General features: G+C 36.5%; 2 protein-coding genes, 1 long non-coding RNA gene and 1 other non-coding gene across 15 annotated transcripts; 1 reads left to right on the forward strand and 3 right to left on the reverse strand.

Annotated features, from left to right (window-relative positions):
• Positions 1–6,569: 6,569 nt before the first annotated feature.
• Positions 6,570–13,037, reverse strand: LOC118500735. Its single transcript, XR_004903319.1, has 2 exons — positions 12,702–13,037; positions 6,570–11,358 (listed from the first exon to the last, which is right to left on the reverse strand). It is a non-coding gene; the product is annotated as an uncharacterized LOC118500735 (long non-coding RNA).
• Positions 13,038–13,103: 66 nt separating this feature from the next.
• PRPF4B (pre-mRNA processing factor 4B) lies at positions 13,104–48,326 on the forward strand. Of its 10 annotated transcripts, XR_004903314.1 has the most exons (19): positions 13,164–13,300; positions 20,014–21,213; positions 24,027–24,203; positions 26,718–26,873; positions 28,451–28,532; positions 29,874–30,084; positions 32,421–32,494; positions 34,322–34,412; positions 35,072–35,219; positions 36,531–36,668; positions 37,589–37,742; positions 40,447–40,561; positions 41,141–41,292; positions 42,441–42,527; positions 43,590–44,881; positions 45,397–45,484; positions 45,741–45,812; positions 46,249–46,294; positions 48,145–48,326. XR_004903314.1 is itself a non-coding variant. In XM_028511737.2 (15 exons), the coding sequence occupies exons 1-15, from the start codon at positions 13,164–13,166 to the stop codon at positions 43,791–43,793; spliced, it is 3,126 nt and encodes a 1,041-aa protein (XP_028367538.1). In that variant the 5' UTR covers positions 13,104–13,163; the 3' UTR covers positions 43,794–45,088. The 10 variants fall into 10 exon arrangements, 1 of the variants encoding a protein (XP_028367538.1); XR_004903313.1 differs by having other exon boundaries at positions 45,397–45,812; XR_004903311.1 differs by having other exon boundaries at positions 45,741–46,294.
• LOC114498227 lies at positions 23,464–23,569 on the reverse strand. Its single transcript, XR_003684673.1, has one exon. It is a non-coding gene; the product is annotated as a U6 spliceosomal RNA (small nuclear RNA).
• Positions 48,327–52,026: 3,700 nt separating the features above from the next.
• Positions 52,027–59,858, reverse strand: FAM217A (family with sequence similarity 217 member A). 3 transcript variants are annotated; one of them, XM_036026510.1, is made up of 7 exons: positions 59,603–59,858; positions 59,022–59,109; positions 57,322–57,406; positions 57,144–57,157; positions 56,074–56,148; positions 55,920–55,978; positions 52,027–53,531 (listed from the first exon to the last, which is right to left on the reverse strand). In XM_036026510.1, exons 2-7 carry the CDS (start codon positions 59,082–59,084, stop codon positions 52,313–52,315), a joined length of 1,515 nt encoding a protein of 504 aa, XP_035882403.1. In that variant the 5' UTR covers positions 59,085–59,109; positions 59,603–59,858; the 3' UTR covers positions 52,027–52,312. The 3 variants fall into 3 exon arrangements, with proteins under 3 accessions (XP_035882403.1, XP_035882404.1, XP_028368969.2); XM_036026511.1 differs by lacking the exon at positions 59,603–59,858 and adding an exon at positions 57,906–57,993; XM_028513168.2 differs by having other exon boundaries at positions 59,022–59,858.
• Positions 59,859–72,089: the final 12,231 nt, after the last annotated feature.

Genomic DNA, 72,089 nt, shown 5'->3' on the forward strand with positions numbered 1-72,089 from the left:
AAAAATACTCAAAAACATTCAAATTCATGGAGACTGAATAACATGCTATTAAATAATGAATAGGTTAACAATGAGATCAAGGAAGAACTCAAAAGGTTTCTGGAAATAAATGAAAATAAACATACAACAGCCCCAAACCTATGGGACACAATGAAGGCAGTCCTGAGAGGGAAGTTCAAAGCAATACAGGCCTACCTAAAAAAGACAGAAACATTTCAAATAAATAACCTAACTATACATTAGTTATAGGAACAACAATAAACAAAGTCCAGAGTGAGTAGAAGGAAGAAAATAATCAAGAGCCGAGCAGAATTATATGACAGAGACCCCCCCAAAAAAAAACCTCCACAAAATTTTGCTGATATATCTCCTTGGGTAAGAGAAATAAAGGAAAAATAAACAAATGGGTCTATATCAGTAAGGAATTTTCTCAAAAGTTAAAAATGGAACTGCCTTTTGGGCCAGTGATTCCATTGCTAGGAATGTACCTAAGAATCCCAAAACACTAAGTCAAAGAACTTATGCACCCCTAATGTTCATAGCAGCACTATTTACAATAGCCAAGGGTTGGAAACAGCCTACACGCCCATTAGTAAATGAATGTATTAAAAACTGTGGTACATTTACACAAGGGAATACAACAGAAAAAAAGGATTTCTATCTTTTGCGACAACGTGGATGGAACTGGAGACTATTATGCTAAGTGAAATAAGCCAGTTAGTGAAAGACAAATACCATTTGATCTCATTTGTAATTGGAATCTAATGAACAAAATAAACTAATGAGCAAAATAGAACTGCAGACATGGAAACATGGAACAGACTGACAGCTGTAAGACAGTGGGAGGAATGGGGAAATGGAAGAAGGAAGGGGAAGAGATCAGTCAAACAACATGTATGAATGACCCATGGACATGGATGATGGTGTGTTGGCTGACTTAGTGAGAGATGGGCTGAGTAGAGGGGTTCAAAGGGGAAAACACTGGGACAACTATAATGGAATAAACAATTTAAAAAAACAATAGTCACATCATAGGTACCAAAAAGAAAAAAAACAGAAAAGAAAAGAGCAGGGGACTAAGAATCTATTTGAAGAAATATTGCCTGAAAACTTTCCTAATCTGGCAAAGAAAATAGACCTACAAATCAAGAAAGCACAGAGAGTCCCAAACAAGATGGACCCAAAGAGGCCCACACCAAGACACATCATAATAAAATGCCAAAGAATAAAGGCAAAGGCTTTAATTTTTCAAATATTTTTAAATTTTTTATTTTAGAGAGAAGAAAAGGAAGGGCGAAAAAAGGGTACTAATATGAGAGAAAGACATCAATTAGCTGCCTTTCCTGGGCATCCTAACTAGGGACTGAACCTGCAACTCAAGCATGTACCCTAACTGGGAATCAAACCAGTGACCTTTCAGTTTGCTGGACAATGCCCAACCACCCACCGCCAAAGAGAGAATCTTAAAAGCAGCTATAAAAAGGCAGTTAGTTACCTACAAGGAAACTCCATAAGACTGTCAACTGATTTCTCAACAGAATCTATCTGCCAAAAGAGATACGCATGAAATATTCAAAGTGTTGAAAAGGAAAGACTTAACAATCAAGACTACTCTACCCAGCAAGATTATTTTTAAAAGTTGAATGAGAAATAAAGAATCAAAAGAATTCATCACCACCAAAAGAGTATTAAAAAAACATGAAAGGGACTTCAAGAAGATGAAGAAAATAAACAGAACATAAGCAATAAAAAGGCAATAACTATGTATTTATCAATAATCACTTTAAATGTAAATGGATTATATGACCTGATCAAAAGACAGGGTAGTGATAAGAAAACAATCATACACATATGCTTTCTACAAGAGACCCACTTCACATTAAAAGACACACAGAGACTGAAAGTAAAGGGATGGGAAGAGATATTATACACAAATGAAAAGGAAAAAAGAAAGCTGAGGTAGCAATATTTATATGAGATAAAATAGACTTTAAAACAAAGGCTATAATAAGAGACAAAAAAGATATTACATAGTGATAAAAGGATCAATTCAACAAGAAAACATAACCCATGTAAATATCTATGCATCTAACCAAGGAACATCTAAATATATAAAGCAAATATTGACAGGCATTAAGGCAGAGATCACTAGTAATACAGTCATAGTAGGGGGCTTTTACAACTTTGTCACCAATGAATAAATATTCCAGACAGAAGTCCAACAAGAAAACAGTGGCATTAAATGACACATTAGGCCATTTCACCCTAAAGCAGAAGACTTTTGTAGGATAGACCAAATCTTAGGCCTGCAAAAAAAGTCTTACTAATTTTTAAAAATTAAAATTGTATTAAGTATTTTTTTCTGATGACAATGGTATGAAACTTGAAATCAATTGCAGGAGAAAACTAAAAAACATAAATGACATGCTAGATAACAATGAAATCAAGGAAGAAATCAAAAGATACTTTGAGATAAAGGTAAGTGAAAACACATGATCCAAAATCATTGGGACACAGAAAATGCCATATTAAGAGGGAAATTCATAGCAATACAGGCCTACCTCATAAAACAAGAAAAATCTCAAATAAAGAAACAAAGCCCAAAGTCAGTAGAAAAAAGGAAATAAAAATCTTAGTGAGAATAAATGAAAGAGAGTCTTAAAAAAATATAAAAGATCAATGAAACCAAGAGCTGGTTCTTTGAAAAGATAAATAAAACTGGTAACCAGTCTCATCAAGACAAAAAGAGAGCAGACAGATACCAATAAAATTAGAAATGAAAGAGAGGTGACAACTGACACCACAGAAATACAAAAGAATATTAAAAATACTACAAACAATTACATACCAATGAATTGAAATATGTGGAAGAAATAGATCAATTCCTAGAAACATACAATCTTCCAAGACAAAATCAAGAGGAAGCAGAAAATCTGAATAGACCAATTACTACTGATACAATCAAATCAGTATTCAAAAAGCTTTCAACAAATCAAAGTCTGGAACCACACGATTTCACAGATGAATTTTACCAAACATTTAAAGGAGAATTAACACCTATCTATTCCAAAAATTTCAAGTGAAGGGAAAGCTCCCAAGCTTATTTTACAAGGCCAGCATTACTTTTGTTTCCAAAACCAAACATTGCAAAAAAGAAAATTATAGGCCAATATCCAAGATGAACATAGGTGCAAAAATTCTCAACAAAATATTGGCAAACTGAATTCAGCAATACATTAAAAAGACCATAAACCGTGATGAAGTAGAATTTATTCCTGGGATATAAGGTTGGTTCAATATCCACATATCAATTAATGTGATACACTACATACCCAAATGCAGGATAAAACACATATTATCACATCAGTACAGGCAAAAAAATCATTTGATAAAATTGAGCATCAATTTATGATTTAAAAAACTCTAAGCAAACTAGGAACAGAGAGAACATACTCAACATAATGAAGCCATATATGACAAAACCACAGCTAACATAATACTCAACAGAAAAAAGCTAAAAGCATTTTCCTTAATAAGATCAGGAACGAGATGAGGATGTCCACTTTCACCACTTTTATTCAACAAAGAATTGGAAGCCCTAGCCACAGTATATCAGATAAGAAAAATAAATAAAAGGCATCCAAACTGGAAAGGAATAAGTGAAACTGTCATTATTTTTAGATGACATGATACTATATGGAGAGAACCTTAAAGATTCCACTAAAAAACTATTAGAACTGATAAATGAATTCAGTAAATTAGCAGGATGCAAAATTAATATTCAGAAATTGGTTTCATTTTTATACACTGATAACAACCTACCAGTAAAAGAAATGAGCAAAACAATCCCATTTACAATTCCATCAAGAATAGAAAAAAAAACCCCTCAAAATGAATTTAACCAGAGGGGGTAAAAGACTTGGAAAATTATAAGACATTGAAGAAAGAAACTGAAGAAGATGCAATAAGTAGAAATATGTACTGCCCTAATGAATAAGAATTAACATAATTATAATGTCCATTTTACTCAAAGCAATCTATAGTTTCAATACAATCCCTATCAAAATACCAATGGCATTTTTCACTGAACTATAACAAATAACTCTAAAATTTATATGGAACTACAAAAGACCCCAAATAGCCAAAGCAATCCTGAGAAAGAAGAAAGTTGGAGCTTCTGCATTTCTCTGGTGGTTAATGAAGTTGAGCATCTTGTCACGTGTTTATTGGCCACCTGTATGTCCTCTTTGGAGAAATGTTTATTTAGGTCCTCTGCCCATTTTTTAATTTGATTGTTTGGTTTTTGGGGTATTGAATTGTATGAGTTCTTTACAAATTTTGTGTATTAGCCCTTTATCAGATGTATCATTGGTGAGTATCTTCTCCCATTTAGTAGGTTACCTTTTCATTTTGTTGCTGGTTTCCTTTGCTGTGCAAAACCTTTTTAGTTTGATGTGGTCCCATTTATTTATTTTTTCTTTTGTTTCCCTTGCCCAAAGAGATATTTGGTCCACCAGAGGACCATGCTACCTTATACCAAACTATACTACAAGGCTATAATGGTCAAACAGCATAGTACTGGTTTCAAAAACAGACATGTAGATCAATGGAGCAGAATAGAATGCCCAGAAGTAAACCCACTCCTATATGGCTAATTAGTCTATGACATGGAAGCAAGAATATACAATGCTATAAAGACAGTCTCTTTAATAAATGGTGTTGGAAAAAGATGAGCAGACACACGCAAAAAAATGAAACTAAGACTGCACTCTTACACCACATACAAGAACAAACTCACAATGGACTGAAGACTTACAAATAAGGCTCAAAGTCTTAAAACTCCTAGAAGAAATCATAGGCAGCAAAGTCTCTGACATTGTTCTTAGTAATATTTTGGGGGGGATATATCTCCCTGGGGAAGGGAAACAAAAGAAAAAACAAATAAATGGGACCACACCAAACTAAAAAGGTTTTGCACAGCAAAGGAAACCAGCAACAAAATGAAAAGGTAACCTACTAAATGGGAGAAGATACTCACCAATGATACATCTGATAAAGGGCTAATACACAAAATTTGTAAAGAACTCATACAATTCAATACCCCAAAAACCAAACAATCAAATTAAAAAATGGGCAGAGGACCTAAATAAACATTTCTCCAAAGAGGACATACAGGTGGCCAATAAACACGTGACAAGATGCTCAACTTCACTAACCACCATAGAAATGCAAACTAAAGCCACAATGAGAAATTACCTCACACCTGTTAGAATGGCTGTCATTAATAATCCAACAAACTACAAGTGTTAGCAAACATGATGAAAAGGGAACCTCATGCAGTCATGGTGGGATTGCAAACTAGTGTAGCCACTATGGAAAATAGTATGAAGATTCCTCAAAAAATTAAAAATTTAACTACTTTATGAATCAGCCATTCCACTTTGGATATGTATCTGAAGAAACCTAGAACTCTAATTCAAACAGATACAGCCATCCCTATGTTCACTGCAACATTATTTATAATAGCCAAGATATGGAAGCAACCTACGTGAACACCAAGAGAGGACTGCTTAAAGATGACATGGTACATATATACAATGGAATACTACTAGGCCATTAAAAGAGTAAAATCTTATCATTTGTGATAACATGGTTGGACCTAGATGATATTATGATAAGTGAAGTAAATTAGTCAGAGAAAGACGAACATTGTAAGCTTTCACTCCTATGTGGAATTTAAAAAACAAAATAAATGATCAAACAAAATAGAAATAAACTCACAGATAAACTGATGGTTACCAGAGTGGAAGAGGGTTGGAAGTTGGGTGAAAAAGGTGAAGGGATGCCTTAGCCAGGTGGCTCAGTTGTTTGGAGTATCATCCTGTACCCCAAAAGGTTGTGGGGTTCCATTCCCAGTCATAGCACATACCTGCACTGTGGGGTCAATCCCCACTCATGGGGTGTACAGGAGGCACCTGATCGATGTCTCTCTCTCCCATTGATGTTTCTCTATCTCCCTCTCTCTCTAAAATCAATAAACATATCCTTGGGTGAAGATTTTAAAAAAAGGTGAAGGGATTAAGAAGAATAAATTGGCAGTTACAAAATAGTTACAGGGATGAAAAGTTCATCTTAGGGAATATAGTGAATAATATTGCAATAACTATGTCTGGTGTCTGCTGGGTACTAGACTTATCAGGGGATCACTTACTAACTTATATAAATGACTAACCACTATGCAGTACACCTGAAACTAATATAATATTGAATGTCAACTATAATTGAAAAAATAAAAATTTAAAAAGAAATTTAAATAAATGCCCAGCTTCCAATGAAAGATTACAAGACACTGAAAGAAACAGAAAAGTATGACCCCATATACTATAATAAAAGCAGGCAATAGAAACTGCCCGTGAGAGTAACTAGACACTGGATTTAATAACACTTTCAAAGTAGTCTTTGTAAATATATTCAAAGAATTAAAGGAACCATAGTTAAAGAAGTATAGGAGAGTATACAGACAATGTCACAGGAAACACAATGTCAATAATGAAAAATAGTATTTTTTGAAAAACAAATGTAAATTCTGGAGTTGAAAAGTAAAATAATTAAAATAAAAAATTCATAGAGGGGTTCGACAATTGATTTGAATTGAGAGAAAAAAATTAACAAACTAGATAATAGAAGTTATGCAATTAGAAGAACTAAGACAAAAAAAAGAAGAAAAGTAAACAAAGCCACAGAGAATTTTGGGTCACTATTATGCACACTTACATACACATCATAGGATTACCAGAAAGAGAGACAAAGGGAGCAGGAAAACATTTGAAGAAATAATTGCTGAAAGCTTCTCAAATTTATTGAAACACCATTGTTTATCCATACAGGTAGCTCAAAGAATTTCAAGCAGAATAAATGTAAAAAGATATACATATAAATATATCGTAGTAAAAATGCTAGAAACCTAAGATAAGGATAAAATCTTGAAAGTAGCAAGAAGAAAAACAATTCACACCATTTACAAGGGAACTCCAGGAACAATAACAGCTGACTTTTCACCATGAACAATAGAAGGTGTTGGGATAACATACTCGAAATGCTCAAATACCTGTTAATCAACAATAGTATACCCAGCAAAGCTATCCTTAAAAAATGAAGAGGAAATAAAGAAATTCCCAGATAAACACAACTGAGAAACTTTGTTGCTAGCCAACCTGCCTTACAAAAAATATTAAAGTGATTTCTCCAGGCTGAAAGTGACCCTAGACAGCAATTTGAATTGTCAAAAAAAAAAAAAGCAGCACCAATAATTAATTACAAAAGACAGCAAAATGCATATTTTCTCCTTTATTTTCTTAAGTGATTAAAAATTATTTATGCACACACACACACAAACCCCCTCCTCACAAACAATGGACTATTATTCTGCCATAAAAAAGGAGTACCAATAATACATACTATAAAGTATACTGTGAACTAACCTCAAAAACATTATGCTAAGTGAAAGACACCAGATACAACAGGTCACATAATATATGATTCCATTTATATGAAATATCCAATAGGTAAATCTATAGAGGCAGGCTACTGATTGGTGGTTGCCAGGGGCTGTGTTGTTGGGGAATGGGTACAAACAGCTTGTTGAGTATAGGTTTTACTCTTGATTGATGGACACGTTTGGGACTAGATAACAAAGTAATTGTATAATAGTGTCAATGTAATAAAAATAAAATTTAAAAAAGACTCATGATTGCCCAGAAAAAACAGATCTATAAAGAAAAAAACTGTATGTGTGGTTTCCCAGGGGTAGGGGTAGGAATGGTGAGTGACTACAAATGGGGATGAGAAAATATTATTGGAATGATAAAAATGTTTTAAAACTGGATTATTTTGATGGTTGACAAGTATGTAAATTTGCTAAAAATTATTTAAGTACCTCAATAAAGTTGTTTTAAAATGTACACATGAAACAAAGCAATTGTACAAAACAATATATATACACACAATGTGTAAGTGAGCCAGTAACATATACAAATGTAACATACAGAAATATTTGTTAATAAAATTACAGCAGATGTGGGTAGGAACAAAGCTGTATTGTGTTAAAGAAATTCGGATAGCAACTTGAATCTACAAGAACAAGAAATTTAGAGAACTAGAAATGATAAATAAGGTCAATGAAAACAAAAGCTATAAATATGTATTTGCTTACCTTTATTTTTCCAGCTCCTTTAAAAGATATAATCATTATAACAATATATTGTTGGGTTTGTAACATTTATAGATACAATATGTATAAAAATTATATCACAAAAAAGCAGGGAAACAATAAAACTATATTGGAGTATTAATCTCATTGGAATTAGGTTGTTACAAATCTGAAGGCGATTCTAATAAGTTAAGATGTATATGGCAAATCCTAGAGCAACCACTAAAGCATTAACTTTTTAAAATGTGAAAAAATGGTTAAAAAATTAAACTGCTACCATAGAAAATACTCACTTAATGCAAAATAAGGCAGTAAAGAAGAAACAGAGGAACAAAAAAGGATGAGACATATAGAAAACAAGTAAAATGGGAGACATAAACCTAACAATATCAATAAAATTGAACATAAATGGAGTAAACAATCTAATCAAAAGGCACATCATTAAACTAAAAAAAATCAAGATACAACTATGTGCTGTCTACAGGAGACACACTTTAGATTGAATGGTACAAACTGTGTAAGCAGCGACCATAAGAAAGCTGTAACATCAGGTAAAATGAACTTCAAAATTTTTTTAAAATGTTACTAGAGAAAAAGAAGGATGTTTCTAATAAGTTAATTCAACAGGAAGCTATAATATTTATAAACATGCATGCACCTAATAACAGAGAACCAAAAAAAAATAGCAAAAACTCACAGAAATGAAGGTAGGAATGGACAACTCAGCAATACACATATTAGGTCTTTAAGAGCCCATTTTCAATAGACATCTAATAGGTTCTGAAATATATGACTTCATTTTCCCCTCACATAAAATCTGCTCCTCTTTGTCTAAGTGGCAATTACATCCATCCAATCACTCAAGCCAAACTATTTAAGTCTCACACCCCACATTCAAGCAATTTGTGAATTCTGCAGCTTGTTCTTTCACAATATATCCAGAATCCAATCACCTTTTCTATTTCCACCTTGTTTAAACCACCATCATCACTCACCAGGATTACTGAATTACACTCCTAACTGGATTCCACCTTTCCTCCCCTGATCCCTGCTATCTCCATACAGCAGCAAAGTGAACCTTCTAAAACAAATTGCCATCCCTCGACCCTGCAGGACTTACTATCCAGTAAATTTTAAATGAAATCCACATCCTGTAAGATCCTTTCCCAGCTTTATTTCCTTACTTCTTTAACCACTGCACTCGCCACACTGACTTCTTTGCTCTACTCAGAAAGTAATTAAACTGAATTTACAATGCACTCCTATTTTAAAAATATCATTAATATAGGTATAAATGTATAACAAAGTGAATTATAAAATGTGAATAAAATTTATCTACAGGTAGTAAATTATAGACAATACTCTTTTCTTATTGCAAAAAGATTTCTAATTTATGTATTATGCTTTTATTACTATGTAATAAAATGTATAAAAAACTGTGTATAATACCCCTTACATCCAGTGGTGATAGTATTTAACTATATACGAAATTTGGAAATAAACCATGTGGGTCACAAAAGAAAATCAGAAAAGAAACAAAATAAAACAAACATTTATACACAAAACTAGTATTTACCAGTATGTGCTCCATACACTGCCATTTATTATTTCATTTAATTCTTACAGTAACCCCATGTGCTGAGAACGATTATTTTTATGCTACTCATGTAACATTATGCTCAAAAAGGTTAAATAAATTGTATGAAGTTGCAAAGCAAGTGATGAGGTCCAGATCTCTCCGACTTGGTCACGTTCTAAACACGATTGTAGATATCGCCTCATCATACTCACACGCGATGGTGGAAAACTGAAAGGACTTAGACAACTAGTAACAAAGGAAAGGAACATCGTGTAGTTTTACAAGTATTTACTGAAACTGCAATTATGCAAAAATTGATGGGCATGTTACATGAAAAAGCAAACTATCACATTTTACACATAAGTACAAGAAAATTTAATATTTCATATGGAAATAGGCCAACATAAGCCAATACATTAATGTTGGGTCTGTTAGGGTAATAGAACTCTGGGTGGTTTTTATTTCCCATTGCTTTGCCCTATTTTCTAGATTTTCATGAACCCACTAGAACTGCTTTAAAACAAACAAAAAAGCTAATTTTCACGAAACGAAGGGAAAAGTTCTTGTTTTTCGGTAAGGGAAAAAATCAGCCTAACGACTTCCCAAACGGCAACAAGTCCCAAGTCTAGGTTTAAACTGGAATATTATCCAAAAGGCGATCTACAACGTTTTCATATCTGGTTACTTTTCGTGAACCAGTTCTTCAAACCACTTTATGGTGCACTTCGTTTTTGTTTATAGTCTACGTTATAATGAGCCTATTGAGAGCTACACGCTATCGATGATGACAGTGTAGCTTAATTTAATAACCCTTTTCCAAGAGAGGAACATAATTCAAAGGCATTTTCAAACTACTTCTAGAATAGTATCTTGTATGAAAATAATAACACGTACAAGGAAGCACAGATGGCAAGAAAAAAATGTTAAAAAATGCAGGCTTGTCCCCAAAACCTCGTCTCCGGGCCAATAAACGTTCGGTATTGACTCGGTGGCGGCGTCAAGCGCTGGGCTTTCGTCTCTTCAGCAGGAGAGTCAACCTCCACTTTACTGAATGCAGCCGCCGCAGGGTTCAGCACACTGTGTTAGCTACCGGGGGCCTGGTAGGCCTGGGTGGTCTATTTGCTTGGTAGGCGGGCACGCCGGCGGGCTTCACGGTTCTGGAAAACCACCTCGACTGTAAAGTCAGCAACAGAGCCGAGTCTCACAAGGGCTGAGGAGAAGCTGGCTCAGCCCGACTGAGCAGGCGCCTCAGCCGGGCGGAGCGCGCGGCTCGAGGGCAGGGGCTACAAGCCGGCAGCTCAGCCTAGATTCGCAGCTTCAGGGCAGGAAATACCAGGGATTGCACACCGCAGCACTCAGATCCGCCGACGCCTTCCGTGGACGCACGCTCGCAACTCCCAGAGCAGTGCGCAGGCCCGGCGCCCACCCACTAGAAAGCGCGGGCTTGCTCTCTGAGGCCACGCCCCTCCAGGAAATAACCCGAGGCAGGTTCTAGCCCTTAGGTGCCTCTGCCGGGTTTCCTGCGAAGTGACAAGTGCCAGAGCAGGTTTCCGGAGCAAAGGTTGTTGAACTGGAGGAGGAAAAGCGGCAAGAATGAACGGTTGGGGTTATAGTTTGAAAATGAAATGTTGCGCTTAAGTTTATGGTTTAATAAACGCTTGCTGCATGATTAAAGTAGTAAGATGTTTGCTTTAACTGTCATCAAAAAAACCCATTCTTCCAAAACTGCAACAACAACATAAGTGTTCATGGTGTGTATGTTATATGCAGTGACTACTGGCAACTCTGAATGATGTCCACAAATGTCCTATCCTCTCCTCAGGGCCTGGAGACTCGTGCCTACGGTTTCTGTATGAAGTCAATTCATTTCATATTTCCTCTTTTCCTGTGGCCTTCTATTTTACCAGCAATATTGTCTTTTCCAAAAGACCCTGCGTTCTCATGTGCCCGAGGTACAATAGCTTAAATTTTGTCATTTTTTGCCTGTGGTGTTTCAGGCTTAATTTGCTCTAGGACCCACACGTTCGTTTTTTTAGCTATCCAGGGTGTCCACAGTTTGGGGTGGGTCCTTGGCAACTCCCCTTCCTAGTGTACACTCCGTACTGGTAGTACCTTGCAAACTAATTTGGTGAGATTTTAAAGGAAGTATTTTGCCAGCATCGTTTTCTGAAAATTATTTTTACTATGCTCTTAAGAAAAAAACCTTAATGGTCTGTCCAAATCCACTTTAACCAGTCATAATCTGGCTTCGAACCTAAACATCCTTAGCTCCTACTTTCCCTATCTATCTTTTCCCATACGTGATGTGCTTAGTTTAATCTTCAAACTAAGCATACTGCAAAAAATCATACAGCCAAAGGTGACCAGAGAATATTACAGTTGAGGAAACTGAGATAGGCCTATAAGCTTTCCTCTACACTTCACACTTTTTGGGAATCAGTTAACCAGGTACTTATTTTGTAAGAATAGTTGTGAACTTACCCCTGTGAAAAATCAAGATACATAAAAACCCCAGATATTCCGAGCTCACATTTCCAGGACAAACCCAAACTCAGTAATTACAAGACTGAAAGTAATGGTCACCCTGCTTTCAGGTTCTAGTGTGTGGAGATTGATACTTTTTTTCTTTTTGAGAGCAAGCGAGCGCAGTATCAAATCCTAAATGGCGCTGAAAACTCTCCAACAGTCAGTGTTTTCTCATATACTGTTTAATTTAGCCCTATACTGTAATCCATTATTATAGAAAAGCATAAGTTAGATAATTTGACCAAAAAAATACTACTTAAAAGTTCCGTTTACAGAACCAGTTAACCTAACAACTCCTGAACTATTCCTGGATTTAGCAAAAATTGAAACTGTTTAAGTTTCAAATAACTGTATCAATAACGGTTACATATTAAAAGATAAACTTACGTTCTAACTGCAGCTCTAACTTTCCAGTATTCTCACTATGTCTTTACACAAACTTTCTGTTAATGCGATTTCCAATTATCTAGCCAGTAAAAGGGCATTCACTGTGCCTCCAACGCAACCTAGAAGCAAAATCAAGGTCTTGTTTGCCCTAGCTTGAGAGTTTTAACTCAACTTCTGTGCCCCACAGTAAAACCAGTTGTCGGAACCCTACACAGGATACTGGCATCCCAGTCTGTTTGCGCCCATCGCCTGCAAGCCCGAAGACGTAGGTCGGGTCTGACTGGAGCGCACGCCTAAATCACTCGGCCTTAAACGATTAGCAGGCACCACCTACAGCTCCTCACGCCCCCTCGTCCGGGGAAGTTGCGTCATCACGCTGGTTCGCCCTGTCCCCGGATGCACTTTTATTTCCGGATTCTTAGAGCGGACTCAGAGCTCCACGGTTCCCGACGCGCTTAGCACATGCGCGACAGCTCAGCTCTCTCTTCTTCCACTTCCACTAGCCTCCACCGACCGGGCAGCCGCCGCCACCGCCGCCGAGGAGTCAGGAAGTTCAAGATGGCCGCCACGGAGGCTCAGTCTCTGCGGGAACAGCCAGAGTAAGTAGTCTCTCTGAGTGGTACGAAAGGCCGGAGCCCTGGGGACTGCCAAGTGGCAAACGGTGGGGATTTGCATGGGCGGGCGGGAAAGTTCTGGCCTAACGGCGAGAGCCAAACTTTGCCTTTCTCCGCTCAATATGTTGTGGGGCGGGAAGCGTGGGGTGCGGACCGGCGGTCTGCGAGCTTCACTCTCCCGGAGGCCGCGTCTGTTGGGTCCAGGGCGGCTGCGGCCTGCCGCGCGTCGTTGCCCAGGGAGGCAGAGGCGCTAGCGGCCTCTACAGGTCCTGTGCGCTAGCCGGCTGCCGCGACCGTGCGATCGCACCTTTCTCTTCCTCCCAAGGGGACCGAGCGGAGCTCCGTGGCCGCAGCACTCAGCAGCATCGGTGTTGGGTATCCAAGGAACTGTGCGGCACCCGGGCAAGCCCTAAGATTTTCTTCCTTCCGCCTGCAGTACCTCGGTCGTCCTGCTACTGTTGGCAGTGTTAGAACCAGAAAGCGGAGAGAAGGGGCGCTAGGGTCACCCTCTTTGACCATTTCAGAACTATAGTTTGTGCACTTCATCTCTCCACTCCTGTATTCTTTACTCCAGTATCCAACCGATATTTTCACCCCTGCCCATTGGCAGCTTATTTGCTAACTTGTAAACGTGAAACAAAGTGAGACCAAGTCCTTGGTTTTGAGGCCTGACATTTTTGGCCTAAGTTTATAACGCGTCTTTGGGAGTACCGTTGGAAGAAGTAGTGCAAATTGCTGGCTCCTTCCAAATCCAAGCACTCTGTCTATAATTAAGCTAATGTGAGAATCGACGCGGCCAAGTGAAAACATAGTTGTATATATTGCAGAGGCTAACCATTACTTAACTGAAATCAGTATTCTGTTTTTCGTGTTTATGCTAGGAAAATTCAAACAAGGACATAAAAGAGAATGAGTTTTAAAATAGTATTCCTATTTGGACCATTTTTTGCACTAGCATTATCTGATTTGTTTTCAGCCATTTTAGGAAAGAGGTAGATAAAATCTCCCTTCGACTTGGGACTGATAGGAGAAATCTTTGTCACCAGACAGCCCCACACTTCATTGCTGTGCAACCAGTTGGACTGCAAGCATTTGCTCTACTGAGCTAGACAGTAAAGTTTTTCATTCAAGACTTTTGGAATCTGCTTTATGTTCTTCACAGTTTGACTTAGAAGAGAGCAAATGGATTCTAAACTTTTAACTAGACTTTGTCTCTTTGTTTCTCATCGAGTTCACAGCGTGTACAGTTACAGTACTTATGACAGTACAGTACAAATCTTATGCAATGTAGTTGATTATTCTAGTAATTTGTTTAGAGTTCTATAGTATTGTGCCCATTCATTTGATTTCAGGGACAGTTCAGATTCATTTTGAAGAGTCTTTTCAGCCATATTTTATCTGCATATTCAAATACTAGATTTAATAATAGTAAGTAATTTTATTTAGGCCTCTGCAATATGAATGACACTGAGATAGTCTTTAATTCTACCTCCCATCCCCCACAGAACACTCAGTATAAATGGAACATTTGGTCTCTATGTGTTCCACTTTCAATTATTAGAAAACATTTAACAAAGTAAATAACAGTTTGATCTGAAAGCAAGTACTGCCTATGCTACTCACAGTGAATGCTGGATATATTTTAGAGGACACTGAACAGTTCTTTAGAGGACACTTGAGCAGTTTATATGGAATCTGTTCAGAATAGAACATTTAGAAAAAATAAATATAAAAAACAGGTTTAAGCTTCCTGAATGCTTTTTAGTGCTTTTACGTTTGTCATTCTCATGAGCTAGCTCAGCCTTTTGGATAGTTTTAAACATTTACATTTTAATACGCCTTGACTTACAGACTTATTTGCACTTTCCAAGTACCAGATACTGTTCAAAGCACTGAACAAATATTAACTTATTTAATCTTTATAACATCCCTATGGCAGTAGATACTGTTTTATAGATGATGATATTGAAGCACAGAAAAATTAACTTGCCCAAAGTTGTACTAAGCAGTAGACCTAAGATTTAAACCATGGAAGTCTGGTTGGTTCTAGACCCCTGCTCCTATCTGTTGTATGGTGTGGTCTACCAAATTGTGGCTCCTTTTAAAAATAGTCTTTAAGGTTTGAAATCATTTTTACTTATTTCCAAGGTCCCAGAAAGATTCGGTTTTTGATATGGTAGTTTCGGTTCTTTGAAAATTAACCCCAGATCTGATTTGGAAAATATGTGGGTCAAGGAGTTCATTTTAAGGACAGTTGGTCTTTTAGATTCATTCTTATTTTTATATCTCCATCAGTTCTGTATTAAAGTAGTTTAACTTGTTAGGGAAATAGGCTTACTTACTTTCCTTGTAAGAGAAGCAGTGGCATCCATTTTGCTCACCATTCTGTCACCAAAGCATAAATTGAATGCTCTCCAAATACTGTGTCAAAAAATATTCTTGTGAAAAAAGGAAGTTAACATCACACTTGCTGCTGGTAACTGGTCACTTTATTTTAAAATTGTTCAAGGCTATTTTCATTATGCCAGATGCCCCAAGACCTTGGTTGTTTGAATGGTAAAACTGGTACATTTCATTTGACAAAACGAATAAATACTGTTAAACACTCCCATATTGCCTGCACTCTTAAATCAGATTTGTTTTCAAATAATATGATTTGAAGGATATTAATCAGCTCTCAGTCAGTATTGTTTTATGACAAACCTCTTGTAGACCAGGTTGGTATAGACATACACCTGCCAAATGTGTAGTGTTAAGTTGGAAAATATAAATTTATACACGTGGAATTTATATATGGTAGTCCCCCTTTTTCACAGAGGATACATTTCAAGGCCAACAGTAGATGCCTGAAAACACGGATAGTACCAACTTCTATATAACAGGCATACATCACTTTATTGCACTTCACAGATACTGCATTTTACAAGTGGAAGGTTTATGATAACCCTGCCTCGAGCAAATCCTATTGGCAAAATTTTTCCAACATTTGCTCATTTTGTGTGTCTGTCACATTATGGTAATTTTCACACTTTCAAATTTTAGTGTTATTTTATGGTGACATGTAACCAGTGATCTTTGATGTTACTACTTTAACAGCTCAGCTGATGGTTAGCATATTTAGCAATAAAGCATTTTTAATTGAGAAATATACTTTAAAAAAACTGTGCTGTTGCACACTTAATAAAGTATAGTGGAAACATAATTTTTACATGCAGTGGGAAACCAAAAAATTTTTATGACTCACTTTATTGCAATATTCACTTTATTTTGTTGGTGTAGAACTAAACCTGTAGTATCTTGAAAGTATACCAGTACTGTTTTTTCCTGTACATACATAGCTATGATAAAGTTGAGATGAATAATAATAAAGTATAACAATTATGGCAATATATTGTTATAAAAGTTATATGAGTGTGGTCTCTGGCTCTCAGAATATCTTGCTGTACTTACCCTTCTTGTGATGATATTATCACGTTTCATAACAAGAAACTTTTCCATAAAGCATTAGAAGAAAGTTGTTACTAATGAAACTAAATTAGCTGATTTAGCACAAACTCATTATACGTAATATGTTATGCCATGGATTCATTGAGTTCAAGTTTTCCTGATTTACCTAGTTAGACTTCAGTTGTTATTTTTTATAAAATTTGCCTTAGAGATCAACTGAAGAGGGTGCTTTATGCCTTATTCCAGTGTGGGGCAACTCTAGGATTCTTAAGGTTAACCTAGCTGGCTTATAGAATTCTTACCAGTAACATAGGCATTTCTTGAGGTAACATTATTAAATTACAATAGAAACTGGGGTCACTCGTGGGAATGACTCTCAGGTAACACTGAGCATCATGATGTAGGTCCTGATTCTCAGAAGTTTTAGGACACCGTTGGCAAACACAAGGCCTATGGGCCAGATCCAGCCCCTCCACTTGTTTTATCTGGCCTGACACCTTGTTTCTACCCTGTGGCATCACTGAGCTCTTGCTTAACTGTTAAGGCGTAGTTATATTTATACAGTCCTAAAATGCCGTTCAGACCTTTGAAGGTAACCATAAGGGTGATGTGCCCCTGGTGAAAATGAGTTTGACACCCCTGTTTTAGGAGTTAGATAATTTGTTGGTGAGCTCTTAAGAATTTTGAATGAAACTTCTTGGAGGACTTGGAAATTATAGAAAGACTTAGAAAAGGGTTCAAAGAGCAGAATTTTCTTGGGGGGGGGGTGTGATTAAGTCATTTGGAATATTGTGGGATAGGAGATTTCTGGGGAAGGGTTGCCCATATGTGGGTAGTCTGTATAAAGAACAAAGTTGAATGTGTTTGTATCTTCTATCTGAATCTGTGATTTTCCCTCCTTCACAGTTGAACCATGTTGGTATTTTTTTAATACAAAGCTGCTGTCTTTTTCCAAGTCTTTTGAAAATGTTCTGTAGTCCAGAGAATGATACTATATTTATCCTGTTTTCTCTTACCCTGTTAGAAACAAGTAAACTTAAACTAAAACCTGACTCAACAAAAGATGCAGCTTCCTCTGCAGCTCTCTTTCAGTACTTTTTTCTTTCCCACAGTCAATAGTATCAGAAATGAAGATTGGTAGCCTGACAGCTAAAAAATTCAAAGTTCTTGCCATGTGGTAGTTATGTTCTCCATATTCTGCATACCCCCTCATTGTCAACTGAAAACTTTTCAAGCATACTTCCAGTATGTCCTTTATTGAACACAGTTTTGGCTGGAGGGCCAGACTTTCTTCAACCCTTGCTGTAATGGCAGTGTCTTTACAGACAACCCATCATCCAACAACTTTATCTTTTGGTTCTTGGGTCTCTGACTCTAGTGTCTCTGTAACTCCATCTCAACCACTCACTCCCAGAATCTCATATCTTGTCATCTCCTGGAATTAGTCCATTGAGATCTTAACCTTCATTAGACCAGTTTCGTCCACAAGTTTGATGCCTTGACAACAACAATCTATTTATGGTTTGTTATATATAACTATGGTTTTTTGAGGGGGTTGTCATTTCCCCCCCCTTACACTGTGCCTTTCTTCTTCTGGTTAATTTTTTACTCATTCTCTAGGGCAGTGTTTCAGCTCATGTACCTTCCCAATAAACATTTCTTATTTCCAAAGTTCCTGCTTAACAAATAGGTTAGGTTTCTCTGTAATCTCATACAAGATACCCCCTTTGATCATTTTCAAAATGATTTTAGGTGAGTCTTTAGTGTTCCCATAATGCCCTTATTCATGTCATTATCATTACACTTTCTTTTCCTTTGGACTATAATTTTCTTGAGGGAGGCCAGTATTCGTCTTTTATATTTTGTTTTCCTGCTACCTGGCTTAATGTCTATATTCAAGTACAGGTGATTTTTTAAAATGTTAACAGAGATTGAATTAGATTTATTAATTCTTAAGTTACAAGAAGCTATTTGTAGTATAAAAAACTACATAAAAAACTTACTAAAAGTACAGGAGTGTATAATTTGAAGGACTTTGACCAAATAATTCATATTTTCCTCTAAAAATAGTATGATGGCCCAAATTCAAATAAACTTAAATCTGATTTTGGTTTCATATTCTAGGGAGTGATGATTTAGTATGGAGTGTTTTTAAAGGGTAAAATTAAAATATTGCTGTTGTAGTCTTTGTTTAACCTGAGAATATTAAACATCAAGAATTCAGCAAAATAATTTAGAATCACAAACTCAGGATAGCCCAAACAGTCCCCTATTATTATGAACATATTTTGGGAAACCAATCTCTTCATTTGAAACTTAGATTATAATAGTTCACTGAACAAATACTGTGTTGGACCATGTGGTGAAATTACCCACTTTGGACTCTTGTTGACTTACAAAAGACCCTTTAATGTGGCTCAACCACAAGATTGCTCAGTGGCTGCTACAGGCTAGGAGTCCTAACTCCTGATCAGTTTACTTGAAGTTTTAACCCTTAGAGGGTTACTGTCAGCATCAGCTGCCAGTGCACATACATGGTGGAGTGCTTATTTTGGGTATGGCTCAGTATTGGCTCCAGAGATTTTTATTTATTTATTTTTTAAAGTATGTTTCTGAATTTCAAGTGGAGAAAGAGATTAGTCTTCCAAGATATGTCTTTGTGTTTTATGAAGAAAAAAGAAAAAAAAAAGAAAATGGAGGGTGTTTTTGGTGTTAAGTCTTTGTGGGAAAGATTTGAGTGACTGTTTCAGTAATTGGTACTAACATTTTATCTGGTTTGGATTGCCTTTTCCTATTAAGTATAATTATTTTAACCCCTATACTATGTATTTCCTCTAATACTTTTGGTATTTGAGTTCAACCATTAGAAACATATTAAAGGTTAAGCCACTGTTTGACTCATTTCTTGCCACATGCTGTGGGGAAATCAGTATCTGAAGTTGTTATGAAAATACTTTATGTATGCCCTGGCTGGTGTGGCTCAGTGGATTGAGTGCTGGCCTGCAAACCAAAGGGTTGCTGGTTTGATTCCCAGTCAGAGCATACGGGTTGCAGGCCAGGTTCCTGGAGGGGAGTGCATGAGAGGCAACCACACACTGATGTTTCTTTCTTTTCTCTAAAAATAAATAAATATAATCTTTTTTTTTGATGTTTAAAAAACATCTGTTACATTGAGATGTATTTTAGTGTTGTTGTGACCCTGAATGCTTGATAAAGGATAGGATTTTAAAATGTCTTTGATGTATTTATAGGATGGAAGATGCTGATAATTCTGAAAAAAGTGTAAATGAAGAGAATGGAGAAGTATCAGAAGACCAATCTCAAAATAAGCACAGTCGTCACAAAAAAAAGAAGCATAAACACAGAAGTAAACATAAGAAACATAAACATTCCTCAGAAGAAGACAAGGATAAAAAACATAAACATAAGCATAAACATAAGAAACACAAAAGAAAAGAGGTTATTGATGCTTCTGACAAAGAAGGTATGTCTCCAGCAAAAAGAACTAAACTTGATGATTTAGCTTTGCTGGAAGACTTGGAAAAACAGAGAGCCTTGATTAAAGCTGAACTTGACAATGAGTTAATGGAAGGAAAGGTCCAGTCGGGGATGGGGCTCATATTACAAGGTTATGAATCTGGCTCTGAAGAAGAGGGGGAAATTCATGAAAAGGCAAGAAATGGAAATAGGTCTAGTACTAGATCTTCAACTATAAAGGGGAAACTTGAACTTATGGACAATAAAAATAGTACAAAAAAGCGAAGTAAAAGCAGATCCAAAGAACGGACTAGACATAGGTCTGACAAAAAGAAAGGTAAGGGAGGTGTTGAAATAGCTAAAGAAAAGACAGCTAGGAGCAAATCAAAGGAGAGGAAAAAGTCCAAAAGTCCATCCAAAAGAAGTAAGTCTCAAGATCAAGCAAGAAAATCAAAATCTCCTACCCTTAGAAGGCGATCTCAAGAGAAAATTGGGAAAGCCAGATCTCCTGCTGATGACAAGGTTAAAATTGAAGATAAAAGTAAGTCAAAAGACAGAAAAAAATCCCCAGTTGTAAATGAGAGTAGAAATCGTGATCGAGGCAAAAAATCCAGATCCCCAGTTGACTTAAGAGGTAAATCCAAAGACAGAAGGTCACGGTCCAAAGAGAGAAAATCAAAAAGGTCTGAAACCGATAAAGAAAAGAAGCCAATTAAATCTCCTTCTAAAGATGCTTCTTCTGGGAAAGAAAATAGGTCACCCAGTAGAAGGCCTGGTCGTAGTCCTAAAAGAAGGAGCTTGTCTCCAAAACAACGGGATAAATCAAGAAGAAGTAGATCTCCACTTTTAAACGATAGGAGGTCTAAACAGAGCAAATCGCCTTCTCGAACTCTGTCTCCTGGTAGAAGAGCCAAGAGCCGATCTTTGGAAAGAAAACGAAGAGAACCGGAAAGGAGACGACTTTCTTCCCCACGGTAACTTATTTTCAAAATGTTACTACTTTTTGCCAGTGCACCAGATTTTAAAGGAGAAGCTAGAACTTATGGATGATGAAAGATGAGATAGTAATGAGTTTTATATTATTTGCAATTTTGTCATTGTGTATCTTAACTATGGGCAATTTGCAAATATTCAACTTGGTGACAGACACAGTTTTTGTTTTCAAGTTCTTAATGTAGTGTCTAATTTATAGACCCATTCTTTTAAATCCAAGTAATTTGGCAGGTAAAGTTCTATACACTCATTTATGGAAGGGGTATATATAGTTACCAGAGAGGATTATTCATTAAACAGTATAGGCTGACATTTTAAACTTTAAAAAAGGACGTGTTAGTTTTAAGGATTGTGATCTGTCTGTTCTCTTGAATTGGCATGATTTTGAATTCTAACAATAAAAATTGGAACTATAATTTCTTTTAGCTCCAAAATACAAGGAAATTGAAAGCGGAAATTTTTTTGTTACTAATTCATATATTTACTTATAACTAATTGTTGCAAAAAACCTCTTAAGTTTAGGAAGAATGGTATGAGAAATGATTTTACTTTTTTACTTATAATAATGAAAATAATCATTTGTATAATACAGTTAGTCAATCACTTTTCTCAAATTCTTGTGATTCTGCCCTCATGAGGTGGATAACTTGTATTTAATGAATTAAATGAAAAAATCAGATTGCCTATTAACTAGGATCGTGGAAGTAGTAAGGCACAGAAAGGATTTTGGTAGGGAGGGGTGGGAAGTTGTTTAGACTAGCTAAACTACTCTAGAAACAGGTTTTTTAGTATCTTTATATTCAGTGATGAGGCATGTGAAAATTGTCAGCCAAGTTTCACTTAAAAGAATGTTGGCTTATTCTGTGTCAGGATGTGAATTCATAGCCATTTATTATTGCTTAACATTTACTGTGTATGGGTATAAATATAAGCTATAGTTCGTCATTTTTCAAGAAATATGAAGAATACTCTTTTCAAGGAGCTTTACTTTAAGAGATACTGTTGATTCTTCTAAGTTACATTGTAATAAAATGGCCCATTTTCTTTAGCTTTCCTTCATTGAGACAGTTGTTCATGTTACTAACTATGCTATCTAAAGTGATTTTTTTCTTTTAATTATTGAGTTTAGAGAGAGGAAGGAAGGGGGGAGAGAACAGCATCCATTTGTTGCTCCACTTACTTATGTATTCATTGGTTACTTCTTGTATGCGCCCAGAGTGGATATCAGACCCTCAACCTTGGTGTATTGGGATGATGTTCTAACCAACTGAGCTGCCTGGCCTGGTCCTAAAGTGTTAGTTAATGATCCTGGTCTCTTTCAATTTGCAATCAGTTGTGATATTTTGAAGAGTTTATGAAGGATTAGAGTCCAGTTTTTGAAACAAAAATATACTTTGAATTCCAAAAGAAATAGTAATTAAGGAGAAATTTAAATAATGCAGAAGCATGTAAATTCTCTTCCTCTCTGTCCTTCTACTGTCACGGGGATCTGTCTTTCTAGCCCTTTTTTACCAAACACTTCTCTAATAATACATAAAGACGTTTTAAAATTCTTTATGTAACAGCAACATATTTCACAGTGTAGATATGCCATAATACATTTAATCATTCTCTTGTTGAAACTGATAAAAATTTAGGTTGATTCCAGTTTTTCATGATTGTATGCAAAGATGTCCACGAGTTATATGTGAGGTTTTTTTGTAGAATAGTTTCACAGAAGTGAAATTGCAAAGTCTAACTTTTAAAAAGTTATTGCTGAATTTTCTTCTAGGAAATTTATACCAATATGTATTTCCATGACTGGATGGACTGTCCTTTTCCCTAAACCCTTACTTAATATTTCCTCTGTTGTAAGGTAATATTGATTGTAAGATGCTATTATATGTAATTGATATTTTAAAAATAAGGCTCAATTGCAAAAATGTCAAAATTTAGAAATAAAACAGTCTTTAAACTTAGGAAATGGAATATTACCACTCCCTTGGGGAAGTTTTGAGTTGATTATCTGGGATTAGAACCAGTGGCTTGGACCATAAGAAGAATCTCTAACAATGTAAATTCTGAGACCACAGTAAATAGGCTTTTTTTCTGTGTGCCTAACATAACATCAAAACATCATTGTAATCATTTGAATTTAAGTTTTATTACAAAGTGCTAATTTGTGTTTACTATCTTTATCACACCCTTTTTCTTTTTAACACTTGGGCATGTATTTTTACGTATTTATTTTTTAAAATACAGAATGCTTCATGAACTTGCTTGTCATTCTTGTGCAGGGCCATGCTGATCTTCTCTGTGTCATTCCAATTTTAGCATATGTGCTGCCGAAACAAGTGCTGTAAACATTTAAAGGTGTCTTCCTTCTAACAGACTTTTTGGAAAGACAGAATTTTTTCCCTAAGAACATTTTTGCATGATTCCAAGAGTTATAAACATGCATGTTAGAAGAGTAGAATAATACCTAAAAGCACAAAAAATGGATTTTTATAAATCACTGCAATAGCATGCCCTTTCCTAAGGTGTTCATTACAGCTCTGGCCAGGTAGCCCAGTTGTTTAAAGCATTGTCCTGATACACCAAGGTTGCAGATCAGATTCCCGGTCAGAGCATAAATAAGTGAAATAAAAATCAGTGTTTCTGTCTCTCCTCTCCCTTTCTCTCTCTCCCTCTCTCTCTCTCTCAAAAATCTGTTTTTTTTAAGATGTTTATTACATGTAGAAGAAATTTATTTATTTTGATTTAATTTATTTTTCTTAATTTAATTTATTTATTTAATGTATTTGTTCCCCTTAAGAACACGACCTCGAGATGATATCCTCAGTAGGCGTGAGAGATCAAAAGATGCCAGTCCCATCAGCCGGTGGTCTCCAACCCGAAGAAGAGCAAGTAGATCTCCCATTAGAAGGAGATCTCGCTCCCCACTCAGGCGTAGCAGGTCTCCCAGAAGAAGAAGCAGGTCTCCTCGGAGAAGGTAAAGATTCATTAAATTCTGAATGTTTAATGTAGTTTTCCTTCAAATTTAAATGTATCAGTGTTCATCAAAAACTTGTCTTTTAAAAGTAGGACATTTTTTTTCTCTATTTTTGAGAGATAAATACTAAATGAGCCTAGGCTTAGGACTTTTTTTTTTTTTTTTAACTAGTAGTATAGATCATAGCAGCCCACTTTCCTTTTTTTCTTACAGTTCCGTACTTACTTTTCTGTTACCTTAAGAACAAAGCCTCTAGATGATAGCCTCAGTAGGCATGAAAGACTGTGGGCAAAGACCTAAGTTACAGTAGTAAAAACCATTTTATGGGAAGCACATGTAGTCAGTAGTTAGTTGGTTAGTAAAAGGTTGGCTTTTAAAGCAGGGAATCAATTTAAAATAACATATACGTTAAATATTTTTTACCCAAAACATGAATGGATGTTCATTTGCCAATCTTTCAACATTTTTAATTGAAACAATACAGGAATATAACTTAAAGAGAGTACACCAAAGACATATATTGCAACCACTGGATATATCTTGACATATTTCTGAGTATTTTGTATCCTAGATTCCTAAAGTAGAAAATGCTTTATCTAATAAGCATGTGCATATTTAAGTGTTTTAAAGTTAATTGCCTTATTATCTATTGATTTTTTACTTTGGACAATTAGTCTTTAATATTGCCCCTCACATGTTTCTCTTCTGCCTGATTTCGTCACCTGTCTGTGTGCTTCCAGATATCATCATCATTATGATCATGACCATAGTATTCCTTACTAAGCAAATAGAGGGCCTTCATTCTAATGCTTCTAGCCTTCTGGCTCCAAACTGATAGTCCTGCTTATACAGTTATCATTGTAGAATTTGTCTTCCTATCCTCTTGGTATTCCCTTGTTTTCCTTTTGTTGTGATTCCATTTTCTGTATCCAGTGCCTACTCGTGTTACCCCTTTGCTTTAGTGATGAATCTCCAGTAACTTCCTGAGGGAAGTGCATGGGAAGGATGTATATTTTGGGATCTATGTCTCTAAAAATGCCTTTTATTCTCATTGCTGAGGTGTCAAGGAATAGAACTCCAGGTTGGCATTATTTTTTACTAAGAATTTTGAAATTGTCATTTATTAGTCCAAAAAAGAATGTTGAAGTTGTTAGTCCACTGTTTTCTAGTGTCTAGTATTGCTATTTAGAACACCTATTCTGATGTCAGTTTTTACAGGACTTGTTCTCCCCCCCCCCCCCCCCCCCCCCCCCTTTTAATAAATGTGCTATGACTGGCACTAGACTCTTCAGCAGTGTCTAGTCCTTTTTGGTCCTTCATTACATAAACTTCCTCTTAATCCTGTTTTCAGTGGAGTGTCTCCCTGGTACCTTGGGCCAGTTTTTACAACCAGCACTTCTCTATAAAATAAATCTTAGCACCTCTCTATAAAAAAATCTGAAGTATTCTGTCAGAATGTGAAGGGGGGTGGTTGTCATTTTCTGCTGAGCCAGGAATATATAGTCAAACTGTTACTAAAGGCTTTCAGCCGATTCTTTTTAGCTTTTATCTCATGCTTTATCCTTCAGGGACATAGTATCTCCAATTCTTGAGGCTTTCTGGGCTTGTGTGGCATGCAGTACTTGTTTCTTTTTTACTTTGTCTCTTCCTATTGGACTAAGATTTGATCTGTAACTACTCTTTTCGATTTGTGTATTTTAAGATTTTGTTAGCATCTCAGCTGTCATGACTCTTCATTTTCTTTGGCCGAATATTTTCTTTTTAATTGTTCCTTTCACTGTGCTTTTAGTAAGCCTTCAGAAGAAATCTGAGATAAACATGGTTATCAGGTGTGGTTAACAGGGAGTTTACCAATCATTTCTAGACTCATAGCCTGTGTGTTTGGAGTTCTACATCCTTTTAACATAAACTTCACTGTTAATGCTTCAACTATTATAACAGTTTCTGTTTGTCTAACATGAGGCGTTTAACCTTTAGGCATTTATAAAAATAAAAAAATGTCTGGGGACCATGTCAATTAAACTTGGGATTTTTATCACATTTGTCCTTCCTATCGCTTATCATCAGAGCTTTTTAAAAATCAGGTTTATTGAAACATCATTTACGTAAAGTAAATTCACCCTTTTTGGTGTAAAGTAGTAAGTTTTGACAAACGGAGCTTATATAACCACCATAGTCAAAATATAGAACATTTTTACTACCCCCATAGTTCTCTGTGCTCTTTTATAGCCAGTAAGTAGAGTAGCTGTGTTTTAGTTATTTTCAGTTAAGCTGATTATAGCCAACCTTTCTGGTAATATTTTACTTTCCTTTAACATTTTAATTGACTCTTTAATACTTTATTTTTAGAACAGTTTTAGGTTCCCAGCAAAATTGAGCTTTTGAAAAGTACAGTTCTGTATACCTGTGCTCGCAAGACAGCACAGCCTTCCCAGTTTTAACCTTAAAAAAAATATTGTGTATGTGTATATATATGTGTATATATGTGTGTATGTATATAATCTTTTCAAATAGGGACAGAGGTCGGAGGAGCAGATCACGCATGAGAAGGCGGTCTCGATCACGGGGTGGTCGTAGACGTAGGAGCAGAAGCAAAGTAAAAGAAGATAAATTTAAAGGAAGTCTTTCTGAAGGAATGAAAGTTGAGCAAGAATCTTCTTCTGAAGATAAGTAAGAGTGACATTTTCCCATAATGTTTTCTTTTTCAATTTAGAGAAACACTGTTTGACATAAATCTTTATTTTCCACCTAAATATCGTAAGTGAGCCCATTTGTTTGGTTCTGAATTGAAAAGTTAATCTTTGTGCATATTTTATAGGATATATGGCAAAGGTCATGGTTTTCTGAATTTAGATGTTTCAGTTTTGGCTAGAGTAAATATTGGGTCATTACTTTATGATGAGCTTTCCCTTATTTATTTATTTATTTATTTATTTATTTAGAAACAGTAGATATGTTAGATAATCTCACCAATCTTTTAAGATTTTATTTATTTATTTTTAGACAGAAGGGAAGGGAGGGAGAAGGAGAGGTAGAGAAACATTGATGTGTGGTTGTGTCTCACACGTTCCCCACTGGGGACCTGGACTGCAACCCAGGTATGGATCCTGACTGGGAATCGAACTGGTGATCCTTTGGTTCATAGGCCGGTGCTCAGTCCACTAAGCCACACCAGCCAGGGCTAATCTCACCAATTGTAATACCAGTTCTGTGGTGGGGGATTTATATATTAAGTTTAGACTTTTTAGTTTGTAAAATGATATATACTTTACACCTGAGGCTATCTGGTGGCAGATATGTGCGTAGTGTTTAATAATATAGCAGGGAAATTTTTTTTAATGAAAACTTAGTTATGTAAATAAAACATCTCAAAAATAAGTAAGACTAGTTTAGAGCAATGAATGCTTCTCAACTGGGAGTAATTTGCTTTCCCACATGGCAATGTCTGAAGACATTTTAGGTCATCCAGTGACTAGAGGCCAGGGATACTGTTAAACATCCTGCAGTGCACAAGACAGCCCCCATAATGAACTGTCAAAATGTTAATAGTGCTAAGGACAAGAAACTTTGATTAAAGCTAGGTGATGAGAAAGTTGAATTGGGGAAAGGTGTTATACATAGATTCCTAACCCCTTCAGAGTCCAGTGGACATTCAGCAGACCACAGAAAAGGCTGCACTGGGAGGGATCATGAAGGTCGTGGAGGAATTTTTTAGTTGACTGTTAGGACCAGTCTGGATCAGTGTTAGGAGATAGAGCCGCATTCCTCTTCACATTGTATGTTAATGTTTACATGTGCATTTTTGATGGAAAAAGATCTATAGCTTTCAAAGGGTTCTATGACCCAGAAAAGGTACTTTATTTATCTGTGCTGGCCTTCTTGTTTTATAGGTGTGGAAACTGAGGATAGAGAGGTGAAATGACTTTACTAATACTAAGGTCATGACAGAGCCAGTGATGACTTTTTTTTAATTTAAGGATCCTTTGTTCTTCATTTTGGTGCCATGAAATAGTTAAGGGTAAAAAATGAGACACAGAAGGTTAAATTACTTGCAAGAATTTCAAACCAGACCCTGAGAAAGTTTTAGAAACAAAGATAAAGAGGGTAAGATAGCTTGAGACTTCTACTTAAACTTACTGATGACCTGCATTTTCTAGCTTTTATTTTTAAAGCATAAAATTATGGTGTTGGAATATCCAGGGGTGTTTAAAATTAATTATATGTATATATGTGTTAACTTTTTTAAGCCTTGAAGACTTTGACGTAGAGGAAGAAGATGAAGAGGCATTAATAGAACAGAGAAGAATACAAAGGCAAGCAATTGTCCAGGTATGTGATTTTAGTAAAATTTTGATCAGTCCTCCTTAATCTATATTTTAGTAAAAGAAAGGTTTTTTACTTTAACAAAGAAATGACAATAGTAGCAATTCAATAGGTCTTTTAAAAAATTATTGTTTCTTAATAAAATTGAAATGGTTACCCTTTCTGTTATTAATAGGATTGATATAAACCTCTTTTGTAAGACAAAAATTTGAAGTTTGCTTTTTAAGTCAATGAACAGGAAAACCCCCATAAATGAGTGTAGAATAAATTGTAGGAACTTCATTTAGCACAAAATTATGCCTGTTACTATTTGAAAGAAAACAAACTTCTTAATATCTAATTGTTTAAATGGAACATGTCAAAAATAATTTTAAGATTAGTTTAGAATTAGGCAATTAAAAAAATTGGATGGGGAAAGTATTGTGCATAGTCTTTATGTAGTTATTTAATGAATTATAAGCTGAGCTGCCTTGGAAGATTGTCAGTTCTTCCCTGGCAATCCTGGCATAAAGCTGTGACCACTAGATCCTTTATGAGTGGCAGACCATATAAAGTACCTTCTGTCACCTTCTAATTTGATTAGAATTGTCTGCTAATGATGGGAAGGTGAGTGTGTGGAGTTGAAAGGAAGAATTCTGAAAGACATGAAAAGTGTTTAGATACTATAAGGAAGACAGCAGACAAAAGGAAAGAACAGTTGTGGTAGCTCACCTAAACATGCATAACAAACCATAAAACAGGTAATGGTGTGTCAGTGAAAGAATGAACTTAAATCACCAGAGGCTGGCTGTGGAGCAAAACTGGAACTCCAGAGGAAACTTGACTTTTCTGGGACACTGATAAAATTATTATTATTGAATTGATATTCCCAAAGACTTGGTTGAAATTTTTTTGTTCTTGCCCAGGTCCACAATCCCTTATCTCCAACCGTTGGGGGCAGATGTGCTTCAGAACTCAGAAATATTTGAATTTTAGAAAGGTAATATGGTGCATCTGTGTATAGTAGCCCCATTAGTGGGGTCTAAAACAGCACCCCATCATCAAATAAATGCATATTTCTGTAGTGAGGCATATTATGTTCATGCTGGGGGAGATAAAGAAGACTATAAAATAGTGTCGCGTTTGTTTTGGTCAGTTTTGCCACCTAGTGAATATATACCATACATAGTAAATTACATGAGAGTTTTGTAGGTTTTGGAATTATATAAGGGATTGTGGATCTGATTCAATCAAGGGATCAGTATTGTTTAAAAAGTTTTAACGTGATTCTTTATAAAGTACCTCTTAGCAGATATAGTTAGATAACATCAGATTTTATGCAAATAATGTATTGTGTTATTATTACAGAAATATAAATATCTGGCTGAAGATAGCAATATGTCTGTGCCATCTGAACCCAGCAGCCCCCAGAGCAGCACTCGTACACGGTCACCTTCTCCAGACGACATTCTGGAAAGGGTGGCTGCTGATGTTAAAGAGTATGAACGAGAAAATGTTGATACATTTGAGGCCTCAGTGAAAGCCAAGCATAATCTAATGACAGTTGAACAAAATAATGGTAAGTTAGATTTTTGTTGTGACCATCCTTTTCTCTGAATTCTTGGCTCTGTAACTTCATGAGAGAGATTGTTTTGGAATGGGGAATCGGAAAGAGATTAGGAATGTTACTTGGTAACTTACAGTAAGTCATACAGTATTTATTAAATGTATCCTAGTGAATGTTCTCCATAAATGTATTAGTTTGCATAACTGGAACAGTATATTGAATTCCCACTCATAACCTTTTGTTTTGCTTGCTAGAGTATTTTAAAGCAAATTTTAGGCATGATTTCATTTTATCCGTAAATATTTCAGTTTGTATATTTGTTAAAGACTTAATGGTTGCTTTGAATCAAAATCCAAATAAGATGCACTTACTATATTTGAGGTATATAAGTTGGTTAGGTGTCCAATACTCCTGGGCCTTTTCTGTAGACAAAGCTAAGAAATATATACATTTTTGGAAGGGAATTCATACCGATGTTGCCAATTAAAATTTGAGGTTATAGGGGTTATATTAACTGATTTGATTTTATATTTCTATCTCTTACAGTAAAAAAAACTTGCTTCCATGGTAACTCAGGTTATTATTTTGAAACTTTCATAGATTCATAGAGTTGTCAGTATGATTAACAATATTAAAGGTATTGAATTGATGTGGACCCTGGCTGGCAGGATCCTTGTGTTGTGGCCACAATGAACAAATTCACTCCTGTGGAGAAAAAGGGACGTCCTGGCCACCCTCTAAGAGAGAGAGGGAGAGGGCCCTGACCCCTACCTGGACAGCCTTTTATTGTTTTTGGGGGGTATATTACATTGAGGATGGTCCTCATTTACTATGCACAGGTTCACTGTAGGTGATTACCTTTTACAGATAACAAAGAAAAGAATGTTGCTAATTACTTCAAAGAGAAGGATGTTGCAGACCAAGGGGAAAAGTGGCTGAACTGGTTACGCTCCATACTTGGGAGGTTTAGCACAGACTTTAGGGAGTTACTTTAGAGATATGCAGTAACATTTGCTGCCTCAATCCAGGGTGAGGGAGTTTTATTAGCAAAAGCAAGTCTCATGGCAGCGTAGGTGCCGCAGGTCTGATTCCCCAATGGGAGAACCTATCCGTGGGCATGGCTCCTGTATACCAGACCTCTCTTCCCACTGGTTTTTCCAAGTGGGAGCTGGGCTACATTCCCACACCACACGGAACGCTTCCGTATACTGAATGCAATTTGAAATTTAATAGTTCTTTTTGTCCTTAGGATGCATTCCAAGGTATATAGTCACAAATCTCTTTTAAAGTCATTTGAAATAATTCTCTGTATTGTTACACCACCATTTTGATAGGTTTAGGTTTGTTTTTATTTATTTGCTTTTGCTTTTTAATAATTTTCTGGGTTTTTAAAAATTACTAAAATATCTTTCATGTGTATGTATTTGTAATCTGCCTACACAGGCACTCATCTGCATGAAAATGTCTTTACTTGTTTTTATAGCTGCTTACTATTCCAGGGTAATGAATGTGCCATAGTTTATTTAATCTGTCTTAAATGGTGGATATATAGGGCATGTTCAGTTGTTGGCTGTTCATTGGAGCATTAGTTATAACAGTGTTATACGTTAAGACATTTTTTAATGCTTACCAGTGTACCTTTGAGGTGGTTTCCTAGAAATGGAATAGAATGAATGAATGGATATTAGAAAAATTTTGCTGTGTATTTCCAGATTCACCTCTATAATGGTTGTATAATTATTGCCATACACGAGCAAGGTCTGAATGCTTATCTATCCAGAACCTTGTTAACAAAGTGTTGTTGTGCTTGGGATTTTTTAGCCAGTCTCATAAAACAGATAGGTATTTCATTATAGTTTTAATTTGCATTCTTTCTTTCCAGGAACCCTTTAATTTTTTTACCCTGTTTTTTTGTTTTTGTTTTGTTTTGGTTTTGTTTGTTTTTTAATGGGGTGGTTAGACTTTTTAGGAGAGAAATATATATAGACCTATATCTATTTTTAATGGGGTATTAACCTTTTGCAATTTAAGTTGCAATTTAGAAATACAATTTTTAAAGAGGAGCTTTCATTTTAATACATAATCGTTGTTTAGCTATTTTAGCATGCTAATTGAACATTGGTGAAAGAATGGTAGTAGATCTTCCAACTTTATGAAATGTACCCTTTTAGGAAAAAGTGGATGGCTTTGTATATCTTCAGTGTTATAAAATGATTTTAAGTTGATTATTAATGAAAAACTGATGTGCAAGAGGAAAAAAGTTTGAATTGCTATTGTTAGTTTTCCATTATTTGTACTTTAATTTGTATCCCTTCATTTTTCAAATATTAATGCTAATTTTCATTAAGGGTCTTCTCAGAAGAAGCTTTTGGCACCTGATATGTTTACAGAATCTGATGATATGTTTGCTGCATACTTTGATGTAAGTTATTTTCAATCATAAAAACACAACTGTTACCCAAAACACATATAAATAACAAGTATGCATTTATGCATGAGTGTGTAAATGGAGGGAGGGGGGAGGGGGAGAGAGAGATGGATAAAGCAAATTAATAAATGTTAACATTTGGACACCTGGGTGAAAGGTATCTGGGAACTTATGTACTAGCTTTACAACTTTTCTCTAAGTCTGAAATTAAGTCAGAATTTTACAACAAATGTAGCACAACAGTTTGAGAGCTTCATGAAGAGTTACTTGGTTGGCCAAAAAGTCCCTATGGTTGTTTCCTTTTATAAAAAGACACATTTTTTTTTTCATTTTTACCAGTAACTATTAATTTGGATATTTTGAGTATGTCAGCTATCTCTTACATGGTATAACATTGATTGTTCTCAGTTAATGTTTCCGTTTGATCGTTATGTTTCAATTGTCGACCCAACCGTGGAGCATCATCCAGTGAGGAATCTCCAGCACGAAATTTTGAAAACCACTTTTGACGCATTTAATCAGTCACAGCAACTTCCCCATACACTGCACAAATCTTTACCTGCATTTCAGTTGTGTTTTTACCATTCTTGAAATAATAAAGAAAACATAACACGCTGAAAATGTATATTTTCTTCCATTCAGTATTAAAATGGCTACACAAAAATTCACCAATTTTGATGTTTTTTTTAAAGCCCACACTGATATGACAGCTGTCACAATACAATGTAAGCAAATTATTTCAAATGAAGTTAAAGATAACTTAAGTGCAACTCGAGTTTTCTTATGGAAAAAAGTAAATGAACTTTTTGGCCAACCCAATAAATACCGAGTGACTTGAAGGTCAAGTCACTTGATTGTGACTTGAAACAACTTTTTTCTTAGATTTCCACACTGTGTATTTTTGTATATGGTAGTTAGGTGAGATAAGGTGACATCAGCAATTTCCAGGCCTTTGTTAAAACAATTCATTTTGGGCTTTTATATGTAGGTGATGGAGAACTTAAGGGTTTGGAGCCTAATAGAAATCATTGAATTGTTGAAAATGTTATAGAGTGAGTTAAGAAATTTTGGTCCTTTAGCCATTTTTATCACTGCCTTTTCTTGAAGAAGTTTTAAAACAAACGTTCAAAAGTAAGAGAACATGAGCAATAGGAAGCTTTGGTAAGAGGAGGTGGGAAGGATAAACATATAACAGGAAAATTAAAAATGGGATAGGATAAGCAGCCAATGCCCAGAACTCAGCACACATTGGTAATTGGCTTAAGTAATGTGTCACATACATATTTTGCAATGGGGCGGGGGAGTGGTGTGTGATAAAGACTCTTCAGAAGTGCCAGATAACTCTTAATTTCCCTCATAGGCTTAACTGTACAGCCAGTGACATTTCATACATATGTGGGAAGACAAGCAAGGGGTGTTACATGGACAAGGCAGTAAAAGAAATGTGAGAATTGGTAGGAGAGTTGTATACTGATTGTTAACTGAGTGCCCATGTATAATGTTTGTCCTCTATCAATAGCTATGGAAAATCAGATCTGGTTTGAGTTTTTATTTTCATTTATATCCTAGTCATGTTCCCGAAAGTTTTTAAAGATACTTTGTTAGTTTTTTTCCCTAAACATTATTGTGATACAGGAGACTCTGGTGATCATATTTCATTTATGTCATGTTTTACATGAGTTATATAGTAAGAGTTTATTTTGGCATGAAATGTTTTTATTAAATTATAGCTGGTTTCACCCATTTTTGTTTTAAAGGAAGTACTTTAAATGTCCACATGATTAGTGGGTTACAAAGCTCATATTGCCTTCTTAATTTCAGAGTGCTCGTCTTCGGGCTGCTGGCATTGGAAAAGATTTCAAAGAGAATCCTAACCTCAGGGATAACTGGACTGATGCAGAAGGCTATTATCGTAAGTTCACTGCTCTAATTTTAGAGTTCATTGTAACATTTTGTAAAAGTATGTGGCTGATGTAGTCACACACTGAAGAACCCTAAAAGTCACATCATAGTGCCGTCACCTAAAAAGTGGCTCATCTAGCAGCTGCTGAATCCCAGTTTATTTCAGTAAGCAGCCCAGAAGCATCACAAATTGAAGTGAGGTAAAAACTTGGTGTGCAGTTTAGTTCTATTCACGGTTGTTTTCAGCCATTAGATAATCCCTGAGAAGGAAGGGATCCATCACTTTCTCCTCTTGATCTGAAAACAAGAGAAACAACATATAAGGAACTTGTATTGGTCATGCAGGACTACAGCTGGAAACATTTCAGCCAGCACATTTCTTCCATATCCAGTGTTCAAATCATCAGCATTTGATAGAATGGATAGCAGAAACTCTCTCTTTGTAGTGATTATAAGTGGGCGTGCAATTTTAACCACATTATGAAAGACTAACCAGTGGAGGCCTGACTTTGATTCTCTATGGTGTCTAGGAAACTAAGCACACAGTAGAATTTGACATGTTTTAAGTGACTGCACTGTTTCCTACTTTTAAATTTATTTTGTATATCTCATAGTTTTGTTTGGTAATCTGTGTGGTCAAAATTCTAATTTTTTAACTTAATCCTTTAGGTGTGAACATAGGTGAAGTACTAGATAAGCGCTACAATGTGTATGGCTACACTGGTCAAGGTGTGTTCAGTAATGTTGTACGAGCCAGAGATAATGCAAGAGCCAACCAAGAAGTGGCTGTAAAGATCATCAGAAACAATGAGCTCATGTAAGTTCAGAAAAATATATGATGAAACCTTTAACAACACAGGTATTCACAAATCAAAATTATGTTTAAGTGCCATTAAAAAAGTAAATATCTGTATAAGTATTGCAATTATAAAATGACAGAAGCCGTTCTTTCTTTTTTTTAAAGATTTTATTTATTTATTTTTAGAGAGGGAAGGGAAGGAGAGAGAGAGAGAAACATCAATGTGTGGTTACTGGGGGCCATGGCCTGCAACCCAGGCATGTACCCTGACTGGGAATCGAACCTGCAACATTTTGGTTCACGGCCCGCGCTCAATCCACTGAGCTACGCCAGCCAGGGCAGAAGCCGTTCTTTTGATGGGATTTTTAGTTTATAGCCATGTGTTAAATGTGAAGTACTAGAATTGTAGGCTGATTATATTTCAGTGTATTTCAGTACCTACTATGTACACTAGTATCAACTTAGACTCCTTCCTTCTGCTGCATGGCTAATGTCCATCTTTTGCTATGAATATCTTAAACTCAAGGCCAGAGGAGAGAATCAATAAAAGGATTATATTGATTAGTTGCCACTGATAAGCATGTGGTGGTAAAAGAGGAAAGCTGGTTTATTTAGATCTGAGAATTGTTTGTATCTTTTATCTTTTGCCTTTTTCCTTTAATAGAATAGTTACATAATTGCCACACATGTTTTAATGCATAATCTATACCACACACTAAGCTGGTATTAAAGTCAATTTATGCTCTTGGTTCTGAAATACTAGAAAGAAATGTTGCAGATTTATAGTACAGTCTTAAACCACCCTAGACTTAAAAAGTTTTTTTTGTTTTGTTTTGATGGTTATCCCAACCCTTGTAATATAGACACTGACTTTTAAAAATTTAGCTTATTGACAAATTATAACTAGAATTTCAGAGGATAGCCACATAATATTTAGTGAGACATTCCTTAATTAGACTCCTAAGGAACCAAGACTGTACATAGTATGGTTTCCACTTTTGTATAACATAATGTTTATGTCAAGACTTAAGAATAAAATGTGCAAGATTGACTTCCCTTCAAGCAAGGTGGGTTTATTCTTCAGTGTTTTTGTGTTGTTGATTGGCTATTTTGGAAATTAACATCATGAAAACAGTATTGATTTGGTATAATGTATTGTGTAAATGATAGAGTCTTGTTATTCCTTAACAGATTTATTATTACTAGTTTTTAAAAAATACAAACTAACGTATCACCTGTGGTGCATCAGATTGGAACTTGCAAACATGTGCTACTTTTCCTAAATTCTGCATGTATTTAATTTTGACCAAATTTTGTTTTTTATTTCAGGCAAAAAACTGGTTTAAAAGAACTAGAATTCTTGAAGAAACTTAATGATGCTGATCCTGATGACAAATTTCATTGTTTACGGCTCTTCAGACACTTTTATCACAAACAGCATCTCTGTCTCGTATTTGAGCCTCTCAGGTACAGTGTTAAAACTTACACACTATGCTGAAAATTAAACTTCTTTATCTCTACCATCCTCACTTTAGATTCATCAATATTCAGCCAGTCCACCGCAAGAACTCTTAAAGTGTTCAGTATCTGACTACTTAGTGAGGGGCACTGACCTCTTTTCCCTTACATTGTCAAATAAAAATATGACAACAGGCAACACAACAAGAGCTGTCTGGTGTGAGTGAATCAAAATTATACTTTTTGTTAGATCAGCAAAATATGTTTTTTTGATATGCCGCAGAATTTTAGTAGTTAGTTTATGTGTGCTGTAAGATGAAGAAGGTTGAAAATTGCTGCTATAGATGAATGACATGACAGATTTTCTGGGTATTTGATTTTTTTTTTTTTTTCATTGTGCCCTAGTTTTTGTTTTTTTAACTTTTGGTTAAGAGCTTACTTTTTGACACTCATTAATGTATAAACATTGTTTGCACATTATGTGCCAGTTACTAATCACTTTTAGCCTTCAGCTCAACAAGAGAAATTCTCTGAAAATTGAGTACTTCAAGGAAGGATTAAGCAAGAATGAAAAGAAATGGGAATAGGGGAATTAGAAATACAATTTTGATCTTCAAAAGCATGGCTTTGTTGTTAGGCTTTCAAATATAAACCCATTCTAAAATCAATATGAATTTTACCATTGCCTGTCTTCTAGTTATTTTGAAAATTGAGTTTTACTGGAAAATTGTGATATGTGCACACCATTCCATATGCTCTAATTTCACTGCAGAACAATTTATTAAATGTTTTGGACTGGGGTTTTTGAACAGAATATTTTCATTGTAATCCATATTTAGGGTTTAATATTACTTTATGCTTAAATGTTTTGCTTTTTTAAATGTACATTTTGCATTTTAACCCTGAACCATTTTTGTCTTTCCTAAAAGTATGAATTTACGAGAGGTGTTGAAAAAATATGGTAAAGATGTTGGTCTTCATATTAAAGCTGTAAGATCCTATAGTCAGCAGTTGTTCTTGGCATTGAAACTCCTTAAACGATGCAATATTCTACATGCAGATATCAAGCCAGATAATATCCTGGTAAGTCAAATAGCCAGGTTGCCTTGTATACCCATATACCACCTTACTGGTAATGTGAGATTATTATTATTCTAGAAATAAGATCGGAGAAGAATAATTTACTGTATGTATTACCCATTATAAATGACTTTACCAGTTTTTACTTTTTTGGTAATTGAGCCATGAAATTTTAAACCATAAAGAAAGTTGAGATGGGCCACTGTCCCAGTTTTTTCTTTTTGATTGTGGATTCACACAGTACACACAAATCCCAAAAGTGCTTTAATAATAGTAACGATGGGCTTTCTCTGGTATTGGGGCGAAAAAAGTGCTGCACATGTTGCTGTTTTGAAATAAGGTATGTCTGCACTTCTTTGTTCTTTAATTTTATAGACTGATGGAGCTAAGGATATTTAAGAGTACTTCCTTCTCATAAGCAGATCTGTGGAGTTTTTAAACATGCCCAGGAGTCATTCTTTTTTTCCCCTTAGTCTTTATTGCTTTAGAAGCTGTGCCTTCTGAGCCCAAACATAGTTAAAGCTTAGTCCTGGTTAGATATTAGATTCAAAGGCATATTTCATGGTCTTGACCTCTTTTAACTGACAACTTCTGATGTAGCATGCAGATTCACAATGTTTATGTTTTTGAAATTTAGAAATATATATCATTATAATGTAATGATTAATGCACAAATACAGTATTTCCTTTTATATTGCTGCATTAATAATGAGGCATTCCATTTTGGTATGTTTGATCTGAGTTTATAATGTATTGCATATCTAATGTAACTTGTCTTTAGGAGCTAATTACAGTGAAATGGTAGGTACATTATGAATGAATTGTAGATTTGCCTAGTCAACTTAATAGTTGATTTTTACCTCAATTTTTTTCTTTTTTAAATTGTAAAATAATTTCAAAGATAATTACAGTTTAAAGATAATTACACAGTGATCATCTGTGTAATCACCATGGAGGTTAAAGAATAAGACATTTGCCAGTATCTTAGAAGCTCTTGTTTTTAAAACTTTGTTTTTCTTTGAGTTAGTGTTAAACTAGTATAGATTTTCACAGACTCTGACACTAAATATTTTCCCTTCTTCCTCAAGAAGGAAAAATAGGTATCAGAGACCACGTGGAGCTGTTTAATGTAAATCCACAACTTTTAGCTGATGACTTGAGCTATCAGTGTGGTAGAAGTATCACATTCCTCATGAGAGGGTAGAAGATGTATAGCCAGACTGAAGTGCACCTAAATGTAGGTGCACCCAAATGCACCTAAAAGTGCACCCTGCTATCATTTAAGGCATTTTAGCCAATCGAAAAGTTCCATTGGTAGGTCCTAATTTTAAAATGGTCCTGGGTTTTTTCTTGCTATTTGCAACTGCATTTTTTTTTATCCCCTCCCAAGGATATATTAATTGATATGAGAGAGATAGAGGTAGGGGGGGCAGAGAGACAGACAGACACTGATGTGAAAGAGAAACATCTGTCAGTTGCCTCCTGTACGTGCCTTGACCAGGGATCAAACAAGCAACCTAGGTATGTGCCCTGACCGGGGATCGAACCTCCAGCCTTTTTCATGTACAGACAATACTCCAAACCAACTGAGCCACCTGGCCAAGGTGCAACTGCATTCTTAAGTAGCTAAATACAGTTGATACTTTAACAAGCTTTGAAAGTACTTTTCCTTTTGAAGCTACCTGTTTATTGATCCCCCAGATGAAAAGAATGCTTATTGTTGGGTCAGTTAAAAATAATCATTTCTATCATTAGCCTAATCCTATGGGTATCTGTAATGGACCAGCCTATAACACTGACCAAGCTTTAGCACATCCCAGTAGAGAGTGCCTAGGGTTATTTATTTAAAGTGTTATGTTTCTTTTGGGTGGGAACAGTAGGCCAAGTTCAAGTCCCAACTCGGAATTTGTGTGTGTCTCTTTTGAAGGGGGGAAGGGACTCTGGAATATGAATTATCTGCACTTGTTAATCCTGAACATGCTTCTGACTCATGAGTGGCAGCAATCATGGGAGCAGCTCCAGCCTTTCTCAGCAGATGTCACTGTTACTGTGTATGTTGAAGTATTTACAAAGGAAAAAAGAAACAAATGACTAATATAGAGCTCATGTTTATCAGTTTCGCCAAGTATATTTAACACTTTCTTAACTAATACCTTATATTTAAGGGATTTAATAATTTTTAGACTCAAGTGACTGCTAAATTTGGGATGATCTAGCAGCTTCCAGTGAAAGTTTTTATTTCATTTTTGTCCAAATTTATTCTGAATCATCCTTCTTCCGTTGCCATCATAATTTTCTGGCAACTGAAAGTTAATCTAAGTCTGATCCCTTATTAATGAATGTCTTTGTGCTCCTTAAGTAGTAACTTGACTTTATTCAGGTGTACTGGGGATTTTTAGAAGATGCTTTGTGTCAGTGGTATTTTTCTCTTACCACCCCATCTTTTTCTAAATAGCGTTGGTTAAAATTAATTTTACTTTGTATTATTTCATATTTCTTCACTGAGAAAAGTTCTTTAGTTATAATTAAACATTTGGTAGCTTTTAAATTTTCATAATTGGGAAATTGAGTTATAAAATAAAAAAATTTGTAAATGAGTGACTTTGTTCTCAATATTGGAAATAACTTCTCAAAGCCAATTATTTTTATCTGATTGTCTTAATTATTTCTAACATGAATTAAACTTCCATGATAAAATGTTTTGCAGGTTAATGAATCAAAAACTATTTTAAAGCTCTGTGATTTTGGGTCGGCTTCACATGTTGCGGATAATGACATAACTCCTTATCTTGTCAGTAGATTTTATCGTGCTCCTGAAATCAGTAAGTGTCTTCAAATGTTCTTTGACCTGGGCCATCATTTATGGTGGAAACAGCATATTTAATGTCTAAGTACTGTTTTCATCACATTCAGCAGCTGCACGAAGTCATTCATGAAGAAGGGAACCATAGCAAGTTCATCCTCAAGTGGAATAGATGGTAGTTGAGACAGGAATCTTGATCATATCTGGCAAGAGTAGCAAAAACAGTGTGGAAAATCCTCGACTTCAGAGGACTGCTCTTGATTACTCAGGGTCTGATTATCAAATTTATGAATGGTGTAGGACCTTCGTTTTTTCCAGTTGCCTTGGTTGAGGCTGATTAGCACCAAAGGTGAAATGAAAAAAGAGAAGATACATACATTTTTCTCTGCCCCTTCAATTCCTTCCCCACTGCCTCATTTTCTAAGGTTTTAAGTTTGAGTTGTTAAGAATTAATGGGAAAGAACATGAAACTAATGCCAAAGCAAGGTATTAAGATTGTGGTTATATAGTTCAAGCTAAATTAATACTCCATTAATGGAAATAAATAGTAGTTGGTTGTTTTTATCATCATATATTTAAACTTCCATTTTGTTTCCAGTTATAGGTAAAAGCTATGACTATGGTATAGATATGTGGTCGGTAGGTTGCACCTTATATGAACTGTATACCGGAAAAATTTTATTTCCTGGCAAAACCAATAACCATATGTTGAAGCTCGCAATGGATCTCAAAGGAAAGATGCCAAATAAGGTAGGACATTAATGTGGGCTTGTATTTTTTTTAAGGTCTTAGCATTATTTTCCTATGGACTGACTGATGGATTACTGACACTCATTACTAATGGCTATAAAACAGTTGCAGAGAGGCAAGTATGTGGCTACTGGGATTCCCTTAGCTCTTTCTCATTTCTGGTCTTTAAATTAGTGGTTCTAAATCAGCCAAGAGCTATCAAAAGAGAATAGAACTCTGTTTTCCTTTTCCCTTCTAAAGTCTGTCCTTGTGCTGTTCTTTACCCGCTTGAATTAAGCAGACAGTAGGGTAGAATTGGAATTGAGGAAGAGGTAATTGATGAACATAACTGTTAAACACCATATATATTTTATATATACACAGGTATATATGTATACATATATATGAGATATAGATATATGTCATATCTATGTATAGATACAGATACTATAAATCTATATATATAATATATATACTGTTTTATGTGTCTGTTCTTTCAGAAGCATCAGTGTTCTTAGGAGCACAGCCTTAACTGGTAACAGCATAAACATGCTTGAGAGCTGAAATGCAAAAAGATGCCCGTTAGGTTAGTTAGATGTAAGGAAGGGCTCAGTCATCAGAGGAGGAATGGGTGAACATCGAAAGAAGAACTTGATGGCAATCAGTTTATTAAAGTTTAGAAGTTATTTGGGAAAGGAAGGTACCAAGAAAATTTACTTGAAATGACATTTTTCTAACATAAAAATACTCATCCTTAATGCTTCAGCTGTAGTATCAATTTTTTTAACACAAAGCCAGAACTTTAGGGACTTACAAAAATTTCTGAGAGCCATATCTTAGACTTTTATAATTTCAGTTTATGTATGGTGGACTTGTTAGAATAAGTTACACAGAGATTAGCTGTTGGTATTTTAACGAGATCTATCCTGTATCATTTTAGGGCTATTTGAGAATAATTTGTAAAATGTCTTTAGATTTCTTAACTGTAAAAAGAAAAAACCCCAATTGTGTGATACTTTTCCTATCCAAGAACAAATGATTTTAAGTCTTTGTTTAATCCTCAATTTGGAATAGTGAAAGCAGAACTTGATATCATAATTGGTTTAAGTTACTGCCTGGGAAATGTAATAATTTCATGTTATTAAGTTGAAGTTTTGTTTTATTTCCAGATGATCCGGAAAGGCGTATTCAAAGACCAACATTTTGATCAAAACCTTAACTTCATGTACATAGAAGTTGATAAAGTAACAGAAAGGGTAAGTCTTTTTTAAGTGTCAAGATTAAATGATTATCTTACTGTTAGCAAATGACTATTTCTTTTTGGTGTTGGCCAATTCCTGAACAAAATAACATCAAGTTAATGAGAAAGATGAAGAGATTTTTAAAATGTGTAGTATGAGTTTATTTTTATTATGGGTCATCTTTAAGGCCCTTCTCATCTTTCCTTTGGATCGCTTTTTTGATCTGGCCTCCCATCTACCTTAGTGATCTTTTTGAAAACAAATTTGATCATGTTATTCTCTGCTTAAAAATCCTTCCCTAGGTTTTGTTACCTAGATAATATACTTAAATTTCTCACAGTGACAAACTAAGTCCTCTGTGATAGGAACGCTGCCATCTTCAACAGTTTCCCCTTTCTTCACTGTACTCTGTAAACTCTACCATTTCACACTTGGCAGATAGCTGAGGGGTATGCTGTGGCTGTTCCAGACCCCTGTGGCTTCATTCACAACCATCCGGACCTTATCTGCTTCCTGTATTTATTTGCTCATCCCCTAAAAATGTACTCAGCTCCAAGGCTCAGGTGAAATACATACTCTGTATGAGCCTTTCTAAATACCTCCAGGTTGAAGTAAGGACTTCTTTATTTTGGCCCCATTATATCGTGTGTTCCTAGCTGTCAGAGCACTTACTACTTCACTGGGCCAACTCGTGTACCTGTTTGTCCCTGCTTCAGAGTGGGAAAAACACAGTTCACACAGCAAGCATTTACTGTTCTCTTTAATTACCTAATATTTTTGAATTCTCAAATTTTAATTACTTAACTAAATTTTAGAGTTCTGATACTATTTTTACAAAATTACATTACAGAATAATGTTTTTAAAAAACGTATAACTAACTTGTGGTTAACATTTTCATTTGTTTTCTTACTGCTTCCTTGAAAAGATGTAGAAGATAGAGGCAGCCACAAAATATCCAAATGAATAGATGATTATTCCTACACATTAGTATTTTTGGTAGACAAAAAAACAGTCTGATGTGTTACATGTTTTTAGTAACTTAATTTAGAGATACGCATTTTAAAAATTATTTTTAGGAGAAAGTTACTGTCATGAGCACCATTAATCCAACTAAGGACCTGTTGGCTGACTTGATTGGGTGCCAGCGACTTCCTGAAGACCAACGTAAAAAAGTGCACCAACTAAAGGACTTGTTGGACCAGATCCTAATGTTGGACCCAGCCAAACGAATTAGCATCAACCAGGCCCTACAGCATGCCTTTATCCAGGAAAAAATTTAAACGAGATGAAGAAGCTCCAATGGTTTGAGTAATTAAATACAAAGACTGAAGAAATTTCACAGCAGTTTATTAATGTATATAAACTTATAAATATTTCTCCAGCAAATTTGAGGAAGCATGATATATTTGAATTAACACCAAGGGTGATATTCTTTTAGAAATGTTAGTTAATCTGTTTTGTGTCTTATGTGAAATTTCACTGTAGAAGTTGTTTTAACTGCCAAGACTGCACAAAATTACAGTGCTAATGTATATGGTTGCAGTTCACATAAAAGACAAAAGCATCTGTTATAAAATAAGTAGTAATACTGGGTGGTTGATTTATTTTTAGCAGACTTGGCTTCATTTTGGTCTTCAGGTAAAATGGCCAGCATAAATGCTGTTTATATTCACATTTTCCTAGGTGTGTGTGTGCAGGCCACAGCAGCATGCCCTTGGTGTAGTCATTGCCGAAGGGGTCTGTTCCTTCTTGAGCCTGCCTGCAGGGACGGTCTCCTCTTTTAAGCAGGTTGTGTACAACATTCAGTACACTGAAGGTAAGCTAAACCATCAACATCACTGGTGTTTTAAGATGTTATTTTATTGGAACAATTGACAAATGAGGATATTAGCTTTGTGGCAGAATTCCCTGCATGTGTGATAACTGATCTTGTTTTATTTTTTTGGCATTGCAACTGTGGCATAGTTACAATTTCTGTTCTATTCATCACATTTAAAATTTAAAGAGTATGCGCTTGATGGATAGAGCGCCTTCAGTGTACTGTTTCTTAATTAACTTTAATTTTTTAAAATCAACTTGCTATAGACTTTATACATTTTGTTAAATACAGTTATTAGTGACATAGAAACAATGCGTAGTTTTCATTTACTAAATTACAAATGTTGAGGCATAATTGAAAGTCCTCATATTTAAAAGTTAGACAACATAATGAAATTTTTAACTATTTGTATGTCATTTTGAAAGTGTACTGGTTTATGGTAAAAGTGTTTTTTGTTTGTTCATTGTTTTCATTATTTGTGATCATGTTGTCTTTCAATACAGGCATAAACCTTCCACTCTTGAACAAAGCAGCTGCTTTTTAAAAGCGGTAATTGCTTCTTTACCTTTTATTTCTTTTGTAAATGAAGCTTTTCTTTAAGAATGTGACTTTAAAGTGTTGTCTATTGCATAAAACAGTTGACACTCACTTATTGTAAAGTGAAGATTGTTCTACTGCATGTGAAGTGGACCATGCAGATTTCTGTATGTTCTCAGTATGCATCACTAGATAATAAAGTCTTTTGTGAACAAGGCATTTGTAGCCATTTTTAAAAATTTTTGTCTTCAGTGCTGGTAAGTCAGGTAAACCATAAATAGTTAAAAGCAACCTTTCGTTTCTTCCTTAAAGTCTTAAACAGAATTATTTGCTAATAAAGATGTAAACCTAGCCAAAAGTTTATTATTTTATTAATAATTAGGATCCTAATTATTTCATCAAAAAATTCTACAAATATTGTCAGCTTTCAGTGTAGTGAGATAATTCCTGTAGGTTATGGGGTATAAATCAGGATTTAACTAATGTTTCTGCTATTTTCTCACTTTTCCTTTTGATGGTGCGGAAAGAGAAAAAAGGAAAACGGGGCACAGGCCATTCAACGCCTTCTCCAAGGGGTCTGATTTGCTGAGACACCAGCTTCACCTTCTTAACAAGGTTATTTCTGACAGCATGTGTAGATAAACATTTAGCCACAGTTTAAAACAAAAATCATGTAAATCAGCTTGGTTTTGCAACACAAAGGAATTGTATTTTTAACATGATGGAAGAGAATTTTCAGAAATTTATGTAATATTTTCCGTTTGGGTTATAAGATTAATTCTTGTCTCCCTGAGGAGTATGGAAAGTAATCAGATTTTAGGGGCTTAAATAATATTTTTAAATTGTAAATGGGATTTTTTTATTCACCCAGGCACTAATTACAACAAGCATGCACATTTTGGTGCATTCAAGAATGGAAAATCAGAATAGCAGCATTCTTCTGGTGGGTTTTGCTCCATTTAAAGACATGAAATGAACTACAGCCAGGAAGGTGATAGATAATATAATAAGCCAACTTTGATTCTATACCCCATCTCGTCATGATTTAGATTTACTTAAATAAATACAAGGTGGTGTTCATCTTCAGGTAGAGTGAAGCCTTGTAAATGAGGCATCACTGGTGCAGCTTTCTACCTTAAATGGAATGGGTAGAGATTTTTCCCACCATTATTTATTTTATATTGGTGATAATATGCTGCATATTCAAATCTTTGTAGTTATTTTCACTCAGAATAACATGATGCTTCTGGTGACTTTGATAGCTTCATTTTATATAATTTAAGTTAACTTCCACTAGAAACAGTTCATCTTATGCCTTCAAAACTGTTACATATTCTTTAAAAAACAAAGTTGCTTGTTACTTGTTCTTTGTGTTTTAGGTGCAGCTCAGTGGAAGATGATGACAACCAGAAGACATGAACTAAGGTTTCTGTTCCATAAAGATTTAAAAAAAAAAAGAATTCTTCATTTAAGTTTTGTCTAATTTTTTAGTTTTCAGCATTATGATTTGGGTTTCATTAATGTTTGGTACTTAGAATAGTAGTGCTATTGTGTTCATTTGTAAAGTGCTTGTTTGATCATGCTCCTGCCTCTTCCCCATCTTCCCTTCCCTAAAATAAAAATAGTGGTCAAATTTAGTGGTATAGAAGACTCTTGAATGGTGAGAGTCCTTATATAACACATAAGGTTTTCAAATTTGGTTCCTACGGATTATTGGGGAAACAGCAAATATGAAGATAGCATACATTAAAACTTAGTCTTTAGCTTTAGGTTTCTTATCTCCTTGGCAAATCTATAAAGATTTAAAAGAATAGGATGCTGGAATGGGAGTAGGGGGGAGAAAACTGTACTTGAACAATGATTAAAAAAAAAAAAGAATAGGATGTAAAAGGATAGTAACTGGAATTTTGAGAATACTATTCAACTACTGTTTAATGCTTTATTCTCCAACTTGCCCTTTAGTAATTTTAATTTTGACTGGTGCTCCAGTCATGGTCTTAAAGGAAGCAAAATAGTTGGAGCCATTGTTAATTTTTCTTCCTAAGGGAGATGAGAGGTGATATACTATAGATCTTTTATATGCTCAAATTAAGCATTCGTAGATTAATCTATTTGACAGGAACCCTACAAACAGTCTTTATATATGTGATATTAGAGTTCATAGTTTTGCTGAGGAAGAGATTTGGAACTCTACAAGAGCTCTGTTAGATTGAGGTAATTTTGTGAATGATCTTTTAAAAACCTACATTCATGTTTCAGAGTAGCTGTGTACTTTTCAAATACAATTATCTCATGAAGTTTTTGCTTTATTATACTTTATAGCAAAAAGTGATAGCAAGTATGTCAAGTGATTGTCAGATTCAGGGTTCATAAGTCTTCGGAGATAGCTCTTAAAGATTTCATAGTTCTTTCTGTATTTGGGGGAATAGTTGAGATTTTTAGAAAGCATACACATTTTAGACAACATTCTCTAGGTAGCCCTTATTCTTGAAGGTTATCAGAAATTAGGTTGGAATTTTAAGGCTTTGAAGGCATGGAGCATCTTGTCATAAATCTTGAGACTGTCCCAGTACTCGTATTCATCCCTAAATCCTCCATAGCATCTTGTTCCCAGTGCCTATCTCATTCCTCTCAAAACTACTTTTTTTCTGAAAATAATTTTGTGTTTTTTATTAAGAGTTTTTACTTACAACCATTATAATTACCACTTTCTCCTAATTAACAAATATACAGGATATTTCTACAATATGGAAAATTTATGTTTTGTGGTATGTGGTAGAGGCAGTGAAATGTTATGTTCTCAGATTTGTTCCATGTCTGAGAACAAGTACTTAAACTTTTCTTGGACTTACTCTATCATCATTTTGTAGAACTCTAGCTAGCTAGGTAGAAATAAAATCTCTGAAATGAAACACAGAAATCATGTGTATGAAAATTTAGGCCAAGTAGTTAAGGAATGCCCTTTTAAATCTTGGAGATAAGAAGCCAAATATTCAAATATGTAGCTTCTTCCCTTAGTTATAATGATATCATTAGAAATTGGGTTCCATAAAGTGTTTCTTTTCTTCGTAGTGTCCTAGTTCAAGCATACATTCAACACGAATTTTATCATGCTTCTCCTAGATGGAATGTCCTTATAGAAATGTTCAATACAAATTCATTTGTGTATTTCACATGTTAATAGTGTACACTAAATTGAGTTTTAAAATGTTTTCCAGTTATTTTGATAGATATCATCATGGCATCTTTAATTGTTCTTTTCCTTTTATATGTAGGGTAAGGGACTGTTCTTCTGAAGAATCTTTCCATTTAGTGATCAAGATATGGAAGCTGAAATCTGAAAATACTCACTATGTATTCTGTTTGTGATATCATTTGAATTGTAACTTGCATTTTAGCAGCAATGTTCCCAATCAACTTATTGGGAAAACATAATAAAATATGCCACTTGTTACTATATTGTCTCCTGATTTTTCCTTTGCTTGGTTATGTTGAGTTTTAGATTAAAGACACCATTTCTTACCTGATGTTTCTTAGGTGCTGTTTCACTGTTCACAGATATGCTTCAGAAAATATTCTGTGCTAAAACATGATTGGTAACTGCTGGGTTAAATTAAAGTTAAATATTTACTTCAAAAGTTCTCAGAAGACATCTGATGTGCTCTGTGAATCTCAGTGAAGAGGAAAGGTGTAGAGGGAAGCTTACCAAACTACTAGACAGAAAGAATCTACCCTTTCACAGAACTGCAGCTTGGAAACATCCTGTTTAATATGATTATTCTTTCAAACATAAATGGTTTCTCTGTTGATGCAGAGAAACAAGTGCAGAACAGACACCGAAGGGTATTGTATTCATGATCTTTTTACATGTATTTTTTAATTTGATTTTCTTAGTAATAGAAGGATAATAAGCAATGAGATAACTCCCTGTTCTATAATGATACAAATAAATGGCTTTGCCCTGGCTGGTGTGGCTCAGTGGATTGAGCGCCAGACTGCAAACCAAAGGGTTGCAGGTGCAATCTCTAGTTAGTGTACATGCCTGGGCTGCAGGCCAGGTTCCTAGTATGGGGTGTAGGAAAGGTGAGTGCACATCAATGTTTCTGTCCCTCTCTTGCGCCCTTCCCCTCTTTCTAAAAAATAAGTAAGAATTTAAAAATAAATGGCTTTATTGCAGATGCGTTGGCCTAACACCCTCAGTGTTCCCACTCTTTATTCTCTCCTCCTAGGAAAATTTCTTGAGCTTTTGAAAACAGTGAATAAAATACTTAGGATATCCTGTGAATCTTTAACACATGCAAAGCAGGATTGGAGGATGGAGGGCCAGAGTGTCTGGCTTTGTAGACTATCCTCCACCCAGCTGAGCTACCTGCCACCCAGGCCAGTAGACAAATTTTGTCAAATCCTTATTTGTATAAGAAATGGGGCGAAAGGCAGTGGTTCTAGATAGCCTTGTAAAGGCCCTGATTATAGTTTTCTACTTGGGCTGGCAGAGGATTAAGAGCTACATAATTTTCTAAAGTGGCTGATAAAGAAGGGTCATGAGATCCTGTTTTTTATTAAGGAAAGTAGAATGCATAGTGTATTAGATTAGGGAGGGCGGTGCAAACTGAAGAGAAAAACGTTGGCTTTGTTTTAGGATTCAGTTTAAACAACAGATTCCTGGCAACTATCTTTACTAAGCATGACATTAAAAATTATTAGTTCCTTTGCTTTGTAATTGAAATCAGCTGTTAGTATATTTTTTACATAACTAGGACAATTTTGGACTCTAATTGAAAATTATCTGGTAGGTAGGTGTTGCAGTAGCTTCATTTTGTTTAGGTTTAATAGTATCCTAAATAAAGTAGCCTGGTTGTTTCCACTAAGAAATTTACCGGTACCGATCAGTACTACCCCCCCTCCCCCCAACCTACACACTCAAAAGAACAAGAGCAATCCTTAGTGTGTGATCAACCCCATGGAAGCTCTGACAGACTGACCCCTTTCTACCTGTACCTCCAAAATGCTCCTCCCTACCTCCAGTTTCCCATCTCCCGTGCTTACTTCCACTCCTGGTCTTACTGCAATCCAGGGTTATGTCTGCTGCTCCACACCGTGGCTGGTGCCTCATGCGTGCTTTGTGAGAGGTGGGGAGTTGTTCATCTGGTTGAGTTGTTATTCCAGTGACAGTTAATTCAGTGCTGAGGCAGCTCCTTCTATTTAGTTATGTGTCATTCCTATTATCTTTTTAAAAAATTTACCTCTCATTACATGAGATAAAAAATATTCTATTCACCTTACAAATGAAAGTGAACAGATTAAGGACCCTGCCTGAGGTGTTAGAACTTGTTAAGTGGTAGAGCCTGGGTTTGAATTTAGCTGTCTGGCACAGAGCCAGTGCTTGTAATTGCTATGTCATGCTTAAGAATCTTCAGTGATAAAGTCTATTCCTCAGTCAGATACTTGGAAGGGTATCTACTACAGTGATTGTTCAGGATACAGTGGTGAACAGAACAGTCATGTGTTTCCCTAAGATTTTACAAATAAAAATTGTATCACTTTAGTCCTAAGGGAATAAGATCCAAGCAGGTGAAGAAATTAGAAATTATAACAGGTGCAAAGGACTGGTAAATGAGGTTCAGGATTCAAGTTAGAACTTTGAGGATGAGTGTAGAAAGAGTTGATGGAGAAAGAAGATCAGTGCCAATTGGAAAGAGTAAAAATACAAGTTTAAAATTGTGTTATCCTGTGGAAGGGATACTATACCATTTTGGATAATGACATTCTATAAGATTTAGGTAAAATTATATAACAAGGTATCCTGAAGAGTTAAGTTTATCCTCTATTGCTGTGTTGATATTGTTCCAGAAAATTCTTTGAAATCAACATAAAAACTAAGCACACTTTCTTTGACCCTTGCCTGTAAGAAAACAGCCTTACTCTTTTACTAAAGATAGAATAGAGCAACACTCAACATTTATTTGAATTATCCTTTAATTCAGTTCATGCATCCCTAATACAAATATTTCATCTTATTTGGGAGGATGATACACAAAAAATCCCTGACTGCCTTTGTGTGTGGGATTGGGGAGAGGGAGAATCCTTTTACTTTTCATGTTTACCTTTGGGTAATCTTTTAAGTTTTAATTGTGGCTTTATTTTAATGTTTAAGAAAAACTAAACTCACCATTCACTAAAACCAAAACACACTATCTATCCCCCCAAATATCTAAACTCTGTGTTACATTAAGTTATTCCTTTACTGTGTGTTTGAAAGTGTGATCTGAGAACTACCTGCATTAAAATTGTCTGGGATGTGTGTTTATATTTTAGGTGCCCAGGCCCCACTCCCAAAGATTGTTTGTGTAGTAGAACCCAGCACTCGACTTTTTTGTTTCATTGATTCTTAGGTGCAGTAAGTGTCAATCAGCAGTTTCCCTTTTCACCAGTTCATGAGTTGAGCTGTAGCTTATTTTGAGTTTCAACTAGCCAAGGGTAAGACTTCGAGCAACAGAGAGCCTTGGGGTGGGGGGCGTGAGTTTCATTAACCTGAGATTCTGATTGCTTAGTAGACAGTAACTTTTCCCATTTTTCTTTGGACATTGAAAAACAATTAGATCTGGGAGAAACGAGGGGGTACGGGGAAAAGGAGGGGAAGGGTCAAGTTAAAGAACATGTATGAAAGGCATGGACAAAGACAACTAGGGGGGTGAGGGAGGATTGCATGTGGAAGGTGGGGGGTAGGCAGGGCAGGGGAGAGTAATGGGGGGAAAATGAGGACAACTGTAATTGAACAACAAAATAACTATTAGATGTGAGTAAAGAGGGTTGTTTCATGCCTAAACCTACAGTTAGGCCCCAAAGAGAATTGGTCTTATTTTCAAATGACAAGGGCCTGGGAAATGGAAAAATTTTTTCACAGCAGAACCTTGAGGATCTTGTATATGAATTTAACAAAACAGCAACTTATTTTGCTTTTAATGGCCAGATACCTAAGGATATGCCAAAACAATAGACAAAAGAGATTTTGGAGATGAGAAAGAAAAAAAAAGGTAACAATGGGAATAATTTTTTTAAAAAAATCACTGGTAGAGGTAAGTAACTCTTATGTATATATAATTGAACACAGGAATAGCTAGCAGCAAGAAGTCAATGATACCATTTATTGATGATGGAATTATACCAGGAAACAATCACAACAAAAGAAAGATCTTTTGAGTGGAACAGTTTACTAAGTAAAACATTTTGAAATATAACATGCAAAAAGGTTGTCTACTATGTTACCTTGGGTTGATACATAGACTGATCTCAGCAGTGGTTTCCATAAGTTCCACTCCATGAGCACATCAAGTAATTTGTGTGCCTGTGCATGTTTAATACCTGCATCTCGAAATGATGAACCATTTTCAGCTAGGCTTCTTATGATAAATTTGCTCACATTGAGGCGCATAGGGGGAAATGTTATTTTTGCTCAATGGGTGAGCACTTACCCTTAGCTATAAATGAAGGTGATAAACAGTATCGCTTTTGAATATAGAATGATCTGTTCAATGCTATGTGTTTTCGGTAAAGTTTCTTTTTGGTCCTTGGTGCCTTGATTTCTTCTGTGTGATTTTCAGGAAAAGACAAATTTATGGGTGAAACTGGTATTAGAGACCTTGGTGGCAGACAAGGTCTTGCTGAGACCACTTTAACCAGTGATTGAGTTGTTTGGGCAGTAGTAGGATTGGTTGAGAGTTCTTGGCATGGATTTAAAATGGAACTTTTGGGATTCTTGAAAGCATCATAAGTTGCCATCAAATGTTTTGTTGTGGATGAACCTTTTAGAGATGGTGGTTTAGAATTCCACTTATATTTGCCAGCAGTGCTCCAATTCCATTTTGAAGCATTTTGTTCAAGCTTGTAAGCACCAGAATTATTTTTTCTTTTTTCTCTAGTTTTATCTACACAAGTTGTCTGAAGACTTACAGAGTCAGAAAGTTTTGGCTGTCTTGGTTTTGGTATAGTTTTGGAGGAAGAGGGTCGTTCAGTAACTGCTGGAATACAGAAGGTAGTTGGTAATCTTGGCCTCTCTTTTTGTATAGTCGTATGTTGTAATCGTTCCAATTCCAATAAACGAGTTATCAAATGTTCAATACAGCTTTCTGGAGATTCTACTGTTGCTTTCCAATTTTCAGATTTTGAGACAGCTAATTTGTGCAAGTCCAGAGTATTGAAAGGAGGAGGAAGAAAATCAGGATATGGAAATACTTCACTTGGTTCTTCTGTGAAAGATTCTTCAACATTTTCTATTGTTTCTGGCTTTAAGTTCAGGTCCATCTTTTTAAAATAGCTGAGTAAAGTATCACTTGCCTTTTCATTTTCTGATAAATCACTTTCATCTGTTAAATTTTCTTCTACACTGCTGTTTCCATATTTCAAATTCCAATTTGGAGCAGATAAAGTTTCACCATTGTTGTTTTCTATAGTTGAACATAAATTAACATGAGCCTCATTTCTGTCTTTAAAAAAGTCTCCGTCGGCATAGGGCCAGCAGAGACCTACTGATGTCGGCAGTTCAGAGTAAGAACCAACTTGCTTATCAACTGGAGCACTTGTTAGTGAGTGGTTCAGAGTGAAGAACTTTATGGGATTGTTGGTTGTATTAAAGCCAATTTCCATAGAAGGTTTTTTGAAATCCCTTAAAAATGATTTAATTAATGAATGGCTTGTTGACTAAAATTAAAATGCTATTAAATAAGAATGAGTAAGTAACCTTTATTAAAGACTGGTTAATGTTTAGTTCCTAATGACATATGTGTATCTATCTATCCATCTTAACAGAATATATTAATTTTCAAGTATGCTCTGATTATATACAACTATATACATTTTTAAACTATCAATTAAACCATTAATGGGGCATCCCCTTATCATGCAGACAATGAAATCATTATAACTACAAATGGCTAACTGTGGCTATGAATGGCCACTAGGTTAAAAGTGGTTAATTATATCTGTCTGCCTATAAATATTTTGTACGTGCATTTATGTTCTCTGAAAAGGACGCTTTCCAACTCAATCTGAAATTACAGTGAAATGTTTATTAACCCAGAATTAGATAAAAGTAAACTCTTAAAGAACATAGTTAGGTTACTTACTGGATAAATGATTTTATTTTGTGGTCATTGTGGTTTTTAAAAATTATTCTAACAAAAAGTATTCAAAATAATGTATATCAAACAAAAATTACCCCAGATATAGTCCACAGTAATTTTCATCTGATGGTGCTCTTTTGCTCTAAAAGCAAATACTTCTGGGTATTATAGTAAAATGAAACTGCAAAAAAGCCAGGCCACAGAATACTCAGTTTATTGTTAAATAGAAATACTGACATTGAAAGATTTGATCTACTAATTGGATCAAATTAATCCTGTTGTGTGTGTGTGTGTGTATATATATATATATATATATAATGGAATATATATTCCCTTTAGCTTTTAAAGCCAGTTTACTATTTCTACAGAAAATGGTAAAAATTTATGCATTTACTTAAATATTAGGTCTACTGACTTGCCTTTGAAAAAACCACAGGAAAACTACTTAAACCTACAATTGGTAATAGGCACAATCCATGTCATGCAGTAAAAAGAGCAGGATTCTGGAGACAGAAGACCTAGGTTTGGCTCCTTTGCCACCAGGGAGCATAATGGAAAGGAAAATGCCTACCTTGGAGGTGATCTAAGAAATAAGGCGATTAAATGAATGGACTTTGCAAAAGTGTTAAACACTGAATGAAAATTACTGTTACTTTGATTCTCTTTACTTGTGGATGGTATATTGAGGAGAAAAATCTCCATAATAAAATATTTCATTGATACCAACTTTTCAACTCTGCGATATTATTAGGCCTTCCCAGTATTAACAGCAAATGCCTAACAAACACATTATTCTGTTTAGTCCTGACAACAACCCCATGAAATAGGCACTCTTATTTTCTACCTATTATGGGTAAGGAAACTGAGGCAAGGCTGGTTAAGGTCACACATCTAGTAAGTGGCAGAGCTGGATTTAAACCCAGGTGAGGGGATCCCATGTCTGTGGTCCTAGCCTGCACTCTGCTGTTTGCTCTTCTGCTAGTTAGTATGACAGAATTCATTTCATTTGACCCTTTACCTTGAAATCCTTGTTCCCAGCTGAGTTCACTAGTAAAACTAGCCTTGCCTATCCCCATCAGCTCCAACATTCCCTTAGGACATTAATCAGTACAACCCCTTTAGCACTTTCTGATTTCACCCTTCAAATTTTAGCAGTGGGTGAATTTATCCAGAACCTCTGATTGCTGCCATCAAATGAAACACCCTATTGTCAAAACTGGATACAAAAAAGAGGAATAGAACTCAAGTCCATTAAATAATACTCTGTATGTAAAAGTGGCACATAACAGTGTTCAATAAATAATATCCAAATAACAGCAACCTGTATTTTTAAGAATCATTATAGCTGATTCTAATGCACACTAAAGTCTTAAGAACCAAATAATAAGAATTCAAATCCTGTAAGGTCTCAGAAGCAATATCCTATTGTGGTTATGAGCATGAATCAAGCTACTTTTATATTCTGGTACTACCATTCATTAATTGTATGACTTTGCACAAGTTCTTTAACTTGTCATCCGGCCTCAACGTCCTCATCTATAAAACAGGGATGATGATAACAGTACCTACCTTATAGGATTGTTGTGAGGATTAAATAAGTTAATATATATAAGAAATTGTTCCTAGCACATAGAATATTACAATACCTTCTCATACAAGTCCTTTTTCCTTCAATGAGAAGTCTAGACTCTTGTCCATCTAAACCCTCACTGTAACAGCATAGTAAACTCTCAATGGCCATATAATGATTATCTCTGTAGTGTCTGCCAGCCACTTTCTATTTTAGAGTGAGTTTCTATAATTTCCCATTATTTGCACACACTACTTTTTTGTGGTTGTTTTTTTTGTCCTAATACTTCAGATAAGTAGTTAACTCGTCTATATTTAACTTTATTTCACTAATTTAGGGGTTTACAAAAATATCCTCTTACCTGTTATCCATGGTACTTCCTTTGTTAAGAGGATAACTCCATAACTGACATATCCTAGTCTGATGACAGAAAAGTCATGGGCAACATTTTAGCAACTGCATGCATTTTTTAAAAATAATACTTTAGGAAAAAAGTATGATGAATAAAATCCCACCTGTGTTCTTTTGTGAGCATTCTCTGACAAATTAAGCTCTAGCATCAGTTGCTCTACTGGAATTTCCAAATGGTTCTATAAAGCAGCAGAAGACTTTTAAACACAATATATCTCTGTTCCCTACTCCTGTTCTAAGACTATATAGTTGTTGTAGCTAAGAAATATATAGTTTCATCTAAGAAATATATAGTAAAATCCTGTAATACTCCCTTATCATTTGTTTTTACTGACATCAGCAGGAATTAGTATAATCTTATAAGTACCAACTACACAGTATTAACTAATGAACCTTGAATATTATTAAGATGATAATATTTAACAAACAGTTAAGTCTTTTATATTTTGATCAAAAGAGGTAAATGAAAATTAATTTTCTCACTACTTCAAAACAAAATGTTAACCATTTCAACTGCTTTAGATACCTTAATGGCTGAGACCATTTTCCTTTTGGCAATGACTAGAAAACACTATATTCACTACAAAGTTAATTTCCATTTATAGAATTGTATATTGAAAAAATTTAACATATCCCTGGCTGGTGTGACTCAGTTAGTTGGAGCCTTGTCTCGTGCACCAAGATGTTGCCAGTTCAATTCCTGCTCAGGGCATAGCCAGGTTTCAGGTTTGATCTCACTTGGGGCGCATATAAGAAGCCAGCCAATCAATGTTTCTCTCTTACACTGATGCTTCTCTTTCTCTCTCTCCCTTCCTTTTTTTAGAAAGCAATGATAAAATATCCTTAGGTGACAATTAAAACAAAAGAAAAATACTAAAGGACACATGGACAAAACCAAGGTGGTGTTGGGGGGAATCAGGGGAGGGAGGTGAGGATAGCTGGGGTGGGGGGTGGTGGTGGGGAATAAATGCAGAAAAAAATAACATAATAAAATATTAATTTAATGATCAATTTGCAGTCCTGTAAAAAACTAATGGTTTTGACTTGATTAAAGAACTCTATAGAAATGAAAAATAAAGTTTAACTTTGAGGAAAGATTTTTTTAAAGAACATACAAATAATTTTAGTAAAATAATGTTTTGTGAATTATTTAAAGCCAAACATTTATCCTTACCTTGTTACTTTTGCCTGAAAGAATGTATATAAAAATAACAATTAATAGTTACATAAAACTAGTTGTACTAAAAACAAACCCCCTTTAATATGAGTGGTTATTCATATTATACAAGTGAGTATAACTTTTCATGTATTTATAAATATTAGTATAAATATACACATCTAGGATTTCTTACCACCTGCTGCACTATCCCTTCCAGGTGGGAGGTTTTTATTTTCAGGATCAGGTACTTCTGAATCCAAATTCCAGTGAGATAAATTCTAAAACAATATTTGTTTTAGGATAAACTTAATGTTAAAATTTTAAAAGCTTAAGTACATAATTTTACATGTCCTTTGGGTAAAGTATAAAAAAAGGCACAAGGCTTCATGAACCTCCCCCACCACCAATAAGGGTACTACCAGCTATTATCAGCTTGATTACAATTATTAGTCAGGAAATGGAAAGGCTTTTACAATAATTTATGGTTTCACTCTCATTTTGTTAAAAATAATGGCACATCAGTTTTCAAAATTGAGTTAAAAATATAATAAAATGTCCACTTCATGTCTTTGGTACATAACAGCAAATTCACCAAATCTTCTATACTTGAGAACCAGATCTGAAAGCCTATAAAATCATCAACCAAAGAAAATTCTCTAACTCTCACATTATACTCAACATTGAACAGCCCACTATTCATTCTGGACTACAGTTGTTGAGAAACACTCAGGAAGCACTCAAAAGTAAGTCAAAACATGAGTAAGAAAATGTACTAACATTGATTGAGTATTTATATTCCGGACATTGTGCTGAGTGCTATGGGTAAAAGTGTGGGATGTGGAGGAGAGGATTGTAATAGTTTATCCTGGAAAAGGAAACACGAAGAGGTGATTAGTTAATTTTTTTAAAAAGCACATTTTTTAGGAACAAACTCAGTTGTATTCTATCTCAAATGAGGAAATCCTTTGTAAATTAAACTCTAAGCAATACACAAATAAAATGTCAGGTAGCATTAGGTGTCATCTCCACACTAAGGAGGAACAGGGAGACATAATCCCACATATAGAATGAGGATTTAACTGATCCACAAGGATCATCTCCTGATAGGAAGGAGAGTTGAACCTTGGAAGGTAGGCTGTAGATTTTCTTTCTCTGGTAGTGTCTGAAAAATAAAATTAGTTAATTATTTACTGCTCTCTGAAATAATATGTTTTAGATCTACTCTCTATGTAAGAATTACTTGGGGAGCTTTTTAAAAATAATACTCTGAATTCTGATTCAGTAGGATGAAGATACGCCCCAGTTATTTGTATTTTTAAAATGTCCCTGACATTCTCAAGCTCCTTTCAGCTATGTCTGTAACCCTGGCATACTTATGTGCAAAATAACATGTAAGAACTATGCTTAAATTCTCATGGTACTGGGAGGCTGATGAACTGTGCTGTTGAGATCATGAAATCAAATTAATGCACCTAAGTTTGTCAATTGGTAAAGAAGGTAGTCAGCCACACATGATGCCAACTGGAGTGCAAACTCCTTACAAAGGTTGGGGATTGGTCATTCTTTTTGACATCCCACCTGCTTTACCAATATTTTCCACAAAATATGTGTGAGGAAATAAAACAAAATCCAATTGTAATTAGAAACATCTCAAGATTTGGAGAGAAGCTGGTTAACTTTGCCTTTGTTGCAAGAAATAAAAATTTTCCATTTAATATTCCAAATGTGCCAAGAGGAAAAAACTCAGGACAAACTGCTCACAGAGAGACAGCAACAAGGAATCTCAGCAGTGAGATTCAACGGGGTTTAGATCTTAACCAATGGGAGTTGCTGCCCTAACATCCAAGGCCAGTAGCATCTACCATACCTCATGGCCAGTAGCATCTGCCATACCTCATGAGGGATGTTTGACACACGCAGGTTGGTGCCGCAGTTCTCACCATTTCTTCTCCCCATTTTGCTGGCTTGTTTCCTTAAAATCCTATACAGGTTGTGGAACAGGCACATTTATGGGTAAGGTACAACATTGACTTTTAAAAAGCATGAACTTTGGCTTCCCATCTAAAGGAGGTGTAAAAAATATTTGGAAAGCAGAATAAAGGGACTGTGAGGGTAGGGTGGGGGTAACGATGTAAAATCAACCAAAAACAAGGGGCAATCCAGACAAAAAAACGAATAGGGTGGGGCATAGACAACAGCACACAGATCTAACGGACAGAAGGTTAGGAAATTAAGGTCTGCGGTGACGAAGGAGATAGTATCAGATAGGAAAATAAAATGCAAATTAGAAAAATAGGATGAATTATCTGGAACCTATAAAGCAGGGTCACGAACTCTGCTTTTAATCACTCAAAACAGGCGCTCCATTTGAAAACAGGCTCAACCCCACAAACTGGCAAGGCAAGGGCCCCATGAACGTTTCAGAGACACTGAAAGGTCCAGAGGACCAAACACTACTTTCCACACCAATTTACTGTCTCCTAGAGGGGAAGGTGCATCCTGAAGAAATGGAAAACACAGTCCAGGCAAGTTTTTAATCAGTGGGCAGTGACCCACCTGCTCTATGCCAGGCACTGGGGTGGAGGACTGAAGGAGGACGAGGCTGCTGCCTGGGGCCAGCCGGGTGTGTGCCCTGGAGGGCGCCAGGAGAAGGCCACCGCACCTGGGGGTTGAGGCCCAGAGAGCCGCGGCCTTTGCGACTGGGAGTTGGGGAAGGAGCTTTGGAGCGGGACGTGGGTGGCTGCAGAGAGGCGCCACTGGTGGTGCAGACCCTTCCCTCCCCAGCTGTGCAGGCCTCCGTGGAGAGAGCGCGCCCGCGGCCGGCAGGGGCGCCCGCCTCTTACCCCACAGCGGCGTCGCCGGCCCACGTGCGGTCTGCGTATCCCGGCGCGCTGCGGGCCCGCGGCCCGGGCCCCTCGGCGTACCGGGCGGGCTGCTGCACGGGCGCCTCTTCCGGCCCGGCCTTCCTGCAGCGGGAGGACAAGGAGGGCAGCGGCGGCGGACAGCCTGCGAGGCTCGCGGACGAGCTTTCACCGCGGCCCGGTCGCCCGGCAACCACCGTCGAGCGTGGGCGCCCTCCACGGCCCCGCGTTCCACCGGGCCCACGGGTGTCCCTGGGTTGGCGACGGCCGCCCAGGCCCGGGCATCTTAGGGGCTCCGGGCAGCCAGCCCCGCAGAATGGGCGACGCTGCCGAGGGAGGGCGCCGGGCCTCCAGTCCCCACCCACGCGCCCCTCCGGTCTTCCGCGGGGCGCCCTCGCCCCTGGGCCACCCTGGCTGGGTGGTGGCCAGAGGGCAGGGGCTCCGCACCGGCGGGGAGTGTATTGTTATATGTAAGTAAATACATAAGTATTTACACATTTGTGGCTGCCATATATTTGTATATGTAAGTAAGTGATGAAAATGTCAGATGCAGGTATAATAAAGCATTGACATTTGAGGAATTTTTTTCCAATCCTTTGCTGATGGAAACTACTGCATTCTGTTGGGTTGAACACTAGCCATAGATTCAACCCCCAAAATGTTTTTGTTAAGCATCTAAATGCACTGGTTTAACATTTAGGGGAAGGGATTCCATGCTCCTTTGGATATCTTCCCAGGAAAATGCACTTAAGAGTATATACCAGATGTTGAACACAGTTTCGAGGGTTTCTCAGATGTTAGACTGCCAAGTCCACCCTCCCCACCCCCAGGTGTTTGTCTTCCTCTGCAGTTTTATTTTCCTTTCAGTAGGCCTTTCCTGACTTCATTTTTAAAAAGCCCTTCCTACCCACATTATTCTATTTCATAACACCCTGTTTTTCATGTCTTATCTGTACTCCTCACAATCTTGTTAGTCTTCACTTCTTAAATTGTCTGTCTTCCTAGTAGAACATAACTTTCTATGAGAGCAGGGGCCTTGTCTGTCTAGTTCATTGCTGAATTCTGATAACTTGAAACTGCTTGGGCACATAGTAAAAGCACAATAAATATAGGAGAATAATTATAAGATCAGACAATGCCTCTTTGGACATCTCTCACCTAAGCACTCTCCTCCTTCACACTGTTTTCCATACTGCTGATCTAAAACAAATACCCTCCTAATGTCTAAAGAATAAAGTTCAAATTTGGTAGCCAGGCTTCCCGTGTCTGTGCGTCACCTTCCCAGTGCCTACAATGGATCAAACACATCAGTTTTGCAGTTTCCCTAAGCACTCTCCTTCAGTACATATATTATGTTTACTTTTTCTATAATTGCTCCTCTTTTTCTTTTAATCTTCTCCCTCCTTTTATCTGCCTAAGTCCTATTTATATGGATGTAGCTCACAAAACATCTTCCCTGATCCCTCAGGAAGAGTAAATTGCTACCTCTTTCAAGAACCCTATTTTGGATTATATTATAATGATTTGTTTATAATTCCTTACTTACTGTTACATTATAATTATTCATTTATAATATCTTACTCATTTTCTTTTCAATGCCTTGAAGGCAAGACCTGGCCTTATTCTATCTAGCAGTGTGCTGGCATATACTAAGCACTCAATAAATATTTGAATTAATTTACTAAAACAATAACATTTGCTAGAGTGTATGGTGTGGTGATTATGTGCCAGGTATAAGTGAACCTTTTATACCAATTAACTGATTTAATACTCTTAACCATACAATGAAATTGGTATTCCTATTTTATAAATGAGTAAACTGAGACATAAAAATGTTAAATAACTTTTCCCAACTTGTGAGACAAGAACAGTGAATTGGGTAAATATTAGGGTTCATGAATTTCCAGCTTATACTTTCTATACATATATCAGCGGGGAGTTTTTGTCCTGTTCTCTGGTTAGGAGACATGAATGTGTATGTGTGTGCACCCATGTGTTTCACACATGTTCCCGTCTTTCTTGCTTTATGATTCTGTTTCTGCTGTTTTGTTTCATAACTTGAGCTGATTCTTGATTCTTTAAGGTCCCTCTGAGATTTGTAATTTATTAATACATCTTCTAAGATTCTTTTTTTCCCCTTGACAGGCATATTTCTAAAACCTTTCCTTTTATCTCCACTTGCCTCCTCTTCCTTCCTCTAGAGACTTTTCGAACACTTTGACATTAACATCAAAAGCATGCACCCACTCACTTGTTGAAGTTTTTACTATTTACTATTACATGCTTAAAACTATAGTGACAGAATAGTCCTTGTACAGTATTTACAGGGGAGCACTCATGCTAAGTGGTGAGGAGACAAGGCTAAGAGAGAGGAACTAAATGTGAAATGTGAAATATAAGGGCAACAACTAGGAGAACGATGTTCTTTCTAAACCTTCGAGTCTGATTTGGCTCAAGTCCAGGCTTGAGAGTGAGGGGTTAGCTGGACAGTAGGCTGTTTTCTGTAATGGGCCTGGTCCAGCATTAACATCAGTTGTTGGCCCAAAGGAGCACACCATCCTTCTAGGCCATCCCAAGGCACTCTGAGTAGTTCACTTTACAGTGGTAGGCCTCAGGCTTACCTAATCCGATGGAGGAGGGCAAGGCCAGTGTTCCCTGTCTCATGTCATTTAACAAGCTCTTGCATTAATTACAACAAAGGTAGTCTGAATTGGTGGAAAAGAAGGAAAGAAAGCCTTGGGCCAATTACCCATGCAGTAAGCATGCCTTACTGCCCAGCTCAGTTTCTCCTAATGTGAGAAAGGTGGCATATTGACAACAGTTAACTATTTTGGAAAGCACTTTGATATATATATTTTTTTCATAGTCCAGAGTTATGCAAAGAAATGTCAGTGACAACATTGTTTAGTTTCTATTTACTCTGGAGGGGAAAAGCTTCTTCTGTTTCAGTCTACCTCTTTCAGTACTTCTCTCATTTTTACATTGCCTGTGCATTTGCCTCCACCTCCTTTTATTCTTCCCTACATCATTGCCAAGGTCATGGCTGGTCATAGAATCCTGTTCAGAAATTATGTATGTTTCTTCAGTAAGTGAGATCATTATTTTCTAGTTAATAAGATGCATTTTTGTTTTCCAGTGGATGCTAAATCAGTGGGGAACATGTCAACTCATTTATGAGCAGTTTGTATTTAGTGGCTGGTTTAGCTAACTTGTCTTTATTCCCTTTTCTGCTTTGTCTTTCAGCTGTGGCCAGTTCTATGTATCCTTGATTCAGGACTCTATTTCTATGAGAATTTACCTTAACTTGTCTAACTTTCTCATGTTTGTACAGTTCCTTTTTTAGGAACATGAAATATTTTGTTAAAAGTTTTGTTTTTCTTTGAAAAATTAACCTTTATTATTATGTTCCCTTATTTGAGAGACAACCATTCTGTTGCAAAAATAGAGGAAATCTTGTTTAAATTTTATTCCTACAATGAATGTGATAGTGATATATATGAATATAGTTCCAAAAGTAAGATAAACACATCCATAAATTCTACATCTGCCTATGTTATAGTTAGTACTTTTGAATAAATTCTTAAGCATATTTCCACCTTTATTTAGATCTTTCTGAGAGACTTGATTTCTACAGCTTAAACTATTTAAAAACTCTTCTAGTCCTTCAAATGCCTACCTCTGTAACTGTGTTTCTTAGCCTTGCGTTATGAATTTACTTTGAATTTTCATTTCAGTTTCAGGATCAGAACTTACTTTCTGGTGCCAGGAAAGCAGTAGCTTGGCTCCTCTTTCTGGTAGTCGGGACTCTCCCACTTCATTTGCTTTGAATGGAACACTCTCTTTAGGACACTTTCTTTAAGAAATTTGGAGATGATCTTTTCTCTTTGAACATTACTGAATACTTTGCCTTCTGGGAGCCAGCTGATCTTGTCACATTCACCATGGCAGAGGGAAAGCGGAAGGTGTTCAGGGGACACAACAGCCCTCTTTGGGAGAGAGAGAGAGAAAGAGAGAGAGAGAGAGCAAGAAAGGGAGAAAGAAATTGCTGTTTATCTAAAAGTCATGATAAGAGATCTGCCTATCTAGAAAAACAGTCTGGAGTCCCAGGGTTGCCCTGCTGAGGGACCAGTCTGAGCAGCGCTGCTGGCCCTTCACAGCCAACTCCTGTCACTACGAGAGGAGCAGTGCTGGCTTATGAGGGCTCTTTCTAATCTTGTGAGAGAATAAAAACATATTACAGACATAATTGTGAGCGGGTAAATACATGGGACCCTGAAGAATAGAATTAGAAGTAAGCGGAATACAAAGCAAGATACAAATGGATTTGATGCATCAGAGCATCAGCACCAGCCAGCAGCAGGGGTCGCCAGCCTCTGTGCTTGATGTTACTCCCATCCTGACTGGTGTTCTTTCCATCATACCAGTACTAGAGAAAATTAATAAGGTTGATTCCTTGAAGAATTCTTACCCATTACAAAAAAATTTATCCATCAGATAGTTTATTTAAAAATAAAATGTAATCATTATAACCTACATGTGAATTCAGCCAGGGCCAATAAACTTCAGATACCTAGAAATATTCCATCAGTTGCTACTCAGAGTGATGATTAAAAATATATGGGTCAATTTCCATGGCATATAAAGAATCAATTTTAAGAGATCACTTCCTTGGCCTGTTGAATGGCTTAAAATACGGTTTGTTCTTTCTATTTATGTAAATGAAGATTTAGAGTAAGCACTCAAATTTGCTTGGAAGAAAGAAGCCCCTGGCTATCAAAATATTTTAACCTCCTGACCTCCACCAATTCCCTTCTGTCTCCAAAAACCCCCATGAAATTATGAGAATCACATTATATTCAAGTGATCCTGGTTAGTTCTATAACATATTTTAAATATATTTGCTTATTTTTTTTAAAGTTTTACTTTTTAAGTTTACAAGTTGAACATTAAGAAGTGAGGTTGTGTCTCTCCTGCTCTGGGCACTGATGCTATGATATAATCATGGTATTTTTATAGTCACAACCAAAGGGTTTTCATCAGGTAAAGAGCCAGCCAACATGAGCAGCTTTTGCAGGAATGTGCTTGGCTCCACGGCTCTCCCTCCTTCTGGCTGGGCTGCAGTGTGATCACCCTGCTAGTCAGTTCACAGAGTAGAGTGGTTATGGTAAACTGGCTCAGCTGATGGAATATGCTGGGATTAAGGAGTAGCAAAAACAAATATTATTATTTGTATTTTTGCCCCAAATCTGGGAGTTCTTGGCAGCCACTGTATTGCTTGGGACTGTGCTATCAAGTGTGGTGATTTAAGATTATTTGATACTTCTACTGTCTTCTTTTTGGTCCTCAATGAAGAATAGTTTCCACCAGTAAAGCAAGAGTTGAGCGTTTTTGTTTGTTTACTTTGTTTCCTCGGTGTTAATTTGGGTAAGAGAATAAGAAGCAGTTTGGTGGCTTACCTGTGTTAATCTGGACATTTCCTCACTTTTGGATGATGAAGCTGTCCAAAGTTCTGCTCCAGAATTGTACTGCTGTAACCACTATCCCTCAGAGCTGTGGAGCCTTAATTATGTCCACGCAGGGTTTACAGCTTCTAAGTGCCAGAAGGGAAAATAACACTGGATAAGTACACACCTATTTTCCTCTTCCTTTTAGGAAAGCACTCTATTTTCCTCAGACACTATCCATGTCCAGACAGAAAACTGGAGTTTCTGTCTAAAATCTACTGACAAGATATTTTTTGACAGGCTGACTTCCTCAGGTTTGAAGATGCAGGATGAGCACTCAGAGTTCCAGGCCAAGGTCTAGGCCATTGTGACTCTTGGAATGCTAAGCAATCAGAGACTAGAAAATAGATTGCATGGTATCTTCTTGGAGATGGAGAAAAGCTTGGAGAAAGAACAATTGCAAGGAGCTTCATTCTTCAGATTCTCTATTTGTTCTTCTCTGTAACTCAGCGGGTCATCATGCGATCCGCCAAAAACAATCAAACTGTGGTGAAACTTCCACTTCTTGACAAATGTAAGACACCTAAAAACTATGACCACCCTGAAATTCTGCATCACACCTTTGAAACCCTATCTCACCTTCACAAGCTGCTTCCAAATCATCGGTTGGAGATGCTTTATTCCTACAAGAATGAACAGGACAAACAAAAATGTATGTAGGTAAAGGGTGAGTGTGAACTCTTTATAGTAAGTTTTTAGTATCTTGGTACCAGCTGTCTCTTCTCTTAGCCATGAGTAAGACCTTATTTTTACATTGCGGGTGTACTCAGTCCTTGAAATCCATGGGTGCATTCATACTCATCACTCCAGGGCAAAGCTTCTTAGAGCTTACTGTGGACTTTACCCATGCACTGACTCCACTGTCACTTCACATTCCTTTTACGAATCAAGATAGGTCTATCACTCTTCTTTAGGAAAAGCAGACCTGTGGAAACATGGAAAGGAGATTTAGTGGGAAGTACCACTAAATTTACAATTTCAGCTTTAGATTTGATTTTAAGATCAATGATTTCAAAGTTTGAAGTTTGTTCCTTTGCTCTATTCTCTACTACTCCTTCCTCCTATTGCGAGGATTGTACCACTACAGAGACAAGCTGAGTATATCCCCTAAGGATTAGAAGCAGCTTTCACTTGTGGTAGTTTGGAGTTGTCCACCATTCTGAGATTCCATCAGGGCAGATAACCAGACTGATAGGAAGAACTGGATGGAGCTTGCCTATTGAACTGTTCATGCTTAAATGAAGGACAAATGTAGGTAGTAGCCACCTGTGCCCCTGAACCTAGAAAACAAAATAGCAGCTGTCACAGTGATTCAGACACAAATCCTAGGTAAGAATGTAGGTATTTGGTGTAATGATTTTAAAACATTATGGCAAATTCAGCTATTTGTATTCTGATCGGTCCCTAACCCCTAAATCCACAGTACTATGAATCACTCCCACTATCCAGATTTCACTAGAGATTACATAAAAATCATCAAGAAAAATATAAGCAACCCAATAGAATAGATAAATGTTATAGAAAGGCAGTTCACAAATGAAATACAAATCTTCAATAAACATGAAGATGTTCAAACACTTGGTAATCAAGGAAGTAAAAGGTTAATCAGGGAGATGTTCTTAGGCTATCATACTGGTCAAATTTAAAAGATCAATAACGATGAACATGTGGGGGAATAAATATTCTCACAATCAATGGCATGTTAATTGATTGCTTTTTTAAAAAAATAATTCCCAAGTCTTTCTCAAAGTTAAAATGTATGGTTTTGAGTTTTCGAATGAGTTAAACTTAGTAAAATAGAGACAGAAAATAATTTTTTCTTTCTCAGAACTTCCCCTTTGACCTACTGTGTTGATCTTCACTCATCACCTTTGGATGAGAAATCATAAGCAGTTCTCATAGCTTTCCTGTTCATATTCAAATAATAAAAAGTCCACTTGTATCCAAATTCCTTATTGTCATCCAATTTAAAATCTCTCTGCTCCCCACTGCTGGGGCCTGACTTACACTTAGAAACTGGAGTAAGCCTGGTGGTGTAGTGGGTTACTTTTTCTTGTTCTGCCCCCTCCCTCCCTGGCTACTGTTAGGTTAACAAGTGTGAGGGTGGGAGGAACTGAAAAGTGTTTTCTCGACTGGTGAAGTGTCAGACTGTCAGACTGCTCTCTAGGGTGGCAGCTTTCAAGATCTAACCTTTTCTTTCCTGGTATTTGTGTGGGTCCTTCACAATTTCTTATTGCCCGAGGTCTGTCACTTGACAGCCTTCTGCTTTTTACCCTTTTTACCTCCACTCCTCCCACCTTTGGTATGATACACTTCCACTCTATTTTACCATGAGCTGCCTCACCCTTAGGACAAAGCCCTCTTGAGATGCTATTCAAGATGACTCAAAACCAACTACTTTCCAGGGGAGTTCACATACACCTCATAGAAAATTTGCACCCCTCTCCTCCATGTCTTTACTCAGCTGGTGAAAGTATTCTGGCTTCTAACACTGACCTCTTTTCTCCATGGCCACAGGCAGCTGTGGTCCAGACCATTATTAAGGGACTTTATTAGAGCTTGAATTGTGCCCCCCAAAGTTGTATTGAAGTCCTAACCCCCAGCTCTCCAGAATGTGACCCTATTTGAAAACAGTGTCTTTATGGAGGTGCAGATACAATTAAATTAAGATGACATAACAGAAATAGGGTTGGTTCTTCATCCAATAAGACTGGTCCTTATAAGAAGGCAGAGACACACAGGGAGAAGATGGCCATGTGACAGCAGAAGCAGAGTCTGTCAGTAGAGGCACACAAAGGACTGCCGGCAGACACTGGAAACGAGGGGAGGTAAGGACAGATTCTCTCCTAGGGGTTACAAAGGGAATGTAGGCCTGACAAACCACCTTGGCTTTGGACTTCTAGCCTCCAGAACTGTGAGACAATAAATGTGTTCTTTTAACCCACCTAGTTTGTAGTACTATGTTATGGCCGCCCTAAAAACTAATAAATTAGATGTTAGAGGACACAGCCCAATGCCTTAATTTGCCAGGAGGTAGGAAGATGCTACAGTACACAGCACTACAGTCACTCTAAAGAAATCTTCATGTGCCCTAAAGAAGGTTTAGAGCCCTGGCTGGCGTAGCTCAGTGGATTGAGCGCGGGCTGGGAACCAAAGTGTCCCAGGTTCGATTCCCAGCCAGGGTACATTCCTGGGTTGCAGGCCATAACCCCCAGCAACCGCACATTGATGTTTCTCTCTCTCTCTCTCTCTCTCTCTCCCCCCTCCCACCCTTCCCTCTCTAAAAATAAATAAATAAAAAAAATCTAAAAAAAATGTTTAAAAAAATGTTTAAAAAAAAAAGAAGGTTTAGCTTTTTCTTCTATAGATGGGTATGTTGTGCATAGGTGGGTATATGGCACCTACTAGATGTTTTAAAAAGATATTTATTTATTTATTTATATAGAGAGGGGAAGGCATAGAGGAAGAGAGGAAGAGAAACATTGATGTGAGAGAGAAACATAAATTGGTTGCCTCTCATACATGCCCTGACTGTGGGCTGAATCTACATCCCAAGCATGTGCCCTGACTGGGAATTGAACCTGCAATCTTTCACTTTGCAGGACAATATCCAACCAACTGAGCCATGCTGGACAGGGCCTACTGGTATTTTTCTTAGGTAATGTGGCCTTAGTACAACATAGAGACAACAGAAAAATTTATATTTTAACATCTCCTTACTTAAGCATATCTGTCAGCTTAGCAATTCCACTTCTAGTAAGTGCCCTAGAGAAACACTTGCATATGTACACACAGATGCAAGAATGGGGTATGTGTTGAAAGCATTGTTTATAATGACAAAAACTGTAGACAGCCCAGTGTCAATGGCAGAGTGAGTAAATACACTGGTACATCCATACCGTGGAATCTATGAAAAGAAGGCTAACATCAAAATATGTACAGAACACACTATAGAATTTTTAAAAACTGCAAAATAAAAAACAAGGATTCTACTCATGCCAAAAAAGACCATATGTTTGTATGTACAAATATGTATGTAAAGACAGAGAAAATAGTTCTGAAAAGAGACACTCCAGATTCAGACCGGTGCTTCCTCTGCAGAAAGGAGAGAGATTGGAGGACGGAGGACTTTCCCTTTGACTATGTGTGTATATGTCTTTCAGTTGTTTGATTTTGTTTACTTCACTAGAAATCTCTGCATGTATTTTTGCAATTAAAGTGTAATTTTAAAATTGAAAATGCAATGATGTTCAAGAAGTGACTTAGCTTTTCTTCCCTTAGCCTCCCAGTGTAGTTACTAATAAATATTGATACACCTTTAGCAACTGGCTATGTTCCTACCATGTAAAAACCAAGTGCTGCCTGTTGCTGTTCCTATGCCTTTCTTTGGTGTTTGGCTGCAGTCATCCTGTGCTATGGTGGAAGCCAGTCTACAGAAGTGCGTGATGCAGTAAAGGGGAATGGCATTCTGGGGGAAGAAATGTTTTTTCTGAGTTTTGAATCTGTGCCACCTAAGGCAGAATCCAGTCATTGAAGGGACATTAGACTTTGAGGCCTTGCATTCTCCACTAAAAAGCTGCTTCATTTCCAAAATTCCACTTCTAAATGTATAGTGATTGCCTTGAAGGTGAATCCCTAAGCAATGACCCTATTTCTCACTTTCATCCATCAGGTTATCAATTCAATAATGGATATCAATTCCTCACTGTATCTAAAGACTTCCTTCTAGTAGAAATTTTGCCTGACCTTGAAAATAAATTTTATACCTCCCCACCACCTGCCTCTTTCATCTGCAGGGAAGTTTTGCCTTTATTAATCTGCATTTATTATCCAGAGTCATTACAAAAAGAAAGAAAAAAATAATGAAAGATTTATTGCTAAAAACCCAGGTTTTTCCTCTGTTTTTTAAATAACAGCAAAGTTAAATCATAAGAACATACAACTGAGAAATGAGGATCCATTGCACTATATGGATTTAGATATACTGCTGTCCATATAATTGTCTCCCAAAATCATAAGATTCGGCAAGAGAGCCTCCTCCTCTTCTCCCTCGGGCCCCAGTACCACAACGTGAGGAGTTATGTTGAGATCTGTCAGTACATTTTCCATACTAGTTTCCTAAATGACTAACTGGCACCAAATCGGAAAGTAGGGAGTGGGAGGATGTTTAAAGCTTTTTCTTTGTTGTTTTTAATGTTTAAGAAATTACCTCTCTTGGTTAATTTGCTGCTTCCCCACCCGTCAAAATACTTTGGGAGGTTGCTTAACTGGAGGGTGGGGACATGTGGGGAGAGTCCGCAAAGACAGGAAGAGTGACTCCCACAGAGGGGGTGGGCTTGGAGAGAAAACACATGGGGCAACTTTGTGTGCTGACAGTCCACCAAATCCATGACTTCTGTTCACACATTGAAGACCATTATGAGGTATAAAAGTAACAGATCAAAAGGGTCCCAGCCCCACACCAGAGCCCCCAACCTGGGGTTCCAATGCCAGGAAGAGAAGTTGCTATAATTTTTGGCTATAAAACCCAGCATGAATTGAGGCTGTGGGTGACAGAACTGCTGGACTCTCTGGCAGTTTCTTTTAAAGGGCCCACACACAAACTTACTCAGACTTATTCCCTCTGAGCTCCAGGGGCATCAGATTGGAAGACATCACAGACATATGGGGAGGAACTGAAGTGTCTGGCATCAGGGTAAGAACAGGGGAGCAGCTTTCTCCCAGTCAGAAGTGCTGGCAGAGTTCATTTTTCCTTACCTGAGCCCTAACCTAACAGAGCCACACAGCCAGCAGGCAGGTGCTATATCTGAGACTCCATCAACCTGTTCACATTATTTTCCCCACCCTGGTGAACCCCTGAGGCCCTGCTCCATCCAAATTTTGGGCCTACCGAGGCTATTTCCAGTGGCTTCTCCATGTGAATGGCTTATCTTGGCCCATGCTTTAGATTTTCCTAAATTTTCTCTAGTAAGGAACATCTGGCTTCAGTGAGCTCCATAACTCTTGCTAAGTTGCCCCAGGACTGACCCTAACAACAGCCAGCCTTGGTTCACATCCTAGCCTCACTTGGGCACCTCCACCTCCAGGCCCAGAAAATACCAGCCATCTGCAGAATGCTTTATAGCTTATGCTGTGTGGCCCCAGACAAAACACAGGTATTGGCTGACCTTGGACATGCCAAGAGCAATCAAGGCTCAACTACAACAGGAGGATGTACACAGCCCACACAGTGGGTGCACCTTGCGTACCCAGCTTGTGTAATAGAGAAAGCTGTGCCTACAGGACACCTACTACATTAAGCTATGCTGCCAAGACAGGGGTCATAGCAGCTCTACCTGTAACATAGAAACAAACACAGGGAGTCTGCAAAAATGAGGAGACAAAGAAACATGGCCCAAGTGAAAGATCAGAACAAATTTTCAGAAAAAGAACTAAACAAAATAGAGGCAAGGAAGCTGCTGGATGCAGAGTTCAAAACAGTGTTTATAAGGATGCTCAAGGAACTTAGTGAAGACCTCAACGGCATAAAAACGATCCAGTCAGAAATGAAGGATACACTAATTAAAATAAAGAACAATTTACAGGGTGTCAAGAAT

Source organism: Phyllostomus discolor, chromosome 5 (genome assembly GCF_004126475.2).
Source record: "Phyllostomus discolor isolate MPI-MPIP mPhyDis1 chromosome 5, mPhyDis1.pri.v3, whole genome shotgun sequence".
Lineage (NCBI taxonomy): Eukaryota > Metazoa > Chordata > Mammalia > Chiroptera > Phyllostomidae > Phyllostomus > Phyllostomus discolor.

What these genes read in the sequence shown, in the direction of transcription:
- PRPF4B (XM_028511737.2), top strand. Translation starts at nt 13,164, where the DNA reads ATGCGCGACAGCTCAGCTCTCTCTTCTTCCACTTCCACTAGCCTCCAC. An exon ending in AGCAGGTCTCCTCGGAGAAG is followed by an intron (nt 24,204 to 26,717) that starts GTAAAGATTCAT and finishes CTTTTCAAATAG; the next exon opens with GGACAGAGGTCGGAGGAGCA. An exon ending in AAAGGCAAGCAATTGTCCAG is followed by an intron (nt 28,533 to 29,873) that starts GTATGTGATTTT and finishes TTATTATTACAG; the next exon opens with AAATATAAATATCTGGCTGA.
- FAM217A (XM_028513168.2), bottom strand. Translation starts at nt 59,135, where the DNA reads ATGTGCCTGTTCCACAACCTGTATAGGATTTTAAGGAAACAAGCCAGC. An exon ending in TGTCAAACATCCCTCATGAG is followed by an intron (nt 57,407 to 59,021) that starts GTATGGCAGATG and finishes ATATTGTTTTAG; the next exon opens with AATTTATCTCACTGGAATTT. An exon ending in GGAAGTACCATGGATAACAG is followed by an intron (nt 53,532 to 55,919) that starts GTAAGAGGATAT and finishes ATCATTTTTAAG; the next exon opens with GGATTTCAAAAAACCTTCTA.